Raw genomic sequence first — 60,948 nt, 5'->3', positions numbered from 1 at the left:
CAATTAGGATTACTGGGACCCATTTATCACGGCATTTCAGGGTGACATGGAGTGGCTTGTTATGATCAGTTCCTTCAGCGAGTAGGTCTCGATCGGTGAAGGCTCTGGCATGCTTAATGGGTATGGTTTTGATGAGTGCCACAAGCTCATTGGGGGTTATGGTGGAAGGAACTTTTACATGGGAAAAGGGCTTGAATGAGTCCTTTACGATGGCGAGTGGAGTGAACAAGTACATCCCAAACAGACATTTTAGCTTGAGTCTGCTTAAGTTGTTGTTTGATCATTCTTTTGGGGGTTTTCTCAGGACGAGAGGACTCTTTGGCTGGGGGAGCAAAAGGTTGGAAAATGTTTTTGGTTGGGGTAATAAAAGGGTTAGAGGGCTCTTTAACTGGTGGAGCTGTAGAGTTAGAGGATTCTCCGGTTTGGTGGTTAAGAGGTTGATAGACACGGCCACTCCTAGTCAGATGGTCAATCTGGCGATACTTTGATTTTTCACTCCATAAGTCAATGGGAGCCTTGCGCTTGGTTCCAATGGTGGTATCCTGGAGGTTGGATGCTAGATTGGCGATAACCAGATCTTCCCAAATATCCTCTGGCTTCCATTGCTCAGCTTCCATTACTGCCTTGTTCACAATCCATTCCTCAGTTCCTACTTTTATGTCGATGACTTCAGAGTTGGCCCATGGACTTGCTTTGGTCCCCGGTTTGTCATCCCACAAGTTTATCATGGCGACATCAACGTCCTCCGGGAAGATGACCAATGGTTTTGATTCAACTTCTTCCATAATGTAATCAATGGGGTTAAACTCACTACTGGCTACCTCTTCCTCAGGCTCTAGGAATCCTGGATTCGGATGCCATGGGGTATGGCCGACATTGCTGTCAAAATCATAGTAATGGTAGAAGTTCAGGTGAAGTGGAGCAAGTTTTGGCCAACTGCAGGCTACCATCTCGGGTTGGTATCCTTCAGCAAACATTGTAGGTAGAGAGAACATATCCAGCGGGTCATCTCTAGCTAAAAGCTGATACTCATCTGGGGTAGGGTCCCATTTCCATTTAGGAGCTTCTTGAGGGATCTGATAGTTCTTGTTCTGGCCTTTGAGCATCATGTATAGATAAAGTCCATCGAGAGGGTCAGCATGAACATTCTGCCAATCAACTTCCCATCCAGGCTCGAATGGCAGTTCAACATCCCTTTGAAAATTGATTGCTTCAAATTCTTCCCAATCAGAAATGAGGTCTCCCCACGTATTTCCCATTCCCACAGAAAGCAGAGAGCAGTTTCCTCAGGAATTTCCATAATCGATTTAGGTTCGGTATCAGGAGTAATGAAGAAGGTTGGGTTAAAACTTTGGGTGGCTTGGTCTGGGGTTAGGGCGATTTGGTTGACACGAAAAGGGGTGTTATGTTGTGGTAAAAGGTTTGAGATGGTATTTGGTTTATTTGGAGGAGGGGTGTCAACAACCTTATTGTCAATGAGATTTTGGATCTCATAACGAAGGCGAATGCAGTTGTCGATAGTATGGCCAGGCATAAGGTGGAATTCACAGTAAACACTTTGGTTTAGGTTTGGTGGAATGGTTTGTGGTGGTTGGAGAGGTTTCAACACCCCGATTTCTGTGAGTTTCTTAAGTAATGTAGATCCGGGGGTGCTGAATTGGGTGAAGGCTTGGTTTTGAGATTTTGGTTTTTCGGAGATTTGGTTAATTTCTGCGGGTTTGGTGGATGAGGTTCTGGCTTGATTGGTATTCCCGAAAAGAACATTGCTGTTACCAGAGTATGGTCTTTTGGACTTTGATCCCGTTTCCTTTTTCTCCAAGGTACCATTCGTAAGGCTTCCTCCATAGCCAACCCAGAGTCATAGAAAGTTTCAAAATTTGGGGCGGCTTGGGAAAGAAGCATGTATGGGGCAAAGGAGCTTGGCAAGTTTTTTGTTATGATTCGTATCTGTTCCTTAAGATCCGGCTTGTTTTGCATTTGAGCGGCCTTGGCTCTCCAACGCTTTACAAAATCAGCGAAGCTTTCTTTCTCACCCATTTTAGTACTTTCAAGTTCCCTTGTGGTCATTTTCAGATCGACATTGAAGTCATATTGGGCTACAAAAGCTGTCCCAATATCTTCCTAAGTCCTTTTCTTGGATGGTTCGAGAGTAAGGAACCACTGCAAGGTGGGACCAGATAGAGACTCATGGAATAGTTGCACCATAGCTTCCTTTTCGATTCCTCGCATGGTGAGAGAGCCAACATACCCCTGAAGGTGCGCCTTTGGATCATCAGTGCCGTCAAACTTCGCAAAGTCCACGCCTTTGAATTTTTCCGATAGTTTGGCGTTCAGGAATAAGTACAGCTTGTTCATATTGACCTCTCCTTTCCCAAGTCGCCTGGTTTCTTGAACAAACTCCTCTAGCTTGCTGATTTTGGCAATAAGAGTGGCCAACTTGGGATCTGTAACAGGCGCTTCTTCTTTGGGCTGCTCAGACTATGGAAGATGCTTGGTTTGAAGCTTATCACTAATTTCTTGCATAGTTTCCACTACCATGATCATGTCATTCTTCATGGATGCAACGGAAGCCTTGAGTTGTGCGTCGACATTGGCATGGGACTGCTTGAGTTGGGCATCCAAAGCGGCCATATTTTGCCTGAGCTCCTCTACCCCATTTCCTTGATCAACCATTGGTAAGGGATTTTCAGGTGGGATTTCTATTAAGGGTTCTCGTGATGTTTCTGCTGATTGTTGTCCTTCATGTACTACCTGAACCTCAAATAGTTGAGTGCCTTCCAGGGTGTCTATGCGAACCAATCTTTTGAGTGGACGAAACCAATTGGGTACAGTTTCTTCTCGCAGGCGACCAATGTTTCAGAGCTAGCAATAAAGCAAAAAGGATCAACTCACAACTAATCTCGGATGCTCGCCCTGCCTTCTGCGTGCCTTCTAAAGACTAAACCTAAGACCTACCGTGATCCAGACCTCACTTAAAGTGTTCGTACAAAATATTTTCGATAATTCGGGTAGGTGCTGTGAGACAGGTTAAATTTCAAATGCTTCGAAACCAGAGCCAATCTCCTTACCTTGACCATCCGAGGCAGAGCAATATGACTGCCGGAATCCAGATACGTACACACTTAAGGTTAGTCCTAGATCAAGGGAGTCGTTCGGGCACGACAAACACCGGAGGTATTTCAAACTCCATGGATTTAGAGTGTCCTAGACTGACCGGAAGGAGAAGAAGAATCCTAAGGGAACCCTATCCTCTAGCCTACAAGATGCAATGATGCATGAATGATATGTTCATACAGAAAAGAGGTGCACGTAAACAAGATATATCACATAAGTCCTAACCGCGAGTTCCTGTCTTAATTAGGAAGGTTCTATGGTTATGTACAAGTGCAAAGGCTGGTTTTGGTCTCAGCAGGGTTTTCCTGTCTTAATTGGGAAGATTCTATGGTTATGTACAAGTGCAAAGACCGGTTTTGGTCTCAGCAGGTTTCCCTGGACTAGAGCCAAGATGTACTTCCCATTGTCAAGTGTATTGCAAGACAATGGTCGGGCAGTAAGATGGCTCATCATGGTCGAGGGTTGCTAGGTATCCCAGGAAAGCTTATCACCAGCGAATCGGGTAAGATTGCCAGAACACACTAGCGAGGTTTGTGTGGTGCAGAGTGCGCAGGGTAAAAGAGTTTTACTTTCCAAAAGATATTGAAAATCCCCTTTGAAAATGTCTTTCAAGCTTGGCTCTCGAAATTATTCAATTCTTTGAAAAAAAAAAGAAAAGTTCCAAAGTTTCAAATAATATAGCCTCCCCAGCAGAGTCGCCACTGTGGGCTCCCCCGCTCGACGCGCTCGAAGAGTCGCCACCCGAATTTTTGAGATGGATGATCTGAGAAACCGAGAGTTTATTTTGAAAAGAAAGGCTTTTGGCCTAGCGAAAACGTTGAGATTTTGGGTTCGAGAGCCACGTTACGAACAAGAAAGGTTTTGTTGAAAAAGCACCCCGCTCGCCCGGCAAAATCGGTCTCCACTAAACATTTTTTTAAAAAGGGGGAAAATTTCGTACATCTTTTGAAAAATGGAACTCTTTAATAAATAAGTAAGGGGGAAGGAACATGGAAAGATATATCACGTTAACGTGCACGTGGTGTTGTCTGTGCAGAAATTATAAGAGTATGATGTTGTAAAATAAAAAAAATAACTAATTAGCAAACTGTCCAGATCAGAACCATTACTGCACGACTTACTATAATGCTGTGCACGACCTTATGATACCGTGCGGTTTACCTGCTCTGCCATCAGACTGTCATCAGTACCCAGAACAACACCCGGTGTATTGTACATCCCGTGCGACGTTCCTTAAAAATATCAGAAAATTCATAACTACTAACCCATCGTAAACAACACCATTTCTTCAAGCCATGGAGATAAAACAACTTTCGGTGCATTCGAACGCTCTAGGTGATCAAGAAAACCCTGTTTCAGAAACGAAACGTGACTTGTAGATATGGTCTTGTTCTGAAAGTACTGGTGAAAGTATCTCAGCAACACAAGCAAATTTGATGAAAAATAGCCATGATCCAAACGGCTTAAACAAATAAACAGTAACTAATAAAAGACTGCGCGTCTGAGTATACTATGCCGTGCGATGCACCAGAACGCCGCGCGCCATGGTATGCCCAGTACAGTGGCTACTTTAGTTTTTGATAATAGTTTTTAAGTCAGTCTTTAACTCGAAGGGGGTTAAGCCTGACTATGGAAAAAGTCCCCTCAAGGCCAGGATAGTGCCTAGCCCAAGGAAATTTGGTTTTCACCTTTGATCTTGAGCTTGAATGAAGATGGATGATAATGGATGAGTGTGGACAAGATCGGGTGAGAAAGGATGAATACGGGTGTGAGTGGTTATTGGGTGTTTTTGGTAGGTAGGTCTCAAAGTGAGTAAAAGACTAACTTGGATGGTGAGGAGAAAAATGGAGCATTTTGAGAAGGAAAATGCCTAGAGAATGTCTTTTTAGGACAACACTTCTCAAGGCTTGGAAATGGAAAGGGGATGTAAAGGCAAGAGGAGAGAGAAAGATTGGGGAGCCCAGGGGGCCCTTTTCTCTTAAGTGGAGGGGTGTATTTATAGACAAAAGCCAATGATTTTGAATTCAAATGGGGGAGATGCTTTCTAGGCGGGTTAGAAGTGCTTTTTTAGCTAAGCCATTTTGTAGCTGTGGCTCAAACGGGCGTGACCGACAGCTTACAGAGCCAGTCGGAACTTTTTTCTAAAATGCCGCGTGGTTAACCTCATGACCTCGTACGGCGTAATAAGTTTTATTACGCCACGTGGTGTAGAAGTATTCCATGCGGTATTATTGGTCCAGTCCAGGACTTTTTGGGCTTATCTGGGTTTTTGGGTTAAGGAAATCCTTATTCAAGCTCTCAAATGTATTGTTTCTTTTATTTCATCATTGGGGCGTTCAAAGAACCTCCGAGGTCCGGATTGAGGTGTCTACAAGAGTGCGGAGGGCTTCTCATTTGGGCTTTAGTTTTGATTATGGGACTTTGGTGGGGTTTGTTGAATGGTTTTCAGGGTGGATAAAGTTGGCTTCAGATGAGGATGCAATTCGAGATTCGGTATTATTAATGTGAGCCATTTGGCGTATGCGGAATGAAGCTGTCTTTGATAAAATTGTTGGATATGTTGATAATGCTTAACGTCTTTTTTCAGGAACAGTTAACTTATGTAGGTCTCTGAGGCAACATTCTCGGCGGAGGGAAGGACAAAAGGATGGGTTGGTGGATGGGGATGACATGTTGAGAATGGGTCAGGATATTTGTTTTTTATACAACAAAGAGGGTTTGAACGTGGAGACCTAATCCTTTGCTTGTTTTGTTATAGACGATGCTTGGGATAAGAGATCATGTAAGGGAACAACTGCTTGGGTTTGCAACACGACTGTTGGGATAGAAGAGAGAGAGGCTGGTGAGGTGCTGCATCAAACTTTAGTTTTTAAAGCATCTTCGGCCACTTTTTTGGAAATCCGGGAAGGGTTGCTTTTACTTCAGTGAGCATTTATTAGTAATATTAGCAGTATTTGTATTCAAACTGATTGCTTAGTTTTTGTTCAAGGTCTGTTAAAACCAAAGTTCTGAATACCGTACCGGTCAGGGTACCGATTTTTCTCCTGGAACAGTACGTACCGGTACCGGTCAAATACCGGGTACCGTTTCGAATTTACCGCAACTACGATTACATATAATTATAACTCCAAAAATATACAATTACTTATAATATGAGTACCATTTAGCATCTCATGTGGGTGCATATTTATTACTATGGGCATGGCTACATGGGATCAAGCCCCCCAAATCACCAAATTCACTAGTCACTTCTTGTTCTCATCCCCTGATCAACAAAAACCCACTTCCTTCCCTCTCTCTAGAACCCTCTCTCTCTCCCCCTCACGGCCTCACGCCTCTCTCTCTACATCCCTTTGTATCTGTATCTATATCTAACATCCCAATCCTTCATTCACATCAAACAATCGATATCCTCATATAACACATGTTCCCTTTTCTGTTTTTCATCGACGAGGTAAACGAGACCGCCAGGGAAGAAATGAGGTCACCGGAGACGAGACGACGTTCACCGCAAACGGTTTGACGTTCGCCGGAGAAGCAGATGTGGAAGATCTCGGGCTACACCAGTGCATACAAGTGACATTGAGGCTGGGTTTTGGAAGTGTAGAGATCTCAAGATTCTCAACTCAAGCGGTGAAACATACCGGATGAAATCAGCGGTACTGTCATCTCGGCCGAGATTGGCCGAAAAATCCGGTACTCTCCGGTAACCACCGGTATTGGTGTCGGGACGGAATTGGAAGATTAGATTACCGGTTTCACACTATTCCGGTACGTACTGGCCGATACCAGCCGGTACGGAACGGGATTCATAACATTGGTTAAAACCAGAGAAGGCCAGCTCTTCTCTTTATTTGGCTTTTTGTGATTTTTGGGCCAACCTTTTTTACTGTTTCAGTTACGTTCAGAAGTTTAGGGTCATAATTGGTTGTTCAAGTGAGATGGGTGTGTATGCTTGCGTTCGTGCGTGTGTGTGATAGGCACATGCATAGTTGTTTCCGAATTGCCGTGTTCACTTACTTGAGCAAAAACGCATAATAGCATTAATGGACATAGAATTTTAAAAAATATTACACTTGCAAAGGTCTTTCATTGTAATTTTTACCTTAAATGATGCATTTTGAGAACTTATGAGTCAGAACTCATGAATGATTAGCTTTAAGCAAAAAACTATTTTGTACTATCTACATTTCAGTTATTAAGTTGTCTTATCGTGAGTTCAGATACCTTATGAATATGATACAGGTAATACTTTTCAATTTATGATTTCTTGATTCCTAATGTGTAATAGGTGGTGCTTCTTGTAGCATGTGTGCGTAGGGGCTTGAAAGTTCTGTCTGCAATGGAAGCTGGCGCGAGAATGACCTTACAAAAATATGTGTGGTTGATTTGAGAGAGTCAACAAATGACCCACTATCTCGAGCTGTAATTCTTTTGGTGTGAATGATTTGCTTTCTAAGTACTTTTGAACCGTATACCTAACTGCCATCAACTTTGCTACAAATAACTACCTCCTTTAGCTATAAATAGTTTGTGCAGTACATAATCCAGATGTAAATTACTTTTTTTTTTTTTTATCGAACACAAACATAATTCATTAATATCAAAATAATAGTACATCTATAATTGACCAAGCATCCAAGACCATACAATCAACTCCATACTCAAACAACACACAACCAGCAAACAAAATCAGAGACAAGACCCAACGTGACAAACAAATAAACTAAACACCCCACAATCTGAAAATGATACATGCAAACAACAAAAGGAACATATGACATAGAAAAGTCAATGGAAAGCACGACGTTGAGGGCTACGAAAAGTATGAGGGTCGCTACAGCTATCTTCAATCACCCTCTCCCGTTTATGCTTTCTTGGAGTGGGGTTTTGCATAGTCTTGGCACTACAACCACCTACTTTGCCACAATCCACCTTCTTCCTTTTTCAATTGCCGGAAGTGTTAACAATCATAGAGCCAAAATCCTCTGAATGATAACGCCATAAAGCCAAAATTCTCTTTGACCGCAAATTTTAAGGACCAGCAACAGTGTCCAACACATCACCAACCTGATCAGAAGAAGAATGATCAGAACTAAAATGACGACTTTCAGGCGTCAAATAAGTGGACACAAAAGCTGAACTGGAAAATTGGATCATCTTGCACTTGGGGGGCCGAAAGAGAATTAGATGCTTTAACCAAAGGAATATCAAGGTCTTGGACACCAAGACACTCCGCCGGGTGCATAAAGACTTCGGGAATGCCACAGAAATGAATAGTAGAAGAGGGTTCCTGTCACGACCCAACCGGAGGGTACATGACCGGCTAGTGAAATGAAATCACCCAAAGCCTTTTAAACTCCCATTTACAATAATCTTTATAATATATTTAAAATTTATAAGCAGAAGCGTGAATTTATTAAAATACATTCAGAGCTGGCTATCGTGCATACCGAATACAAACTTCGCCAATGGCGTTTAAGCGACCACAATTATGGATCCAAATCTTGGCACTATTAAATCTCTCATAGCACGAGTTCCAAATTGCCAAAACCATCACTATAGAACAATTTGAATCCCATTGTCTAATGTCTGATAGCCACGTCAATAAAAATCACCATCATTGAAAGAGCCACCTTAACTCACTGTGATCTGAAATGGGTGGCCATAAAGCTATTTCAGTGAGAATTACGATATACAAATGTTACATAATCGCATGGGAACAATCAAATAAAACATGGTATAATTATGAACCTTTCGATGAGCAATTTGAGTTTCCAAACTCAATAATTATATACTTTTCAACAACGCAAGTTTCCAATCTACATATCATAAAATTCAAAATCCAACGACAGTTTTCAGGCTCAAAACTATTAAACCGAAAGAGATCCATCATGGGCAGTATATCCGGTAGCTCGAAGAGCGACCCCAGCATGCGCAAAACAAAGGAAATGATCAAATCCAAGGAATAACCGGACGTATCCTTATCTACCATTGGATTGGTTGTCATCAAATTCTGTGACTAAGCCATCTCAATAAAGGTTGTTGGATGAGGGAGGTGAGCACACTGTGGACTTTGGTGTAGAGGATTAGATCTTTGTTAAAACAGAATTAGTTGTAAAAGTAGTTAGGCGTATTCTGGATCTAGATTAGTTGATGTATATAAGTGGTAGCTCCTCCACTTACTGATGTGTTAATGAGAAATAAACTGAATCTTGACCTTATCGTATTTTCCTTCATGGATCAAAGCTCTTTGCCCAGATATCACATCAATAGGTTTAATTCACTTTTCCTTTTTAGATTAATCCGATGCTTGTTTTTAAATTCATTTTGCAAAATTTATATATAACATATATATCTAGACTTATTCAACATAACATTTTTAAAAAAACAACAACAATATTCACAAAACAATTTTTGTAACGCCCCCAATTTCTGGGTACGTTAATAAGGCATTTTATTACATAATAAAGTGAGTCTGGCTTATTATTACATCACATAGTCTTATAAGAGTACTTTTAAACAAACAAGGAGGGAACTAGGGTTCCCAACTACTGCTCCGCTTCTTCCTCTATCCGGGCTAGTTCTTCGGCTCCAAAGGCCCCCAAGGTGTAGAGTTCACACTGTTCATCTATGAGGTCTGACATATTATACCGGCGTCGCCACTAATATAATATGTCAGGGTCACCAAAAAGGCAACACTGTGAGCTACAACGCTCATTAGAATAACCCAAACCCTCTAACCCTTAACTTACAAACAATACATCGTAAAATCAACAATTTCCACATGGTGCATGCTTATCTAATCAAATTAACTAACAATGACACATCCGCATTCGAAAATCAATCAACGTTGGTGTCCAAGATTTGTGAGTTTCTCCTACGCGACATCTCGTAAACTGTGTCTCATTTTCCTTATTTCATAACCCATTCATTATTTCAAAAACCCATTTTTAACACACCCAACCTCGGTTCCGCCGTTCCGGATTCCCATTGGCACACTTTGCATTGGCTCCTCTTCACAGATAACCAAGCCACATACCCAACCTCGGTTCCGCCGTTCCGGTCTCCCGAGTATCATCACAATGGTTCCGCTGTCCCGGGTTCCCATTGGCACACAAAACACACACCACACAATAGGCTACCATGTCCGGCCACATTGCGGTTTCCAAAACATTTCACTTTTCAAAAACACGCATTTTCACAAACCACACCCTAGGTGCCATGTTTCTAACTTTCTCGATTTCCGTGTCTCGTTCTCATGCATTGACTCCGCGGTAGGACTTCACATGTAATCATAAATCATTCATTGAAAACTTGGAACTAAACTAACAAGATCATCCAACTCAATATTATACCACAAGTAATGCAAGCAATTTACGTAAGCATACTCATAACCCTTTTTAAAGATCAAATTTCGAATACTTCCGTTCAAGCGATCATATTCCAATCTTTCGAAAACCGTTCTATCTTACTCTATGGAAAATTCTAAACAACATGTTTATTCGAAGTTAAAAGTTGATTATTCCAACATGCTCAAACTTCCATTTAGCGAAAATAAGTTTGTTAACTATCATGCATTTCAAACATCATAACCTTATCTACTTTAACGAAAACGATTAAAAAATTATACTTTGAACTTACGGACATTTCTACTTTTCAACATACGATTCTATACTATACGTAGAGTAAGTGGACTAGGGTTTCTACCTTTCTTCTTGGCGGTAGTGGCAACTATGGAAAGTAAGTTGACAATCGGGCGGAGTAACTTCCTACGGTATGCTTCCGAAAGTTTCGAAAGAGAAATTTTTTCTCAAAACTTGATCTTGACTAAACTACTTGAACATTTTGGATCGAAAAGGGGTTTTAGGATGAGTTTCTTGAAGAACTTAGGAAGAACTTCAAGAATGCTCAAGGACAAGAAGAACAAAGTAAGAACACAATTCTTTTTCTAGAGAGAGAAGTTGCTAGGTGAAGGTGTGAGTTGAATGGTTGGACAATGGTGCTATTTATAGCAAAAGTCTTGGCTATTACCCAAGGGATAAAATTTTCCCTAGCAATTATTGTCCAATGGGTAAAAGGCCTTGAATGACTAGATTTTGTACTAGGGTAGATTTTAGGAAGATTTCAAGATTTGGTTGTCATGTAGTACTAGGATTGTGTGTGAGGTTGGCTAAAAGATGAGCAACACATGCACACACATCACTCCCTCTCTCCCTCACCCTCTCTCGGCCTCTCCCTCCCTTTCTCTCTCTCATAGTACTACTTCATATATATATATATATATATATATATATATATATATATATACACACACACACACACAATAATGTACTTAGAGTACTATGGGATTTTCAAACTAAGATTTTCTTAATAAACAATTCAATTCAACACATGTGCACACACACACACACATATATACATACATATATATATATATATATATATATATAAATAAGTCCAAGTACACAAATATATATATTAGTATGTACCATGCAATTTATGTAGATCCCAAGTATCCAATAAAAAAATATAAGGTCAAATCTCCTATTAAAATAATTCAATTTAGCACATGTCTCCTATTAAAATAATGAACTAGTGTACCTAGGAAATCTAGGGTATTAATATATAAAGTACATACACCTATATATATATATATATATACGGGATGGTTCAAGGGACACCCAAAAAAACACCTAAAAAAACACCATAAATCTCAATCTCATAGTTCCCGATCAAATTTTTATGATCCGAACCGTTCAATGTGTGCAGAATGTGATTTTAAGGGTGCTTGCGACAAAATAGCAAAAAAAATGACCGGGAAAGGTTTAATTTGAGCAGTTTTTATTTGAACCATTCAAAAAAAACTGTTCGAAACTGTTCGGATCAAGCCCTTACCGGTCATTTTTTTTGCTGATTTCTCGCGAGTACCCTTAAAATCACGTTCTGATCACATTGAGCGGCTCGGATCATCAAAATTTGATCGGGAACTTTGAGGTGTTTTTTTAGGTGTTTTTTTGGGTGTCCCCGGAACCGCCCCGATATATATATTAGTATATCAACACATGGGAAATCTAGAAAATAATTTGTTTAATAACCCTTGTACTTATTGGAAAGATTAACTCTATTATTCAAGGGGTAGTAATTTCCCTAACGGTTATTGACCAATGGATAAAAAGAATACTTAAATAAGAGCTTGAAAGACTACATGTCCTTTTAATCTTGTGGATATATATATATATATATATATATATATATATATATATATATATATCTATATATATATATATAATTGTATTTATGTACCTAACAAATCTAACTTAAATATTTTAATTGAAATCCTATTGTCCAATGGATAAAAGTTTTCCTAACTTTTATCGTCTAATGGGTAATGGTTAAAAGGTAACTAAATGGTTTGGTAGTTAAATTTCTCTAACTAATTGGTTAGGAGCTAACTATATATGCCAAGAGATATAATCTAATTATGACGGATTAATAGAGATCAACGAGAAAATTAATAAGCCATCCAAGAGAAATTTAAGAATTTGAATAAACAACGAAATTTTTATTTACTGAAAATTGGAGTTGTTACAATTTTGAAAGAATATTATGTAACCAGAGTATATTCGTAACTCACTTTTTTGCATCTGTAATTTACCGTATCGTACTAGGTCTTTTATTTTATTTTTCCTTCTCCTTCTCTCCTGATTTCCTTGCTTCCCTTTCTTTCCTTCTTTCTCTCTTTTCTTTCCTCCTTTTCCTTAGCCGAGTGCTATGTATGTAGTGTGTGCAAGTGTAGTGTGTGTTGGTGAAGGGTGTGCTTGTAGTATATGGAGGGGAGGGGAGGGGAGGGGAGGCCTATTTATACTAGTAAGCTACAAGATCTAGAATTATCTAATGAGATCTATCCATATCTTTTAATATCTAGTATAATCTTATATTATCTAACATAATCTAATAAAATCTAGAGAAAATCCAAGTATATCTAAGAATATCTAGAATAATCTTCCAAAATCTACGTATATCTAGAATAATCTCATAAAATCTAGGGATATTTAATCCGATGCCGACTCTTTCTGAATTACTCTGTTTTACGAATCTCCGCCTCATAGGTACTCATGCCTTATTCTCGTGTTGTGAGGCTTGTTAACAAGGTTAGGACGGTATCTATAAAGTTTAATAAAAAATGACACATAGACAGAAAAATACTCTAATTTTCTTATAAACCTTGAGTTACGAATCAATATACTCTCTAAATCCTAACGGAAAGCGGCCCGCTAAATATTAGCTCCTTACTCTTATTGTTATTTTCTTATAATTCTTCCTTGCGTCTTATTTCTAAAAGTTGGGGTGTTACAATTCCTTCACTTTAACTTCAACGATTGAGAGACTCGGCATATGGAAGAACTGGAACTTCCTACATGTATCCGATTCCTGAAGATAGTTACGGTTAACAAGGAGAAAATCACGACCCATGATGACCTTCTTCTTAAGATGGCAAAACTCTGCACGACGAGGCCACTTCTCACAGCCAGTTTGATCAAAGACCTTAGCAACATCCTCAACCTTCTCAGACTTAACAACGGGTTTAGAACCTCCTAAAGCAGCCCTACTAGTAGAAATCCCCTCACAATGACTCTTAGACCCATCACGCAAAGAGTTCGGCACCATAGCATCACCTGTCTCCATTCAAGAGGTAGCCTGCGAGGACTCCCCAACCTTAAACTGATGAAACTGAGAACCAATCCTAGAAAACCCCATATGAAATGAGTTATCAACCACCATAAATCCGATTGGTCCAAAGCATCATTCATTTCTTCACACGGTTCGAAATTCGGATCAAAGATGTCACAGAGTCGTGCTACAACAACAACCTTAGCTTTAGCAACCCACAAATCCGAGCCCCAATCGAAGTCAAAATCATCTGCACACATATCCATGGCAAGGTTCCGTTCCAAATCCATGTCTTGGGTATAAGCAATACCCTTACCCTTGGCCTTCTTAGACTAGCGATGCCCACTACGAACATAGCCCGCAAAGAACCCTTTTGACAATCTAATACCCTTTGCCATAAAAACGAAAGCAACTATCCACACATAGAGGAGCAACACTCATACAAAATACTAACAGCAAAATGAGCATAACCAGGCAGATTGACACCGAAAAAACAACCCCATACAAAGCTACCACACAAAATTAGAAGAGCGAAACTGAAACCCAACATAAATGACCCATCGAAACTCATAAATCTGAAAATTGCAGAATCCAGAAAAATGACAACTAAGTAAAGCAAAGCAGAAAGATAAAATCTGACCGATTAAGCAAACCCTGAGAGAAGAGTCGCCCGTGCCAAACTATGATTAGACAAAGCAATAGGCCAAGAAAACTCCAAATCAATCTTGCCTAAAAGTTCTCCCAAATGCGTGGGCCCTGCTTCCGTTGAAATCCACCTCAAACCCGAAGTATACGACCCAAGACGAAACTATAGTTGCACTTCCGGTCACCTACCTTTCACCGGAGAGGCTGCAAGCGCGGCCGGAAGTAAGGGCGGTCAGATACACTGGCTGTCTTTACCCCCTTTCTCTCTAGAAAGCTCTTCTATAATTCTATTTGAGAAAAAGAAACTGCACTCCACTCTATGCCCCCTTGCTTAAGCAATATACTACTATACTATACCTTCATGACTATTCTACTACCATTCCTACATTCCCACCCTAACCATCGAAACAACATTAATCTCTGCCCTAAAACAAAATACGTCCTCTTCAATGGGCATAATTTTCGTACATTGCACAAAGCAGGACGTAGTACATAATATAGATACAAATTTGGTAATTAGTAGCACTATTTTAGCCTAATAAGTCAAATGGCTTATTTTTTGTCCTTATCAAAATTTTCTTCGTAGTTGTTAGTTTCTTGTTGATTTTTTTTTGTGTGAATTATTTCTTCGTCAAGCACGAGAAGAATAAAAAAAGTAAAAAAATCAAATTTTTTATGAATAAAGACGAAAAAATGTTTTATTGGCTTATTTTTGTCTTATTCAAAAATTTTGAATTTCGATCATAATTTTTTTACTTTTAAGATTTATCTCCTCATGGAAACATAATAATCCACAAAAAATTGACGAAAAATTAACAAATACTATTTTTTTTTGAATAAAGACAAAAATAATAAGCATATTAACTTATTGGTCCAAAATAAGCCTAGACATTGTAAATAAACATGAGTATATATCGTCTATAATGGAACGAATTTAAAAAATATAGGAGTATTATTTTAAGGTAAAATAATACAATATACCGGGAGTACTGTCATGTGGTACTCCTGTAGACACCCCAATTTGGCCTAACGATTATTTTAAGTCCCACATTGGGGACCATCCCGATGATGATATGGATACAATGATTGCTGATTGACTTCTCGTGAACCTTAGGACTTATGGTGAGAACTTCTAGTCACTTATAGGATCCAATCTAGAGCCAAATAACCTTTCAGACAAAAATACTGAATCCTATGAGAATCTTTCTATCGGCCGTAACATTGATCTCACAGCCTCAGCATCATTTCTTCACCCGTGAAGCCTATTGCTTGAAAATCTCCCTAAGAGATTAATCACTAGGCCGCCAGGTCTATCCCTCGACCGCAACATCAATTCCTCGGCTGCCAGACCCTTTAATCGACCGTCAGATCTTCTATTTTCCAAATTCTGGAGCGTTCTGTCAATCGTTTGATCCGTTCACAAAACCCTAGCAGCCAAATTCCGATGCGTTCGAGCTATGCAAGGAGATTACCATGAGGAGTTAGAGTTGCCCTATAATTCCAATTTCAATCATGCAATGTGATTGGTTGGAGCAATGTCATCCGGTGCCTATATAAAGGAGCCCTTAGGGCTCCGAAAATACAATAATTGATACACTCAATCACTCCCAAAAGCCACAAAACTCTGCAAATATACTCTCTCACATCCCTTCTTCAAAATCCCCAACCTCTCGAAGGCAGCCGCGATCCAACGATCCAAACCCCGAAATACAAACCTTAACCCTAGGGTTTTCAAAGAGCAAATCAGTCAATCACGCTCAATTCGAAGCAATCAAGCAACTGAGCGATCAAGGTGGTGAGGCCTAGGGGCCTTTGGTTCATTTTACTTCCAGTTTATGCATGCTAATCATAGGATTTTGATTATCTGCTAATCGTATAGTCTGGTGTGAGGAAGAACATTGGTAGGGTCATCGATCCATCGGCCGATACATTGAACCAGGAGGATCCCTCGGTTGTGACAGCTATTCACCGACCGCGGAATCCATTTCCCTGGGACATATTTGTTTTGTTCTGCTTTTTTGATACATGATTTCAATTACAGTATTGGCTCACCATTAATTGCTTAAAGGCTAATAAACAGACTACGTGTTAGAGTTAAATAGTGCATGTATTAATCTATGTCGAACAACTCATGGGACAGTCTCACGACTAGGTAGAGAGGGGGTTCCTAACACATTCCCCTTATTGTACCTTTGTTTTGATGATAACTGCTATCATGTGGCGATATTCCTAGCCATGGGAATATCCACGATCTTGGTTTATGAAGTAGAAAACAAACAAACAAACGATGAACAATCTGGTATGGCGATGCCCCACTTCGGGAGGTGTCTACAGTTTTTGGCGACTCCGCTGGGGAACTTGAGAGCCATAATCAGAAAGTTCGACATAAGACTAACACATGTTTTATTTAATTCATTTATCATCATGCATCGAGCGAGACAACGTTGAGATTCACCTAATATCCTGGCATGTCACGGGCTATGTTAGGTGGCTCTCAGCAAACTCCACAGTCACTTGTACCTAGTGGTATATCAAAAAGGAAATCACCCGATTGCCGCCTATAATGGGCTGATAAAAGGATTGGTGCCCTTTGACATCGAAGCACCCTGAGACTACCCAAAACCTTACCTGTGTTAGAAAGCCATAGAACTTATCAAACATAAGATAAGAACCTACAGGCTAGGAACCTACTTGCATTTGCTTGTAAAAGTTCTTCCTCACACCCATTGTATATGTATGTTGTAAAGTTTTCTTTTGAAGGTTAAACCTTAGGGCGCCTCTTAAAACTCAAACCAGGAAGAGGGTAAGTTAAACCAATCTAACTAAAAATAATATTATTTTCAAGGGTAAAAATGGGTCTGCATCACTATTCATGTTTGATTCGCACTTTCAAGTTGTCACCAAGCTGTCTGGTCCGCTCCACTCTGCTGCACAAGACCCATCCGAATACATCACTCTGGTGGATCAACCAAAACGGTCGATGGTAACTGTCATTGAAGACGATCATGTCATGTTCGCAAGAACAGTCTATGAGGAAGAAGTTGAAGGCAAAATTGAAGAGGTGGGAAGAATGGGGATGGGTGGGGGGAGGGAGAAGAGGGGGGTGGAGGGGAATCTCGCAAGTCCCAATCTAGCTTCTATGACCCTTATGCACTACCGACGACTATTGGCACAATTGATGAGGTCAACAACTCTGAAGCTGAAGAAGCAAAGGAAGAAGAGTTTGCTGACAATGATCCACTAGATGAAATAATCATGTAAACCTACTCTTTGATGAGGGGGTCGACCAACAGATGACATAAGGGGTGGTCCACCCCATCACAGACACAGTTCTTTGGTAATTGGTGGGGGATGTGGTCTGGCACGATGAAAGAAGTCAACAACCACCGACGAAGTGCAGAGATCGATAAAGCTCAACTAGAACAGATGATAAAGACAAGTAGCAAAGCCATAAATGGCCTTTCGAGACTTGATAAGAGGTCTGAGCAATCAACTCAGGTGATGAATCAGAGTGCTATGAGGATGATAGTGATGAAGAAAGGGTGCATTAGTAATAGACGTTAACTACTCTCTCTAATTCAAATTAAAGAAAATGCTGACTGACTCTGAAGAGTAAGTTAGAATGTCAGCTAAGAGATATAACATAGATGAGCTCTAGCTGTTCTCTCTTTTTCAATCACTCGAGTCTAGCGACGAAGTGGATCTAAAATGACGAGAGCTTGATATTTATTTTGAATGTGGATCTTATAAAGATTAGTAGTTTAGAGAATTTTAGAATGTTGCAGGAAGTTTTTAGAGTATTTCATTTTTGGGTATGAGCTTAATGTGTGGATTCATATTCATTTTTTTGAGGAATTGTTTGAAGTGGTGGATGAATTCATTTATTTGAATCGTGAGAAGTTGGAAATTGTACACTGACTTTTTGCATGATAGAGATAATTAGCACGATTAATTCTATTGGCATTCTAAAAAATTTGGAGCAAATTAGAGAGATAAAATTGAGCATGCTTACACCTTTATAGTTAAAGAAGTGAAAAACTATCTTTGATGCTAAAGAATACCAAGATTGTGTTATTGGGTATACCTTATGATTCAAGGATCTGACTAGAATTTTGACATAGAAATTTGTTACAGACTAAGATTCTTTCACTAATCTGTGAGTACAGCTTGAAGTTATCGGGTTCGTCAAAATGCTAAATGTATGTGCCCCAATTGGGTGTTAAAGATAAAAGAAGACGAATAGCCGCTAAGCACAAGCCGATTATTCTCCTCGCTGACTCGCACCAACCTCAAGAGTGTAGCCAACATCGTTCCCTGTGCCGGAAGAAAACTAAGGGAATCAGGGTCTTGTAGTAGTTTTCGAGATCTCAACAAGGCCAGATCCAAAGGTGACTAACCATTGCACACATAGACGAGCTTGTTGACAATACCCGCAGGGCATGCACTATTATCTTTCATGGACGGGTAGTTTGGGTATAATCAGATATCTGATGTCTCCTAAAGAGACAGAGAGAAGACAACATTCAGTATGCCATGGGGAACCTATTGCTACCTGAGTAATGCCATTCGGTTTCAAGAACGCTTGAGCCTCTTATCAAAGGATGGTGACAACATTGCTGCACGACATGATGCACAAAGAAGTTGAGGCTGTATATGTCGACGATATGATAGTCAAATCGAAGGAAAGGGAAGGACACTATGAAGCACTTCGGAAGTTTTTTTGAGAGGATTAGGCAGTACAAGCTACGTCTTAATCCTCAAAAATGCACTTTTGGGGTAACAACTTGTAAAATGCTAGGATTTCTCATCACTCAAAGAGGAATCGAGGTAGACCCTTCCAAGATACAGGCTATCATGAAGATATCACCACCAAGGACAGAGAAGGAAGTAAGGAGCTTTCTAGGAAAAGTGCAATTCATTAGCAAATTCATTTCCAAACTCACAGCCACCTGCAAACCTCTCTTTAAGCTTTTGAAGAAAGGAGCTAATTTTGGGTGGAGTCAAGACTGTCAGCAAGCATTCGAGGCAATCAAAGAGTATTTTCAGAATCTGCCTATGCTGTCACCACCCATCTTTGGGAAGCCATTGATTCTGTATCTCTCAGTAACAAACACATCCATGGGATGCATGCTAGCACAAGAAAATGATGCCAAAGTAGAGTGCGCCATATACTACCTCAGCAAGAAGATGATGGACTACGAAACAAGGTATACTCCTTTAGAGAAAACCTGCTAGGGGCTAGTATGGGCCACGAAGAAATTAAAGCACTACCTATTAGCACATCCGGTAGTACTGGTTTCTCGTTTAGACCACAATCAAATATCTTTTCAAGAAGCCAACACTTATTGGAAAGCTGGTAGGTGGTTATTGTTGCTAGCAGAATTTGATCTCAAATATATGATAAGGACAATCAGTAAAAGGAAGGGTTGTGGCAGAGTTCTTGGTAGACCACCCTGGTGACAGAGGCCGAGGCAGAGGACTTCATGTTCCCCGACGAAGACATTCTTGTGTGTCCTAAATGACACCTGGTAGCTTTACTTCGATGGAGCATCAAACCAACAAGGATATGGCATAGGGGTATTGCTAGTTTCCCCAAACGACTCTCATATCCCTCTGTCATATAACTGAGGTTTGAAGTCACCAACAATCATGCCTGAGTACGAAGCCTGCATTGCTGGAATGGAGGCAGCTCTGGAACTAGGGGCAAAAAGGGTGGAAGTCATTGGAGATTCAAACCTGGTGGTGTCCTAAGCTAAGAGGAGGACTGGAAGGTCAAGGAAGACACTGCCTCGAAAGCTATACCACTCTGTGCTGGAAGATCTAATTCCACAATTTGACTCAGTCATCTTCACGCACACTCCACGAGTGAGCAATAGATTTACAGACGCACTAGCAACACTGGCCTCTATGGTCGAGATACCCCTGGGGATCTCATAATGCGGCCTCTCATGAACGAGGAGAAGGTCAAATGGCACCTTCACCGAAGAAGGTGAGAGACGACGATGGAAAATCATGGTATGCAAGACGTGAAGAGATTCCTAGAAGAGGGAGAGTATCCCTCCGAAGCCAACTCAAAGGACAAGATGGCTTTACGAAAATTTGCCACCCGATTATAGTCTGCGGATGAGAGCATTGTATCGAAGAGCACACCTAAGCCCCAATCAACTTTGCGTCACCATAGAGAAAGCCGTAGGTGTAATGGAGGAAATACACGAAGGAATCTGTGGACCGCACATGAATGGAACAACAATGGCAAAGAAAATCCTGCGTCAGGGATACTACTGGACTACAATGGAGGCCGACTGTGCTGACTATGTCCGCCGATGTTTCAAATGTCAAACTCACACTAATCGCATACGTATTCCCCCTATGGAATTATATAGCATGACGTCCCATTGGCCATTCTCCACTTGGGGGATAGACGTTATTGGGAGTATAAATCCAAAGGGAAAATACAAACATCAGTTCATCCTAGTAGCCATCGACTACTTCACCAAATGGGTAGAAGCAGCCTCCTACGCTACCCTAAAAACCACTCATGTGGCCAAGTTCATTCGCACTAATATCATCTATCGGTATGGTGTACCTCACGAGTTCATCTGTGATAATGGATAGCACTTCAAAGGAGCGACAAAGAAGCTTTTTGCTAAATTTGGGATACATAACCATCGGTCATCCACCTATCAACTTCAAACCAATGGAGCAGTTGAGGCTGCAAACAAGAATATCAAGAGGATTCTGCGGAAGACTACCGACATCTACACAGACTGGCCAGAAATCCTACCTCTGGCACTATGGGGTTATCGCATACGAGCCGAAAGGACTTCAACTGGGTGCTACCCCTTACTTCTTGGTCTACAGAAATGGAAGCTATCTTGGCCTATTGAACTAGAGCTACCGTCGCTAAGGGTTCTGGCTGGACTACAATGATCGCAGAGGACTGTGGGTTATAAACCGGCTACTAGGAGCTGGCACTATTAGATGAAAGTGAGGCTAAGGGCATTATACATGTGCAAGGGTATCAACGCCCGCAATCGCACGGAGCATTCAATAAGAAGGTGAAGCCACGAGATATTAAAAGTGGGGGATATGGTGCTCAAAGCAATCCGTTGCACATTTTCGGATCCAAGGGGCAAGTTTAGACCAAATTGGGGAGGACCTCTACTTTGTCAAACACATACTGTCTAGAGGTAGTAGCATACATCACAGACTTGGATGGGATGGGAATTCGCAACACTAGTCAACATCGATAGAGCTGAGGAAGTATTACCCCTGAGAGATGCTTGTTCGGTCTCGAAAACCACAAGGGTGGGCGAATCCAAGCAAAAATTAAAGCAAGCTGCTAGGTCTCGAAGGACTACCCGCAAGGGCAGCTTAGGCAACAACTAAGGTATAAATAAATTGCTTGCTAGACTGAAAACCCGCAAGGGTCATTTAGGCTAAATCAAGAGCATAAAAGGAGAGGAAAATACTCGAGTGAACCCTAGTCAAAACAAAAACAAAACAAATCTTTGTGGAACTACGTTTATGGCCTGATTCCAACCATGGGATACGTAGGCTAGTCTCCAGATTGAGATTCAGCTACTGTAATCACTATCACTTCCAAGATTTCTAGGTCTGTCCCTAAAGCATATTCATTATCAAACCATGGCAAAGACATCTTAATAAAGCAACCAATGTTTTATTATTTCCAAGGGAAAAAGGAAAAGCATGTTCAAAACAATTCTCACCTATGAAAGCTAGAATCAAATGAAGAAAATCTTTCGAAAAGCATAAGCAATTTGTCAATCTTTAGGTCTTCCTTCTCTTCACACTTTTGTCTTCCAAAAGGTCTTTCTTCAACCAATGCTTATACGAACCTAATAGCTTGTCAGCAAAGTTCTCAGCAACATCTTACATCACCCGATTCGGCCAAAGACGAAGAACATTGCAACAAAAGTTGGCATCATGGGCCTTAGAAACGGCATATTCAGGATTACCCAAGACTTGGGTTTGTTCAGTCCCAAACTGTCTTTGAAAGCGAGCAGGAAAGTAGAAGGTAACTTGAGTGATACCAATCATTGCTACACCAAAATGGTTCATGGTACTTGCAGTCATGCTTGCAACGCCATACCAGGGGCAAACCCATTGAATTCGATCGCCCTTGCGAGTCTCCATCCATGCCTTCCAAGCAGCTTCAGTTGGAAACTGTCTAGTTTCACTACGCTCCGTGCAGTGATCTAAACTATAAGGAAGTCATTCCGGCACATCCCATACCCTTAGCTTCTCAAATAAACATACCTAGAAAAGAAGGGAAAATTGTGAGTTGTGAGAACACGTGAATCAAAACAAAAGAGTGATGAGCAAAAAAATAACTTGGCAATAAACAAGTAAATAGCGAACTTGTAATAACAAAGGACTGCCTGAGAACTGGGCTGTTGGATTACTCCTCACTACATTAAGACCCATCAAGGTATCTGTTGAGCGAAATCAAGCAGTATAGAATCAGCATGACCAGAGGAAGGGCCGAGCAATTAATAGTGAAGAAGGTAGATACATAGCGCATGAAAGCACGCTTTCTGTCGAGAGACTTGACGATGAGCTTCGGCAATTCCAAAACGCTAAACAAACTAAAGGGTTTCCAACCTTCCATTCACCATGAAAAACCTGACTTCGTGTTTCTGAACTTGGAGCAGAACCTTCAAAAGGTTACCACGATTGAACAAAGGGTTAGGAACAATAAGACTTCTCTATCTGAATGCCCCATAATAGCTGCAAACTCCTCATTGGTAGGACACAATTCTTCTCTTCGAAATTGAAAGACATGAAGAATAGGATCCCACAAGCTAGTGGCTGCACGAAGAAAAGAAAAATTCACTGGAATTTGGCGAAGAGAGAAGAGAAAGTCCATACCAAAGGACTTAAGTGCAAACGGTCGAGGCTGTTAAAAGAATTCAACCACTGATCAAGGACTGGTTGTGCCATGTGCAAGCAACTATTACTGACGATGCTGTCGAATTCGTAGAACGCATACTTATAGGCTAAAGTCGAGTCCTAAATCGAATCGGAATTGGATCCTTAGTAACCTGGTCGGTCTCTCGGCTGACACTTCAATGTGACGGCCGTAGGATCAATCTGTCGGCCCATGAAAATTAGGGTTGACCTAAACTCAAATCCAGGCAAACGAAATGATCCCTCGGCCGCCAGAACAACCATTTTACAGGGAAGTTCCATGGTTCTGCTCAACTGTTGAGATGCAATTTTATCATACACAAACGATGCAAAAACATCATACACAATCACATAACAGAGCAAAAAAATTTGTTTCATATAACAAAAGCTTTTTACATCACAAAGTAGATCATCCACATTTCTAAACAAACTATACATCGGTTTCCTATCGGACTAACCTATGCAGGAAGTAAAACAAAGAAATAGGAAAGAAGGAGAAAAGGATGTTGAATCCTTTGGTGGTCCGAACACCAGAGACTAGCTGCAAAAAAGGAAAAGGCACCCTGGGAGTGACGTGTACCAAAGAAGAACTGCGGTGCAGAAGAGACACTATATGGCCCATAAAAATCATCATACCGAGTACAAGCGCCACCCCGGGAGTTCCATGTCACAGAAGCAATGGTCTCTAATCAAGTATCAAGACAAGACCGAAAACATTGCAGACTCCCTCCGTGATCGCTGACTGCACGTCACCCATAGCCCGAACTGAACAAGAATGAAGGAGAGAGGAGGCGGCGCAGTCCCCGGTGAAACCTTCGGCAAAGAAGAGAAGCGAGGAAAGGAGAGAGAAGAGGAGAAATGAAAATAAAACGCCGAAGGCTCGGCTTTTATAGCACTTTGGAAATGAGGTGATTACTCAGCCGGTTCATCGATAACTCAGCCGGTACATCAATTGCTCGACCGCGAGATCAATCTGTTGGCCCCCTAATCAATCTCCTACAGCTACAACCGATCTTGCTTGGTGCACCAAATTCAAGCAAGATTAAGGTTTTGGGTCCATAACCAACGAAACCAGTAATTAAACCAGCCTTGGGGGCATGCCCAAGCGCAAGGAGACCCTCTCTCTATCACAACAAAGCTCACAATTACCGGTCGCTTAACCATCAAGGATTGTCAGCCCTAAGCTCTCAAAGTTACCATTTCCAAAAATTTGTCAGCTCAGCAATTCCCTGCTTTTTGCGCCACCACCACTTCAGCAAATCTACAATCCCAATAGCCTCGAGCCCGTCGTCTCAGCATCTCACCTACTATCATCAACATCTCAATGGCTCAATGCCGCATGCTCGCTATCATAGTCACCCAACGGCTTTATGCCTACTCACTCGGCATTATCAAGCTATTCAGCGGCTCTACGCCCACTACTTAGTGGCTCCAAGCTCACTATCTCAGCAACTCCACGCCTGCATCTATCATCCCAGTAGCTCTACGCTTACTACCTCAACAATTCCAAGCTCAGCAGCTCTAAGCTCATTCAACAGCTCCAAGCTAACCATCTCAGCAGCTTTACGCCCACTCAGTAGCTCTATGCCCATACTCACTCAGCAGCTCTAAGCTCGGAAGCTCACTATCAACAGCTCACAATCAACAGCTTTACGCTTGCTATCTCATACTACAAGTTACTTAGCAGCTCTATGCCTACCACCTCAGCGGCTCTACGCCCGTGTTCGTTGTTGTACAACAGCTCTATGCTCACTACCTCAGCAACTCAACAGCTCTATGCTTGCAATTAGTAATATTCACCACCGTCAAGCTATTCAACCATTTCAGTCACTCAACGGCTCTATGCCTATTACTATCAAGCAAACTCAGCAGCTCCAAACCCATGATCTTAGCGGTTCCAAGCCCACTATCTCAGCAGCTCTACGCCCACCACTTAGCGGCTCTATGTCCACTACTTAGTTCGCTCCAAGTGAACCACCTCAGCAGCTCTATGCTCGCTACTTCAGCGGCTCCAAGCCCATTATCTCAACTGGCTCTACGCCATAACAATTCTTAACAGGCTCTACGCCGCCCCAACCACCAAGATATCATTTGTTCTCAAGCTCTACGCTTGAATGCTCAAAATCCGATGTTTTGAATGCTCGAAAGTCTTCGAATGCCCAACCACTGTGTACTGGATGCTCAAGTTCTACACTTGAATACTCAAGCTCTACGCTTGAATGCCCAACCACTGCGTAATGGATGCTCAAAGCTTGTACTTTGAATGTCCGAATGCTCAAGCTCTATGCTCTGAATGCTCAAGTCCAGAACTTGAAAGAAGCTCTATGCTTAAATCAAACACACATGCACAGGCCCATGCATATATTGCATAATCATATCGAGTCTGCATAACCATCAACATCATTATGTCTGCTTACATCCAACAATCATCACACATACATATTTTGCATCCCCCTCTCACTCATGAAACAAGTCAATCCTGTAGTCAACCAGCTCTAGGCCTCGGTTTTATTGATCAGTCTAGCGCCTCGATCCTTTGGCTCTATGCCAAAAATTTATGATGGGAAAGCTCCGTGCACATACCTTCAGAATGCAACCGGCTCTACGCCTCGGTTCTATCACCATAAGCTCTAAGCTCTCACCTCATGACTGCAACCGGCTCCGCACCTCGGTTCTCTCATCTCAAGCTCCGCGCTCCAATTTCTGGCCTCATGCCCCCATAGCTCAAAATCGGCATCTAAATCGTCTCTAGAAGATGGCTTGGGTTCCACCTCATATCTAAAAACCGGCGTCCGATTCATCCCCAGTAGATGGTTTCGATTCCACCCAATTACATCTATTCCATCAAGCTCGTTTGCAAAGATAAGCTATTTTACCGAGCTCACCCTCAGTCAAAGTAAGGATGATCAAGAAAAGCAAACGACTTATCCACTGTGTATTGATCTACCCCAAAATACTAAGGATGCTCCTCCGCAAAAATTTCCCCGGCAAGCCCCGCGCTCCTTTAACTATTCTCCGCCAAAATTCTGGCATTGCCCAGGTACGTTGCACTACGGCTTTTAAGCCCGAAGGTACGTCTTCTGTTTCTAACCCTCTAAACTTTTTATTTTTCTTTATTGCCCTCCGAACTACAGTTGGTCTGAATTTCCTCTATGGAATACGTAGGTAGCCTCCCGACCCGACCATAACAAAGACCTTTTCAAAAAACCCTTGGAATAATGGTTGGACCAAATTGAGTTGCTTTTACAGCTTTGACTCTTAAACATGTCTCGCGATCCGTCTAAGTTCAGTCACAGAGGGGCATCTGTAGACACCCCAATTTGGCCTAACGATTATTTCAAGTCCCACCTTGGGGACCATCCCGATGATGATATGGATACAGTGATTGCTGATTGACTTCTCGTGAACCTTAGGACTTATGGTGAGAACTTCTAGCCACTTAGAGGATCCAATCCAGAGCCAAATAACCTTTCAGACGTAAATACTGAATCCTATGAGAATCTTTCTATCGGCCGTAACATTGATCTCATAGCCTTAGCATTATTTCTTCACCCATGAAGCCTATTGCTTGAAAATCTCCCTGAGAGATTGATCACTCAGCCGCCAAGTCTATCCCTCGGCTGCAACATCAATTCCTCGGCCACCAGATCCTTTAATCAGCCACTAGATCGTCTATTTTCCAGATTCTGGAGCGTTTTGTCAATCGTTTGATCCGTTCACGAAACCCTAGCAGCCAAATTTTGATGCATTCAGGCTACGCAAAGAGATTACCATGAGGAGTTAGAGTTGTCCTATAATTCCAATTTCAATCGTGCAATGTGATTGGTTGGAGCAATGTCATCAGGTGCCTATATAAAGGAGCCCTTATGGCTTAGAAAATACAATAATTGATACACTCAATCACTCCCAAAAGTCACAAAACTCTGCAAATATACTCTCTCACATCCCCTCTTCAAAATCCCCAACCTCCCGAAGGCAGCCAAGATCCAACGATCCAAACCTTGAAGTACAAACCCTAACCTTAGGGTTTTCAAGGAGCAAATCAGTCAATCACGCTCAATACGAAGCAATCAAGCAACTGAGGGATCAAGGTGGTGAGGCCTAAGGGCCTTTGGTTCGTTTTACTTCTAGTTTATGCATGCTAATCGTAGGATTTTGATTATCTGCTAATCGTATATTCTGTGTAAGGAAGAACATCAGTAGGGTCATCGATCCATCAGCCGGTACATTGAACCAGGAGGATCCCTCGGCCGTGACATCTCTTTCACCGGCCGCGGGATATATTTCCCTGGGACATATTTGTTTTGTTCTACTTTTATGATTCAGGATTTCAATTACAGTCTTGGCTCACCATTAATTCCTTAAAGGCTAATAAACAGACTAAGTGTTAGAGTTAAATAGTGCATGTATTAATCTTATGTCGAACAACCATAGGCCAGTTCTCATGACTGGGCAGAGAGGGGTGCCTAACACCTTCCCCTTATTGTACATTTGGCTCTCGTACCCACAATCTCCATTTGTTTTTCATAGTTTTTATAAACTGGGTGGCGACTCTGTTTTAATGATAACCGCTATCGTGTGGCGATGTTTCTAGCCATGGGAATATCCACGATCTTGGTTTATGAAGTAGAAAGCAAACAAACAAACGATGATCAATCTGTATGGCGATGCCCCGCTTCCGGGAAGTGTCTACAACTCCATGCCACTTTACAACCACACATTCTTTTAAGGTCTACCATTAAGAGCATGACCCCCAAAAAAATATGTGATTGTAAAGTTGTCTGGAGTACCACGTGGCGGTACTTTCGGTCGAGAAATTGTGTGTATGTTATATCCCTGGAAATATAACCCTAAAAAAAGCCTATCGAAAAGATTGATGGGGGGGGGGGGGGGGGGGGGGGGGGGGGGGGGGGGAGAGAGAGAGAGAGAGAATGGCAGGAATGGAAACCGCAACTTACGGAACGGCAAATCTCAAGAAATTCGACAATGACAACATCACTGATGCAGGAATGGAAACCGCGACGAATCTCAAGAAATTCGACGATGACGACATCACTGATGTATGCAGTCTCTCTCTCTGTGATCATATCTCTCTTAATCTACGTAATAATTGTGTCTATGTATGCGTGCGTTTTGGTGTTTTGGGTTTGTTGTGTTGTATCTTGTGTTTGGAATCAGTTGGTCTTTTGTTCCTAATTTCCTGCTAGGGCTCTTCCCTATTTTTAATCGGTTAGGGTTTTATTCTTGTGCGTAGATTTGTGAATCTATTGGGGATTTCTCAAGGCCGCCCCCCCCCCCCCCCCCCCCCCCCCCCCCCCCCCCCAAATTACTACTGCTATTTTCTATGTGTGAATTTTCCCCTGGTTAAATTAAAATTTCATAGCCACAGGCCCACATAAATCGAAAGCAAAGGCAACACACCTTTTTTTTGGTAAATCAGCTTGAAATTGAAAAGGAAGCTAACCGAATATACAGCCTACAAGAAGCATACCTCAAAAGTAAAGAAAAAGAAAATCGAAAGAAAATAACATAAAATTTGCTTACGCCAATTGGCTACATGAAACTAAGTGAAACACGATGTTTTCAATCCATCTTCCAAGAGGGAAGGAAAACATACAAGAAGATAACATAGAGCTGAGTGGTGGATGACGAATTGAAACAGCCAAATCTGGATGCTCCAAGTCTCCATTCCTTAGCATCAAGTGCCGGATAAACTCTCCAGCCGGTCATATAAATGACCCAACCAAGTGATATGTGGAGACATCATCCAATATTGTAACAGCAAAATCTGGGCACCTTTCAACCTTCCAACTAGAACACCGTTCATTATGGATAAATTCGGAATTAGCAACAAGAATTGTACCGGGACGGCATCATACCGACAAGATAACACACCTCCTTTATACAAGCACAACCAACCCGACACCATCAGGCCACAATACAGTTTTTGCTAGATCGGAACAAACTGCCATATCAAGTTGCATCAACAGCTCCAACTAAGCTACACATCAAACATTCTGTTAGAGATGTTCTAATCTGCGCACACAACTAACATAGGCCTCTTATTTTCTGTCCTCTTCACCCAAATCACGTCATGTGTGTGTGTTTGCGTGGGTGGGAGCAGGACAGGCCATGATAGGTGCTAAAAAGCACCTGTTTATTCCTATTAACTTAAACTTTGTCGGTCCTAGGTCTAGTGTTATTTAATGAGATTTAATTGGTTTGTGATGTTTCAGAGCATTCGGAAAGGATTTGGAGTAATAATTGTGAGTTACAGATGTTCCGGAGGGATCTGCGGCGAGAAGATGAGTGAAAAGGTGAAGGATGGAAATTTGGTCCGGACCAAGGTTATGCTGCTCTGGATGACCAAAGCTGGAGCAATGTTCTGAACCTGCTGGAATTTTGGTCGGGACAATGGAACCGCTGGTCCGGACCAGCAGGCTGTAGACAGGAATTCCACTTTCGTTTGTAATTCTTATTTTTTTGGGGCCGAACTATAAGAGGAAGCCCTTAGTTCATTCTTTAGGTTACGTTCTTTTCTAGTTAGTGGGAGAGAGAGAGAGGCCAGGCAAGAGGATTTCAAGGAAAAAACTTCATGTCTTCCATGTCTTCTTCAATCTCGATCGCATCTTTCTTCTCCATGGCCGGTTAAACTCCTTGTCTAGGGGGAAGATGAAACTTTGCACCAAGTAACTCTATTTGTGTATGGGTTTTGGTTTTGTTATTCGAATTGATTGTGAGACTTAGAACCCTTTTCGTTTCAATTGAACGGAATGATTTTACTTTTTCTTATCTATTGAGTATTTGTATTTCGGATTTCAAATACCTAGTCTTGCAATGGTTTTCATTGATTGTGGTTGAAGTTTTGAGATAGATTATGTTCGTAAGACGGATTGTGTCGTTAGGTTGGCAAACCGTGCTATTGAGAGACGGTCCGTGCTATGGGATAGTTTATGCCTTTTAATAACCCGATTATTTTCTTGACGATTATTGTTAGGATTTGCAAGTCCTAGCAGTAATCCCTTTTGATTCAAATAAATAAACCTAACCTATGCATATTGTTATTATGCGGTCGGAGTGGATTCCAAACCCTAGATATTTTCCTCCATCATTTTCAAACTTTTTAATTCATTGTTTTAATTTAATTATGTTATTCCAAACAAACCAAATCAATCAACTCTTTTCTTTCCGAACTAATTTGCAAACTAATTGAATTTGTCGTAATTTAGTTATTCAGTCCCCGTTGGATCGATACTCGGTCTTAACCATTATTTTACGGAGTAGGAGTTAATTCTTGATTTTTATAAATTTATTTTTGACACGGAACGACGCGATCAGGCCACGAGCATGAAAACATCCAAAACTATTACGGTTTGCCACGGCATGGATTGAGAGGAGGAGCCGGAGCAAAGGGATTCTACGGGAGGATTATGTGACCTAGCTCTTGACTCCTCTCCAAGCCCCCATGCGTTATCTGATATAACCTTCTTTTTTGCATATCAATCAGATTACTGCCCTTTCTTCGGTCTTTTTCTTTTTGCTTAAATGGCGATTTTGAGTTTGCATAACTAGGTTCATTTCATTTGACAACGATTGAAATTGCATTTTCCTGATCATTAAAAACAAATTGATAGTCAAGAAGATGAGAGCTTGTTGAAGGAATTGTTGTACAAAACTTTTCTTCTTGTCAAAAAAGAAAAAGAAAAAAAGGAGGACATGGCAGCGTTGGACAAAGAAATAATAGAAAAGATCGAAAGGCTTAGGAAGATGAATGAAGAGAATTTGGCGATGTGGCAAAGGAATGAGTGGCTTAAGGAACAGATAGCGCGGCAAGAAAAAAAGAATGCAAGGCCCGACGAAGTGCTGGGGCAATGCTTGATCAACGGATTGCATGGACCAAGCAAGAGAATGCCAGGCGTGACCAACAGATTGCGAAGCTCAAGGAAGAGCTCAACAGAGAGAAAGCCAAGAGTACTCTCGTTCGAGTGGGGGATTCTACAGGTAAGGGACTTTCTTTCGTTCTTAGATATTTTGTAAAGCTTGTGTCGGTCTCTTCATGCGTATATATGCCAACTCATCAATAGGACGACACACAACGGCATGATCAATCTTTTAATTGGATTTCTTCAGTTATTTTTTTTGGGTAATAGGATTTCTTTACTTCTTTCAAGCTTTTAAATGTCGATTATGTTTCATGACAATGCGTAGGTCTGGTATTTATTACAACTTTTAGGGTTTGATTATACTTCCTTCCCAAGTGCGGTGTTCAGAAGTAGGGAAATGGTTTCCAATTTTTTAATGCTTTATTATATTGGTTGGCTGAGAACGAAGGTTACGGGGCCTTATGAATGCGTGCCTTTAAAAGGCAAACATCCATAAAATGTCACATATGATTTTTTTCCCTAAGGTTTGTTCGTTGTCTATATATGTGACATCTTATATAAGTGGAGAAAAGGCTTAATTAGGTGGAAGAATGAAATATATTGTTATGCTGCATGGTATGATTAACAATGTTTTTTCTTGCACTTTGATTAATATTTATGTGCCTAATGATGTGGCTAATAGAAGAAGTCTGTGGGAGGAGCTGTTAGGTATAAAAATTATCTCTACTACACCACGGTGTATTGGGGGAGACTTTAACGAAATTAAAGCTATTACCGAAGGGGTGGGCTGTCAGATGTTGGAAAGAGGAATGAAAGATTTTTTGGAATTTTGTAATAATATGGAGCTCATCGATCTACCAATGTTGGGTAGGAAGTTCACATGGACAAACTATCAAGACCATGCAATCCACAACTGTCTGGATAGATTCCTCATATCACCACAGTGGATGGAGAAATTCAAGGTCCTCCAATGGGGGCTTCATAGACCAATCTCAGATCATTGCCCAATCGTTCTCTTAGATGATGGCAGAGATTGGGGCCCTAAGCCCTTCAGATTTATGGATATTTGGTTGTCGAATCCCAAATGCATGGCTATTGCTAAGGACACTTGGGAGAATACGCAAGTGAGTGGATGGGCTGGTTACATGATTTTGCAGAAATGTAGGGCCATCAAAGAGAAGCTTAAGGTATGGAACAAAGAGGAGTTTGGGGATGTAAATTCAGTCTTACAGATAATAGAAGCAGAACTCCATCAGTTTGACTTGATTGCTGAGGAAAGACAGCTCAGTGCAGATGAGAGAGCCTCAAGGTGTAAGTCCAAGTCAGAATTTTGGAGACTTTCCCGATTGACAGAATCCTTGTGGAGACAAAAATCGAGAGTGAACTGGATGAAATTGGGCAATAAGAACACTAGATACTTCCAAGCCATTGCGAACAATAGGTTTCGAAGAAACATGGTGGGCTCAATAAAGGTGAATGGTACACTGTTGGAAGATCCCAAGGATATTAAGGAGGCAGCAATTGAACATTTCAGGAGGAATTTTCATGAGGAAAAAGTATCTAGGCCAATGCTGGGGGGAACTTTCCAAAGGAAATTAGATCCGGATAAATCACTTCATTGTGGCAGATTATTTGAAGAGGGGGAGATCTTGGAGCCCTGAAGCAATGCAACAATTTAAAGGCTCTGGGTCTAGACTGGTTTAATTTTTCCTTTGTGAAGAAAGGATGGGAATTCATGAAGGGTTTGCTACTGCAATTCTTCTCTGAATTTCATTTTAACGGTAAACTCTCAAAAGGTATCAATTCGACTTTTGTTTCTCTCATTCCTAAAGTTGATTGTCCTTTATCTTTTAAAGAATATAGACCCATAAGCATGGTGGGTTGGGTCTATAAGGTGCTCTCCAAAGTATTGGCTAATAGATTAAAAATTCTCTTACCTTCCGTAATTGGGGAGTCCCAAGCAGCTTTCATTGGGGGCAAACAGATTTTGGATGGAGTGCTTATAGCGAATGAGGCTATTCATAGCTAGAAGAATAGTTCTCAAGGGGGCCTAGCCTTATTCTCAAAATTGATTTCGAAAGAGCTTATGATTGCGTCAATTGGGGATTTCTCTTAGATCTTCTTACTAAAATGGGATTTGGGAAAAAATGGTGTTGTTGGATGAAGGTGTATCCTCAGTATCAATGTCAGTGTTGATCAATGTTTCACCATCAAGAGAGTTTCAGATTCAAAAAGGCCTTCGTCAAGGGGATCCGTTGTCCCCTTTTCCTTTCAACATAGTTGTTGAAGGGCTGAACATCTTGCTGGAAAGAGCTAAGGAACTAAATATTATTAAAAGGGTAAGAATTGGGGCTAATGGGGTAATAGTCTCACACCTACAGTTTGCGGATGGTATGCTTATGTTTTGTAACAATGACAAGGAAGAGCTGGCCAATATCAAAAGAATTCTTAGATGCTTCCAACTCATGTCTGGACTTAAGATTAATTTCTCCAAAAGTTCACTATGTGGAGTGAACATTCCTCATCAGGATGTCATCTCCCTAGCTCATATTATGGAGTGCAAAATTGATCACTTGCCAATCAAGTACTTGGGCTTGCCGTTGGGTGCTAATCCCTCTAGAATCAAAACGTGGGATCCAGTGGTTGCTAGAATGGAAAAGAGGCTGTCTGTGTGGCGTAGTAGACATAATTCTTCTGGAGGTAAACTTACTTTAATTAATTCCTCCCTTGGCAGCTTACCCATCTACTTCATGTCCCTTTTCAAGATGCCAATTTCGGTAGCAAAGAGGGTAGAGAAAATCCAAAGACAGTTTTTTTGGGGTGATACTGTGGGCAAGAAAAAGCTTCATTTGGTAAAATGGGAGATGATTTCTAAAAAGAAGGAATATGATGGGTTAGGAGTGAAGAATTTGATTACTCAAAATCTTGCTCTTTTGGCAAAGTGGTGGTGGAGGTTCTATAAGGACAATGATTCCTTTTGGGTGAAGGTTATTAAATGTAAATACAATCTGGAGCAAGGCTGTTGGTTACCCCGTTTGCCTGTGTCTGGTGTGGTTTCGAATATCTGGAGGGACATTTGTTCGGTAGGGGAGGCATCTTCATGTATTGGGACTATTATCCAAGAAGGTTTTAGACGATAGGTTCATTCCGAACAGGAAATTTCCTTTTGGCACCATACGTGGATGGGGGACACTACTCTTAAGGAGGAGTTTCCACGTCTTTACCTCAAGTCATTGCAAAAAAATGAGATGATCAGTGTTGTGAAAGGTGGTAATGGAGTGGGGAATTGGAATCTACTATTTCGAAGAATTCGGTATGATTTACAACAAAGACTTCATGCAGTGACTTTGGATCATTCTAAACGTGATTTGTTGAAGTGGATCTGATGGTTGTTTCTCGGTGAAATTAGTGTACAAGAAATGGAAACAGTCCGGAAATGCAAGAAATCTGGTATTGGAAACAATCTGGAAAAATCTCAGCCCTCCTAAGGTGGAGATTTTTGTGTGGATGGCCCTACAGGATAGAGTGGCTACTAGATCTGTGCTTCAAAGTAGAAACTTGATCCTTGAAGGCAATTCAGCACTTTGCCCGTTATGTTCTATGCATTTGGAGACACCCCAGCACCTTTTTCTACATTGTAAATTCTCATGGGATGTTTGGTCTTTGATCCTGGATTGGTGGCATGTGAGATGGGTGTGCCCTCAATCCTTGGAAGCTCTCTTTACTTGGTGGTTTGACGATAGATTTAGAAATGACTTTGTGGTTGGCGAGAAATGACTTCGTGTTCAATAATGCTTCAACAGGAGTAAGGCAAGTGGGTGAGGTGATCAAAACCAGAGTTGCGATGTGGATTAAGGTGAAATTCGATATCAAGATATATACTGTGGAGGATTTTAAAGGTTTCTTTGATGGAGTTAGAAAGGTGAAATTGTAATATGTGTTTGAAGTGTGTCAGGTGATCCGTCCAACTCTCAGTTGGATGCTTATTTTTAGCGTTTCTCCATTTTTTTTTCTATGTCTGATCTCGTAAGTGTCGTGTGCTTTCGATGTTCCCCTTCGATGTAACCTTTTGAGATTTATAAAAGTTTCTTTTGCTGAAAAAAAAAAAACAGATTGCGTGGATCAACCAAGGGAAGGCTATGCATGACGTACCAACTTATTGCAAGGGAACTCGAGGAGTATATATGCGAAGCTTAAGGAACAAGCTCGGGTACTGGCCTATCAGAGAGAAAGCAAAAAGTCACGTGCGTGCGAGTGGGGGCATCTACGTACGTGCGGGTGAGGTACGTACGTACTTTCATTCTTTCTTTTTTTTGACAACAAATAAAACTTCAGAGATAAATAAAGAGTTATTACAACCCAAAGTCCAACAAAGATACAAAAGGTAAATACATCAAGCAAGTCTAAGAGATACAAGCTTCCAAAGCAAAAGAATCCTTGTGAACTCATCCGTTGTCAAAAGGATAAGATGTATCAGCTTCAGAATGGATTCTGGAAGACGCTACAAACTTTGCCAAAAAAGATGCTTGATGAATCCTGCCACGCTCGCAAAGGAATATACTGCAGGAATGAACTGACTGCACAAGGAAGCAGAAATCAAAAAACAACGGAGCTGCTATGGCTGGGAACACCTTAGCGCTTCTCAACTGGTGAAAAAGAGAAGCAACATTAGTGTGAATGTTAATATGCAAATAATGTCTTTTTAAAGCCCATCTCACTGCCTCAAATAAAGGGATAATAGAAGCGCAATCCTTAGGATAGGAAGAGCTTCTGAGGAAAGAGCCCACAAGCCTGGAATGAACCTTGAAGGATATGCCCACTCCAGATTTTTTGAGCTGCACATTATAAGCATGGGCACAAAAAATATCCAAAACTAGCTCTTCACAATTACAAAGGCATGGAGTAACATGGAAAGCAAATGATGTAAAATATGGGGAGCTATTGGATCTATGTGCTGGACAAGTTGGAGGGTTCTTATTAGAGAGGGATTGTGAGAGAGGGACGCTGGGAGATTTAAGAGAGGCAAAAGCTTGTAAAATAGATTGAAAGAGATTTTTAGCATGAATGAGGACTTGAGAGGGGGATGAAGTAATAGACTCAAAAACAGCTTTATTTCTGGCAAGCCAAATACACCAAAAAATGCAAGATATTTTTGAGAAAAAACTTTTGATGGGAAGGGATATGATGGTACCCAAGTGATGAAACCAGCATAGTAAAAAAGGGATGGAGTGATTTGCAGCAGAGGGGATGTAAATGCCTAGGTCAGAAACGTACTTTCATTCTTAGATACTGTATTTTCTAAAGCTTTTTTGTGTAGGTCTCTTCATGAAATGTATGTATGCCAACGCGTCAATAGGCCGGATGACGCAACAACCAACATTTAACATCTATATCTATATATTTCATTGGATTTCTTTACAGCGTTTAAATGTCAGTTTTCTTTTTCATGACTAATGCGTACGTAGTTGTTTGGTACTCCATTTGTCAACAACTTTTAGGGTTTGGTTATACTCTCTTCTCAGGAGCTAGCGGGGTTCAGAAATAGGATACTTGTTTCCTACTTTTTAATGCTTTATTATATTTGTTGGCCAATGCCTTTATGGCAAATGTCCGTAAGATGTTACTTATGATTTCTTTCTTCTTTTTTTTCCTAAAGTTTGTTCGTTGTCTATATGTGTAAGTTGTAACACCCATGTCCACACGCCACACACATGAAGCGGTTGGTCTGAGTATAACAGGTTCGATCTAAATCCCGTTCAAGTATTTATTTTTGTCTTTTAAAGTAGAAGACATCTTTAAATCCCGTTCAAGTAGTAGGCTACTGATCTCTTTGCAAACTGCATGGCAGGATTTCTTTCTTTCTGGAAGTTTACCTTTACAGTGTGCTGTTCTTATTGGCATCAAAATGAAGCCCCCATTCACTATTTCAACTATTTGCTTTCTTTTAAAAGTTTTTTTCGTGCATGCTTGTTCATTCGAGTTTGGAGTAAAAACTAGATTTTTCAACCACCCGTGGGTCTGCTGAAGGTGGAAGAAGATCCAAGAAATTACCGTGTGGTTGAACACTTGGGTGTCCCTTTATTGGATGATAATAGGGTCTCTAAAATTCATCAATCTCAGTATATCATTGATAGATTCAATAAGAAACTTGCGGGTTAAATGGAAGTCTGACTCGATCGCTTGTTTTCACGGGGCGTGCCACCCTTGTGCAATCAGTAACCTCTACCACCAACACCGACCACCACTGGCAACCACCACCTACTACTACTAGCAACCATCGCCTGAAAATTTAGTGAAGGATTTGAGTTTAAACCAAATTTGGTGAAAATTTTGAGTAAAACCCAAATTTGGTGGTTGCAATATATTTTATAAAAAATTGGTCTAAAGTCCACTTGGGCTTGTTTGATAACATAAATTCAACACTTAAAACTGAATCAATTAAGTAATAAGTGATTCAGTAAGTTTGACAATCACATTTTACATTGCTTAACAAATTAAGTACCACTTAAAATACAGGCAAAAAAGTTGAAAAAAATTAAGTAGCTTTGAGCTACTTAATTCTGGCTGAATTTTTGTGTCCTTACATTCAACCATCACTCCACCACCATTCCACCACCACCACCTCCACCATTCCACCACCACCACCTCCACCACTCCACCACCACCCCTTCCTCTACTACCACCACCACCACATCACGACCACCGGCTCCACCACCACATCACGACCACTAGCTCCACCACCACCACCACTACACGACCACCACCGCTCCTACCACCACTACCACCATTACACCACCACCACCACTTCCACCACCTACGCCACTCCTTCACAACCACCACTACACCACCACCACCTACACCACTCCACCACCACCACCATCACATCACCACCACCACCACCACCGCTCCTACCACTACTTCACCACCTCCACCACTCTACCACCATCATCACCACCACCGCCACTCCACCACCACTACCATCACTACACCACCATTCCCACATACCACTCCACCACCACCACTCTACCACCTCCACCACCCTACCACCACCACCACCACCACCTTCACCACCACCCCTCCTCCACCATTACCATAGGTATATTGTGACTGTTAGTAAATTAAGAAAGAATTGGAACAAAATTAATTCATTATTTTTTTAATTCAGTACTTAATACATTTATCAAACAGCTTTTCAACTTAAAAATTTCAGCATTCAGTTTTCAGTACTTAATTTTTCAGCTTTCAGTTTCAGTTTTCAGTTTTATCAAACAGCCCCTTAGTCTACCTCTAATATTTATAACTCCTCTAGTCTACTAATACAGTTTCCTAAGGCTTAAGAACATCTCCAGCCTTGACCCATTTTCAGACTCAAATTTAAAAATGGGGCAAAAATCACAAAAATCTCTCTCCAATCTTTGATCCAAACCCTTCCCCATTTTGGGTTTTACCCATTTTTTTGCCCAAATCTGAGACAACTTTTGCCTTGACCTATTTCTCCAACGGCTAGTTAGAGAGAGAGAAAGATGGAGATGTGTAAAATTTGGATTTGATGGTTGGAGATGTATCTACCCAAAATGGGTTTTTACCTAAAATTTGACTCAAATTTGAAAAAAAATATGGGTGAAAACTGGAGATGCTCTAAGTCAACTTCTTTTAAAAAAAATTAAATCAAGATAAAAATATCCTCCTATAAATAAACTGTCATGTAAAAAGAGAAATCCTAGACCAAAACCAAATTAGAGCACAGCGCGCCTCCTCTCTCTCTCTCTCTCTAGACTGGTTTCAGTCTCGCACTAGTCACATCGCTCACATTTTTTCCCTCACTCATGTCGACCTGCGAACCCCCTTCGGGCGATGACCCCACCCACCTCTTTGGCTACGACGACAACGTATCCCACCCACCTCCCGAATTCTTCTGACATCGTGGGGAAATTATTGTATGCTACTGATTCACTACTGATTTTGTGTAACTTTCATAATTTCTTATTTGATCTGTCAGTTACAGTTCGGGTAAAAGAAAAAAAAAACGTTACCTTTTTTATACAATTCATAAAACAGTATATTCATTGTTATAGCTTTGATTGACGAGTTATATTTGTTTGACCTTTCAAACTTCACACTTTTTTGTAACAGTAAAAGGGTTTTATTGGAGTAAAGGCGACCGCAGCGAGGAGGCAACGGCATCCCGCCTGACCCGCTCCTGAAGTCCGGCACCTTCATCTTCGAACTCACTACCGGACCAACCCTGACCGCCGACCCCCAACAACTAGCTCAGAACGGAGCTGCAGCAGATCGCGAGCCGGAGTAGTTTGTGATAGGTATACATATTATATGTCTAATATTATATGTATTCGATTTTTTTTTTTTTTTTGCGGTAGGTATACATATGTAATATTATATGTCTCAGATCTATCTTGATAATAACAAATTGAGATATATAAGATTATATGTGCACTTTTATTAATGTATTACAAAACATAAGGCAAGAACGCAGATTCTGACATATAAGTTTATATGTGTACTTTTTCAACATGCAGAGAATATATTTGGCATGATACAAAATTCAGATGTACCCATATAATATTATATGTATTTGTGTTGGCAAAAAAAATACGTTCCAGATACCAATAGATAACCTTATATGTCTCAGATTTATCTTCTTTTTTGATAACGTACAGAGGACAGATTGAGACATATAAGATTAGATGTGCATTTTTGTTGATGTAGTACCAAACATAAGATAATAACGCAGATTGGGACAGATAACGTTATATGTTAAGGTGTGGCGGGTTCAAGAAGGGAAAGGCTCAAAATTGGTTTAACAAAAGAAAAGAGAAATTTTTGTTACAAACATAACGTTATATATTAAGGGATGACGGGTTCAAAAAGGGAATGACTCAAAACAGAAATAAAAAAGAAAATAGAAATTTTTGTCACACATATAATGTTATATGTTGACGTGGTGGTAGTAGTGATGGAGTGGCGGTGGTGGTGGTGGCGGTGGGTGTGGTGGTTACGTGGTTGCGGATCTGAAAAAATGGAAAAATACATTTTTTGTATTAGCCAAACGAGGCCCTTGTTTTTTTTATGTATGTAGTTTTGTCATTAAAATTATGAATGGACTAGAGGGGTTAAAAACTTTAGAAGTGGACTAGTGGAGTTAGAAACATGCTATAGTGGATCTCTCAAAAATCCTTAGTAATCCAAATTTTGTGTACTCTCTAGCACACAAGCCCTAGCTCTCAATCCCTCCAATCCCGAAGTAAAGAATAGTCCGCCAATCGAAGTTTTCAACCAAACAGTTGGCTATTCTTGCTTTTAGCCCGTAAAAGCCACGAAACCACGCTCCAACATCCTCTGAATTAAATACGTTTTATTTTTACATTTATGTATATATGCTAGAGATAGACTCTCTCTAGAATTGATAGGTTTAATAATGTCTGTTAATCTAATATTATATGTATTTGTGTTGGCAAAAAAAATACGTTCCAGATATCAATAGATAACCTTATATGTTTCAGATTTATCTTCTTTTTTGATAACGTACAGAGGACAAATTGAGACATATAAGATTAGATGTGCATTTTTGTTGATGTAGTACCAACCATAAGATAATAACGCAGATTGGGACAGATAACGTTATATGTTAAGGTGTGGCGGGTTCAAGAAGGGAAAGGCTCAAAATTGGTTTAACAAAAGAAAAGAGAAATTTTTGTTACCAACATAACGTTATATATTAAGGGATGACGGGTTCAAGAAGGGAATGACTCAAAACAGAAATAAAAAAGAAAATAGAAATTTTTGTCACACATATAATGTTATATGTTGACGTGGTGGTGGTGGCGGTGGGTGTGGTGGTTACGTGGTTGCGGATCTGAAAAAATGGAAAAATACATTTTTTGTATTAGCCAAACGAGGCCCTTGTTTTTTTTATGTATGTAGTTTTGTCATTAAAATTATTAGTGGACTAGAGGGGTTAAAAACTTTAGAAGTGGACTAGTGGAGTTAGAAACATGCTATAGTGAATCTCTCAAAAATTCTTAGTAATCCAAATTTTGTGTACTCTCTAGCACACAAGCCCTAGCTCTCAATCCCTCCAATCCCGAAGTAAAGAATAGTCCGCCAATCGAAGTTTTCAACCAAACAATTGGCTATTCTTGCTTTTAGCCTGTAAAAGCCACGAAACCACGCTCCAACATCCTTTGAATTAAATACGTTTTTTTTTTTTTTTTACATTTATGTATATATGCTAGAGATAGACTCTCTCTAGAATTGATAGGTTTAATAATGTCTGTTAATCTAGCGTGCATGCGTTGGATCACTGATAGTGTAGGGGGTCGAAATATCCGAAGGATCATAGGGTTCACAAGGTCCAGAAGGGGGAATAAAGGTTCACACGCTGTTTGACCCGTCGTCCAGCTGTCTCAGTTCATTTGTAAATAAGGGTGAGCTTCGGCATGATGTGTCATTAGTCATCCGAGGGATAGACGGATCCACGAGTACTTCGCCGAACGTCGTATGCCTTATCCGAACGTACATATATTTGAGCTCGCTCGGTGATCTTACCAAACGCCTGGGGACGTCCTCTCGTTCGGCTAAGTTGTTCTTCGGAAAGAACACCAAACGCCCGGAGATTCTTCGTGTGTCAGAAGTGGGCTCCACCGAGTACAGTCGTTTATGGAACCTTCTAGAAATATCTTTTGATAAGTAAGCTGTCCTTTCTGATATTCGAAATGACATCTCTGAACGATGTAACCTTTCTGACATCGACCCATGTGACTCTGTAAGATCTAGGAAGAAGCGCTTATTAAATGTCCCTGCTGCATGACATCATCCGAACATTACTTGACGCGTGGAAAGCAGAGCCATCTTGTTCAACACTTTACCCCTTTGCCTATAAATAGAAGGGTACTATCACTGAGAAGGGTAATCAGAAAAACTTCTTCTGAACTGTATTCTCTCCTCTACTAGCTTATTTCTTACCAAACTTCTTCTTCTTTCTCCACTTACTGACTAGTTCGTCGGAGCTTCTTCCCGGAGGAACATCCCCTTCCGGTTCTGCAGGTACCCCAAGTTCAACGCCATCTCCCACGGTCCAGCAGATAGAGAAAGCAACACAGGAAAGATCACGAAGAAATCCACCCCCACAATTGGCGACTCTGCTGGGGAGGCTAAGGTTCTTTGTGGTGTTCTTCGTGTTTATAACACCAGTTAGAGGGCCTGATTCGGTCCCAGTGCAAATTCTGTCTGCTCCTTTCGTTTGAACGGAACAAATGGCTCAACGCCTCTCACCTCCGGGTCCAGAGAACTTCACCCTTGGGTTGGAGGGTTATGGGTCTATCAACCTCGAGCCCCAACAAGCGGCTAGGACGGTTCCCCACGTGGCCCGCCAACTTTCTTTTCCACCCACCGAGTTAGACATCGCCTTAGCGGAGCAGAAACGTTAGGCGGCGGTTATTGCCCTGCTTCAATAGCGGCTGGAGGAGCGGGACGGAGGGATGACTGTAACACCTACCCACAAGCATCCTGCCAAACCCAGCCGACCGAAGGAACATCGCAAACGAAGCAGAACATCTCGTCCAGCCCAAACGACCGAACTCGCCATTTCCGAGCGTCGAACTGTCTTCGAGCGTCTTGACCAAGGACATCAACCACGGGCGACTTTACGTCCTCGACTAACGAGCATTATTCGTGCTGAGAGTTCCCAATCTTCAGCCACAGGCTCTACAGTCAGAACTGATAAGCACCCGAGAATGTAATGCAGGGTGCGCTAGTATTTAGTTTTAGTTAAATTTAGTTACTTATTAGTTATTATTAACGTTGTTTGCTCGTATAGTGTCTAGTCCTATTTTGTAGGTAAATCGCCAAAAAGGGAGCTTTCGTTGCACTAGACAAGGTTTTGCCCGAGCAGAAGTTGACTTGCCAAGGCGGAACCTGTCATCGCCCGAGCCGAAGCAGATTTGCCCGAGCAGAAGCCCGATGGCCAGAGCAGAAGTTGAAGTTGCCAAGGCAGGAACTCATTTGCCCGAGCAGAAACCCGATGGCCAAGGCAGAGGCAGAGTTGCCCGAGCAGAACCCATCATTGCCCGAGCAAGAGGAAGGCGGCCAAGGCAATGACCCACTATTGGCCTCGGCAGCGATGTAAACTTTTACATCCCATCGATGCCGAGCCCCTTAGTGGCAAATACCCCTTAACCACTTCGGCAGCGATGGGACAAATAATCTTCCATCGATGCCGAACCCCATAGTAGAGCATTCTAAGGCCGTTGCCATCGATGCCGAGGGGCTTAAGAGCGGATTTTCTGAGCATCTTGGGAATATTCCAGGCGCGGACCTTCGGAGTATAAAAGCCTTTGTCATTATTTTGTACAAACAAGTAGACTTAGATTTGCTTACCTAATTTTAGATCTAGAATTAGATTCAATTTGCATTTTGAATTGTTCTTGCTGTTCTTCATTTTTCCAGCACTTATATTTTAATTTTCTGCCCTTAGTTGTTAATTTTTGTTATTGTTGCCTTAATTAAAGTTGTTTATTTTCTCCCGATCTATCTTAGTCTCTAGTTTAATTCAAGTCTTGTTATTTCATTATGGTAGCTAGATTTTTGCTTGCTCCTATCTCTCTAGATATGGGTGAGTAGTTTCAAGGGTTAGGTCATGGGATGATTAGCATCTCATGGCCCGGGCGAAAATTGCATTTTACACCCAATAAAGCTTCAAACTTTGATTTGAAAATTGATGTGGGGTTCGGGTTTGTTTGATAAATCACCGAGGTGTTAACCTCTTTGATCTTGTGTAGGTGGGAGCGTCGACTACCCACCACATAAGATGCTTAGAGCTCTTTCGCACGAGGTATTTGTCAAATGAATTCTAGAGCTAGCTTGGTTCTCAAATCATTCGATTTTCCGACTTGAGAACTTTAATCAAGTATCTTAAATTGTGTAATTGGGTGAAGAGTGTAGTTTAGCTCGAGTCTTGGGTGTTAATAATTCCTAGACCTAGCCTATCTTTTCCCTAGTTAATTCGCTTTAATTTAGCCCTTTTATTTCCACCTTTCAAAGTAAAACAAAGTTGGCCGTCTAAAGGCCGAAAGCCCTTACTTGCATCTACAAATCCGACCAAGCCATATAATATTTCCCTTGGGTACGATCCCGGATTTCCGGTTTATTATGCTTCAACCGACGTGTTAAGCCCTACGCTTGGGGTATTATTCCGCATTATTATTATCATCGGAGCGAACGAAGCAAGAACCAATAAGGGAGGCGTGTCAGCCCAAGCACAACTTCGTTCCGAACGACAATCGAGTCCAAAAAGTGGGAAGAGGCCCGTGGATCTAAACGATCCACCTCGGCGCACACACACCAGCAGCAACCGGGAATACTCGGTACGGTCCCGACACAATTCCGAACGCCATGAAAGGTGACACTCGGTTAACTCAAGCAGTCACCACCACCGAACAGATAGCCGAGGAAACCGTTCGGAGCATGATAACACAATTATCCTATACGATCAATTTACGGGCTTGCCAACCGTGTATCAACCCGTCGACCCAGGTTTTGAGCATCGGCATGCTCATTTGGCAGGCTCAAGAGGAGAAGCGCGTGTGCCCTCGATTTTAGCAACTCGGCGGTCGAAGGAGAAAAAGGAGCATCACCGGCACCATCGACGAGAACAAAGAAAGACTCCTGAACCGCGTGCTGAAGTTCCTCTTCCTATTGTCCCACAAACTCCAGTTCAAGAAGATAATTCGAAGCTCGGGAAGGCAAAGGCTTCCTCCTTCGTGGATGCTATACAACAGGAGCGGCCACCGCACAAGTTCGTCATGCCGAAGCTGAAATGTTACGAGGTAAAGGAGGACGCAGTCGCGTTCGTTTGTCGCTTTAGACAAACTATGAGCCTCCATAACTTTTCTGACGCCCTTATGTGCAAAATCTTCCCACTCACTCTGAGCGAGCCAATCATGTTGTGGTACAATCAGTTGAAACCCAAATCAATCACTTGCTTCAACGAGCTAGAGTTGGAGTTTAGTAAACGCTTTGTAACCAGCAACATACAACCGAAGACATTATCTATGTCGGTAAACATGCGGAGAAGGGCTGGAGAAACCCTACGACTGTACACCGAGCGCTATTGGGAGGTTTACAATCTTATCCCAGACTGTGATCAAGGAGTCGCGGCTGAGTCGTTTATGAACGGACTGGATCCAGCTCGGCGATGTTTCGTGACCTTTCCCGTAACCCGCCTAAGACAATGGGAGAGCTCATGACCATAATCGAGAAGGATTGCGTTCACGAAGAAGCCATGGCCGAACAACATATACCAAAGACTCCAGAACCTGCCAAAACGACTGGACCGAAGAAGCAAGTATCAAACGTTCGCCAGGAGCAAGGAGGCCAGGGTAGTTCGGGCCAAACGACCAACAAGCCGATCAACAAGGGTCGACCTCCGCAACACCCTCAGCCACAATCATAGCAACAAACGAAAAGAGAACCACGGCCAGACGAGTATGTCGCCGAGCATACGGCATTCACCGAACCTATCTACAAACTCCTCAATATCATCAGTAAATTGCCATTCTTTGTTTGGCCAACGGTACTCTTAGGCACCGTCGGGAGCGGACCGGGGATGTGTACATATCACAAGGAGCGCGACCACTACACTACGCAATGCCCACCTTTCAAACAATATCTAAAAGAGCTTGCAGCAGCCGGGCATCTAAATCAGTGGATTGACGTTCGGCGAAGTCCACTTCCACCGCCTCCACCGATTCTCGGCAACCTCATAAGCGTTATACAAGGATTGGTTTTCGAAGAAAGGGCAGCCGAGCTTCGTTCAGAAATCAACAGGGCCGTCACCTCTTTACCCGTTTGTAACATTGGCGTTTCGGGAAAGCAAAAATGGGAAGATCCGAGCTTCGGCACCTATTACTTTTTCATCCGACGACTTGAAAGGTGTGCAACTCCCTCATACGGACGCACTCGTTGTTACTGTCGCTATTGATAAGTCAACCGTTCAACGGGTATTGATAGATCAAGGAAGCTCGGCGGACGTAATGTTCTATTCAACATTCCAGAGCCTCGGATTATCTCCCGCTCAACTTCGGACAGCGTCTACTCCCCTCATCAGTTTTACTGGAGCCCCGGTTTGGCCACTCGACTTGATCTCTCTCCCCGTGCGGGCTGGATCACGGGTTCTTGAGATAGAGTTTGTGGTGGTCGCTTCTCCCAGCCCATACAACGTAATACTCGACCGAACCTGGCTGCATGAGATGAAGGCAGTCGCCTCCACCTTTCACCAGGTGGTAAAGTTTGTTAGATGGAATGGTCGTCAGGAAAGTCTCCGAGGGAATTAAATCCAGTCAAAGAAATGCTACATCAGCATCGTAACAAACAAACAGAGCTGTATGGAAGTACAATGCGTGGCAGCCACTCCCGTTCCAGTAATTGAAGATGTTGGTGTGCCAGCCGAGCAAAGGTCATCCGAGGAGTTAATACGATTTTTAATCCCCGAGGGAGAAGGAAGATATTTTTTAATTGGGAGTTCTTTGAGCGAAGCCGAACGCAAGGAGATGTGTGACTTCCTGATGCGAAACATAAAAGTATTTGCTTGGACTCCGCAGGAAATGCCTGGTGTGGATCCCACGTTCGCCGTACACGCATTGAATGTTGATCCAAGTAGGCGGCCGGTGGTGTAGAAAGTCCGACGCTCGTCGGCCGCACACGTCGAAGCTGTGATGACAGAGGTGGACCAATTGTTAAAGGCTGGTGCCATTCGGGAAGTTCTATACCCCACCTGGCTTGCCAATCGAGTGGTTGTGCCGAAGAAGAATGGGAAGCTACGGGTTTGTGTTGATTACACAAACCTCAATGACGCATGTCCTATGGATCGATTTCCCCTCCCCCGGATTGAGCAGATGATGGACGCGACAGCAAGATGCGAGCGTCTAAGCTTTATGGATGCATACCGGGGCTATCATCAGATAGCTTTAGCTCCAGAAGATCAAGAGAAGACGGCCTTTATTTCCCCTCGGGGAACTTACTGCTACAAGGTCGTGCCGTTTGGCCTGAAAAATGTTGTTTCAACCTTCCAACGCTCCATCACGAAGATGTTTCCTGGTATGCTCGACAGAATACTGAAAGCTTATATCGATGACCTGGTTTGCAAAAGCACATTTGCTTGGGACCACCTTCGGGATCTGGGAGAGGTCTTTGATGTTTTGAAACGACGGAAGTTGCACCTCAATGCTGAGAAATGTGCGTTTGGAGTAAGCTCGGGGAAGTTCCTCGGTTATATCGTAAGCCGCCGAGGAATTGAAGCTGATCCCACACAGATCCAAGCCGTGCAGAAACTCTGAGCCCTGACTATTATAAAAGAGGTACAACGACTTACAGGAATGGTGGTTGCCCTGAATCGTTTCATTCGACGTTCGGGCGATCTTTGCTGTCCGTTTTTTCGAGCAATCACTACTAGCCGACGCAGATTTGTATGGACCGAAGAGTGTGAGCAGGCTTTGCAATCCTTAAAGCAATACCTGTCCCATGCTCCGTTGCTCGTCAAACCTCTTCCCGACGAAGATTTATATCTTTACCTTGCTGTTTCGGATCATGCTACCAGCGCAGTGCTTGTTCGGAGAGAGGGGATGGAGCATCAACCAATTTTCTTCTTAAGCAAAACGATGACGGACTCTCAGACGAGGTACCTGCCCATGGCATTGGCCCTCGTTTCAGCTAAAACGAGCCTCTTGCCTTACTTTCAGTCCCATAGGATTGTGGTCCTCACTGAGTTTCCTCTCAAAGCTGCCCTTCGGAAGACCGACACCTCAAGCCGGATTCTGAAATTCTCTCAAGACTTGGCCAATTTTGACATATAGTTTGAACCTCGGACCGCCATCAAAGGTCAGGCCTTGGCCGACTTCTTTGCCGAACTCACTCCTGGACTGCAAGACGAAGCCAATGCCTTGGCCACCGCTGCGGAAGAAGCTCGAGTTCGAGACGAGGAAGTTTTAGAAGAACCATGTAGCCGTCCAGCGGAGCCACTCTACGCTCGGTACACTCTCGGACAAAAAAAACCAAAGCGGCAATGGAGGCTTTTCTTTGGCGACGCCTGGCGAATGACCGTCGATGGAGCCTCCAATGTTCACAGAGCTGGGGCGGGTATCGTCCTTGTATCTCCGAGCGGGACTGTGCATGAAAGCGTGGTTTCGATTGGGTACCCGGCGATGAACAACGAAGCGGAATATGAAGCTTTAATTGCAGGCCTCCAACTTGCTCTTCGGCTTGATGCAGATTCGGTTCATATCTTTTGTGACTCTCAGCTTATTGTGGGTCACTTAAACGATGATTATCAAGCCAAAGACCAGCGTATGAATGCTTACGTTAGTCATGTGTTGGCCTTGTTCCGAAGATTTGGCCGAGTGGAAGTAGAATGGATCGCTCGGGAGCACAATGCGCATGCTGACGCCCTGGCAGGTCTTGCTTTGGTTTACAGGACCTCGGGCAGTCGCACTATTACCTTTGACGAAGTCGCAACACCGAGCTTCGAGCAGGCGTGCCAACCAATAATGGCAATTTCCCTCGGTCCAAGTCAACTAGATCCGGCAACTGATTATTTGAAGAACCAGGTGTTACCACCGAACAGACGCGAAGCACACAAACTCCGTTGCCGAGCAGCCAATTATTTCCTGGATCCAAACGACAACCTTTACCGACAGACTTTCACTGGACCAGATTTGCGTGTCGTCCATGAAGATCACGTGACGACCGTTCTGGAAGAACTCCACTCGGGAAGCTGTGGAGCGCATTCAGGAGGACGGTCCCTTACACAGCGTGCGCTGACGCAGGGCTATTGGTGGCCGAAGATGGTTGAACAGTCGGAAGAATACGTGAAGCGATGTGTTCGGTGCCAGCAGCAAGCATCTCTCATCCACCAACCTGCCTTCCCCTTTAAAATGATCACTAGTCCGTGGCCATTCGCAGTTTGGGCTTTTGACATAGTTGGCAAGATACCGAAGGCGCCTGGCAGATTTGAGTATATGCTCACAGCCACAGATTTGTTCACTAAGTGGGTTGAAGCTTACCCCTTGGTCAAGACCACTGCAGGCGACGTGGAACGTTTTGTTTGGAAGCACATCATCTCGCGGTTCGGCGTACCTTACGCCATCCTTTCTGACAATGGCTCCCAATTTGTCGCATCTGCCATCAAAGCTTTTTATGCAAAGCGTCACATCACGATCCATAATTCCTCCGTGGCTTATCCTCAAGGCAATGGACAGGCCGAAGCATCTAACAAGACAATCACTCGGGGGCTGAAGCGCCATCTGGACCGGAAACTCGGTAAATGGGTGGAAGAGCTTCCACACGTTTTATGGGCCTACCGTATTACCCCTCGGCGGTCTACCGATCGTACTCCATTTGCTATGTCCTACGGTATGGAAGCTGTCCTCCCCTTGTCTACTATGATCCCTACAGCCCGAACAGAAAATTTTAACCATGTGGATAATAATGCTCTTGTGGGGGTCGAGTTAGACTTTGCCGAGGAACTACGTGATAATGCCAACCTTCGGCATGCGGCGTATCAGCAAGAAGTAGCCAAGGGTTACAACCGAAATGTTTGCGCTTGTCCGTTCAACGTTGGGGACTTAGTGCTTCGGATGGTCACCGAAGCATCCAAGCTGAAGGATCCCTATGAAGGACCCTACCGAGTGGCGGAGAAGATTGGCCATGGCGTCTACAAACTTGCTGAGATGGATGGGACGTCGATTGCTAATCCATGGAATGCTCAAAAACTTAGGAAATTCCATGGCTAGTACTGGCATCCTCCATTTTTCATTTCTTCTCTTGTATTTACATTTTTGTTCGGAAGGCACGCCTTTGAGCGTCATGTACTTAATGCAAGTTTGTTTATTTATCCAGTTGTTTCTCTATTATTCTTTTGACTGGGGTATCTCATCTAGCCCCGGGTTCATGCCTTCGGGGCGCTAGAACTTCCTCCCCATGACCGATATGCTCGGTGTGTACATCTTGTGTTCGGGCGAAATTCTCATAGCCCTTGGAACTTGTGTTCGGGCGAAATTCTCGTAGCCCTAGGAACTTGTGTTCGGGCAAAATTCTCGTAGCCTACGATAGTTTGTTTGTTCGGAGGAAATTTTCCAAGCCAGTGGTACAAAGTATGCTCGGGCGAATTTTTTGCAGCCCAAGTCTTTTCCCTCGTATGAACCACACACTCTCAGTATTAATGACTGATGATTTTATTGTGTACCCACTTGTTTGCCTTATTGGATTCTCATTTTTACACTATGACCATCCACTAAGATAGGGGGCTTCTACTTGGCTACACAATACACCCAATCCGAACAAAAAGACTTGGCAGGTTCTTCTACTTGGCTACACAATACACCCAATCCAAATAAAAAGACTTGGCAGGTTCTTATACTTGGATACACAATGAATCCAATCCGAACAAAAAGACTTGTTAAAAAAGATTTGCAAGTTTGTTAAAACAAAGAACAAAGACGGTTATCATTCACCAAGGCATCCTCCAATCTGTTTTAATTACATCCAATGGTTCGGCAAGGTTCCAATTGTTCGGAGCCAACCATATTCAAAAACAAAACAAACAAAAAGAAAAGAAAAGAAAGCCATTCAAGCTAAACTAGACTACATTCAACTTGTTGGAGCATCTGCAGGGGCTGGTATGGTGGTAGAGTCGGCAGCGTCAACGGTTATATCTTCTGCTTCAGCTTCGGCAGGGGGGAGGGGAGGTACTTCCACCAAAGTCCTCCTTTCATCGTCAAGCTCAATTCCTGCATCGTCAAAACCCCTGTTATAGTCGAGCATGAAGCTTTCCTTGTGTTGGCCTTCCTTAATCTCAGCTTGAACTTCGAGAATTTGGTCAGCCACGTCCTCTTCGGCTTGGGCGTACCCCTTGTCGTACCCCTTATTATGTTGTTCCTGTAGCTCCTTCTCTAGTTCCTTCTCCATCTCCTTCTTTATCTCCTCTCGCTCGAAGGCTCTTCCCTCAGACAGGCCCTCCTCTTTTCCTTCGGCCCTTGTGCGCTCGGCCGAGTCCTGGAGTCCCTTTATCAGGTCATTCAGATTTGCAATCTGAACTTCCTGGTCTTGTCGCACGAGCTCGGATTGCTCCAAGCTCTTCTTGTAGTCCTCGGCTACGCTCTTGTTATGCTCAACCGATTGCTTCAGCAGCTTCGACTTCTTGTCGTGTTCGGTGAGATAACATTGGGCACTCATAATGGACTGGGTGGCCTGCAGTCAAAGCAAAATTAAAGTTATTCCGGAAAACAAGAGCGAGTGTACAAATAATCATTGCAAGTACGAGAAATTTACTTACCCTTCCAACATGAAAGTAGTACTCGCTCAAGGCTGCTTTCAGTGACGGGGGGCTTTGTATATCCCTCGATAAGGCCAGCTCAGAGTGAAAAGTAAAAGCCAAGGAGGGGTCCTCCTTCTGGCTGTCCGATTTTAAAACTTGTTTTTTGCTCAGGGTGACAAAGTTAGGCATCCACGGGGTGTCGAGATCCGAAGCAAGCTCCATTCTCTCTCTCTCTCTCTCCCCCTGCATTCCCTTCGGAAGCTCAACTTCCTGGCTCTTCCCCTTTGGAGCCGCTTTTGTCTTTTTGCTCGCCAGCGGTTCCTTCGGGGAAGAAGGGGCGCTCAAAGGACGTTTTTTAGGGGGGGGGGGGGGGGGTGCAGGATTTTTTTGCTTGGCATGGAGCCTGAAGCACCCGGGGCTCCAGTCTTCCGAAGCTCGGCCTTTTCCTTCTCCTTTTCCTCCAACTTCTTCTGGAGAACGGCTTTGATATTCCTTGGAGGCATTTCTTCTTGCTCTTGAAAAGGCTCTTCTTCGGTGGGTAGGCGGATTGTCCCTCGGAGAGGTTTATCAGAGCTCGGACGAAGCTCCTCTGGAATGTCTTCAGAACCAACTTCGAAAGCCTGCTCACGCTCGTCGGTTACCTTTCGTCGGATCCGACCCCCGTACATAGCTTTGTACTTGACGATTGTTGAGGCGTCCCTTTCCTCCGCTAGAATGGTGAGAAGGGAATCAGTAAGACCACAACCCCTCGCTGCCCTTAAGAGAATCTTGTTGAGCTTGGTAGTATCTGCCGAAGAAAAGCACACCAGAAACAATAGGTAAGTATAATAAGAACAACAGAAAGAATAGCATCAAGATAACGGATAACTATTCTTACTCGGAGTCCCCCTTCGCATGGCGATTTCGAATTGGCCATACTCTAGTTTGGGGAATTGGAAATTTTCCCGAACCTCGACGTAGTCGAAGGCCCATTTCTCCGAGTCGTACATACCCTCGGGAATGATTTTTTCCATCTTCCTTCGGGAACACAGATAGTACCGGGAATACCTGACGTTACGCGACATCATGTAGTTTTCAAAAAAATGGTAGGCTTCGAGTCTGAACATCTTTACCTCGGCAAGCTTGATTATCGAGTGAATAATAAGGTAAGAGTTCACACTCAGCTGGCATGGAGTGTGATTGAAGCGGTGAAGGATCTCTCTCAAGACTCTATGCATCGGGAACCGTAGACCCCCTTCTGTAATCGCCATCAAGGGGACGGTGATGTGTTTGTCACGATATCTTATTCGGGGGCCCCGGACCGGCATGATAATGACATCGTCAGGAACGTCGTAAACTGCTCGGAAGAGGTTCAAGCTCTTCTCGTCTTGGAAGCACTCCAAATAAGGGCAGGGATCCCTACCCGTTCGGTCGGGAATTACGTCGGGATCTAATTGAACGATTTTTCTCTTCGCCTTCGGAGGTTGCGACGAAGACTCTCCGACAACGCCAGTCTCCTCGTTCGTTCGGCTTGACGAAGCGACAGGAGTTTCTCTGTCTGATTCAGCTTCGTCTGCTCCCTCGGCGTCTTCTCCCTCTCCCACTTCGTCGTGAGGAAGCTCTCTATCAGACGATTCCTCATCTATGTCTATTATATTGGGGTCTGGCCCCATTGTTCGAAGAGGAATCACCCTAGCGGGATAGTCGATTCCTTCTACTCCCTCGGGAACCCCGCCACTTGACCCCGTTCAGTAGCTCCGGGCGAAGTCTCTGGTAACTTCGGCCAATCCAGGATCAACTCTACCGAAATCCGAAGCTCCAGTATCCACCGACTGATAAGATTTACCTGACGAAGTTGACTTCGAGGATTCCATACCTAGAAACAAATAAGTGCATGGGATAAGACCGTTAGCGATTTGCATGGCCAGGAGTCTAAGTGCCTATGTCCAGTGTTCTATGTTATTCCGAGAGATCTCAAGTTTACTCGGTTACTTCTCAAGCGATCTCCCTTCGGAAGAAGTTCCGAAGAAGGGATTCCTACCGCTAAAGGAAACGATTAGGGAACCCTACGTGTCTCCAATGGAGAAACCAATGATTAAGAAGCCTAATATGAATTACCAAGCTTCTTAATGAGTGTTTCCTTGGGAAAAACTCATGCTTAAAAGGTACCCTCATGTTCGGAAGAACACGGGTTGAAGATGAACATGTGTTCGGAATAACACATGAACATCTGGGAAATTAAGCGACTGTTTCAGTCCAGACGAAAAAGAGAAAAATCCAACTTTAAGGGGGAAGAGTCATTCGAAAATAACCAAAATGCATCGACACATGAAAGAACTCGAGAAATACCTGAAAAATCGAGAGTAATCTGTGATCAAGTCCTTCAGATCTACAGATTTCTGGCGATTTCTGGTTTCGAACGGCGTTTGAACAGGGAAGACGATCGAAAATGGGGAGAAAGTGATTTTCTCTCTCCTTCCCCCGCCCTTTTATACTGAGTTCAGAATTCGAAGCGGTATTGAACCCTGGCCGTTGGATTTAAGCGGGAGATTGATGTAACGCTCGATGAAAGACACGTGGCAAGTAACGAAGCGTGCCGTACCCCCACCCAATGTAATCGTGACACCTAGCAACTTCTCAAATCGGCGGTTGCAGAAGCATTAAATGAAAGCTGCAAGCACATGTCAAAGCATTCCAAATATTTTTCTGTTCAACTTCAACGATTCGTCCAGTCATTCGTTCTTCGGATCTTCATTGACGTTCGGCCATTTGTTATTCAACTCCTCCTTCCTGTCCGAGCAAGAAAAGCAGGAGTTGAGGGGCTATTGTAGGGGGCCGAAATATCCGAAGGATCATAGGGTTCACAAGGTCCAGAAGGGGGAATAAAGGTTCACACGCAGTTTGACCCATCATCTAGCTGTCTCAGTTCATCTGTAAATAAGGGTGAGCTTCGGCATGATGTGTCATTAGTCATTCGAGGGATAGACGGATCCACGGGTACTTCGCCGAACGTCGTATGCCTTATCCGAACGTACATATATTTGAGCTCGCTCGGTGATCTTACCAAACGCCCGGGGACGTCCTCTCGTTCGGCTAAGTTGTTCTTCAGAAAGAACACCAAACGCCCGGAGATTCTTCGTGTGTCAGAAGTGGGCTCCACCGAGTACAGTCGTTTATGGAACCTTCCAGAAATATCTTTTGATACGTAAGCTGTCCTTTCTGATATTCAAAATGACATCTCTGAACGATGTGACCTTTCTGACATCGACCCATGTGACTCTGTAAGATCTGGGAAGAGGCGCTCATTAAATGTCCCTGCCGCATGACGTCATCCGAACATTACTTGACGCGTGGAAAGCAGAGCCATCTTGTTCAACACTCTACCCCTTTGCCTATAAATAGAAGGGTACTATCACTGAGAAGGGTAATCAGAAAAACTTCTTCTGAACTGTATTTTCTCCTCTACTAGCTTATTTCTTACCAAACTTCTTCTTCTTTCTCCACTTACTGACTAGTTCGTCGGAGCTTCTTCCCGGAGGAACATCCCCCTCCGGTTCTGCAGGTACCCCAAGTTCAACGCCGTCTCCCACGGTCCAGCAGATAGAGAAAGCAACACAGGAAAGATCACGAAGAAATCCACCCCCACAGATAGTAGTAGTATCGATCTACAATGAGTTGGCTATTATTATTATTATTATTATTATTATTATTATTATTATTATTATTATTATTATTCATGCTATTCGTGTCTTCTGAGTTTGAAAAAAAGCAAGTGATTTAATTTGGAAGAATTTTGCAGATGAAATATTAGTACTCTGCTAGGACGTACAGGAGTTCTTGAATTTATCGACAAGCCAATTGGGTGCAGTAATCATACTTAGGCGCATAACATGCCATTGATGAATGATGATGATTATAGTACTATATATATATATATATATATATATATATATATATATATATATAGCATGACTCTAGATGTAAAAACATCTTTGTACCCTCAAGATTTTGGAACTTTGTATAAAAAATGAATGGGACTTCCATTAGGGGCGGAAGCACAGACACAGTAGGTGAACATGGGTATTATCAGATTAGGGTAGATACAGAGTGGGGTATTATCAGATTATGAACAGTAATGAATAGTAATTCAGATGAATAGTGCAATTATATAATAGCTCTATAACTTAGAGTTTATATAATACCTCTATAGTTGAGTATAGAATAACTTAATATGAACAAAAGTATGAACAAAAGTAATTACTAGAACTGTAATTCAATTGCTGAATTAAAACAGTACATGAATGGTTTACCGGTTTACAAAGAAAGCTGGAGTAGATTGATACTCAGCGTTTAACTGGGATAGAGAAGCAAAATTAACTCTGTGAGAGTATATTAAATTAACTCTCTTAGAGTAAATTTCCTCCTCCTTCTTCATTACTCTCGGATCCTTTTATAGACTAAGGTCCTGAGTATTACAAATAGTACAAGCATGTGACTTTTCCCTTTCGGTGGAGAAATGATGACTAAAGTAGGTGACTTGTTGCTGCTTTCGGTGCTGGTAGGACCAAAAGTAGAAATAATTGCTGACTGTTGCTGCTGACTGTTTCTCCTTTCAGTGCTTATGGGGCCAAAAGGGAGAATGATGACTGTTGCTACTTTCAGTGCTAGCGGGACCAAAAGTAGTAATGATTATTGCTTTTGACTAGAACTCCATCATGTTGTCCAAATTCTGCAACTCTTCATTTGTTAGATTATTCTAATAATCTTGCCCATCGTCTTCATTGTTGATGTCTGGGCCGGATTCTTGGTCTTCTTCTTTTTGGGAACCCATATTGTGATCCCAATAGAGTTTGTAGTCTCTGACAAGATTTTGGAACTTTGTATAAAAAATGAATGGGACTTCTTGAATAGGATCAGTGGACTTGATTTTTTGGACAGAATCCTCACAAATTAAATGATATCTGCCTTCTTGGAAATAATCATCATTTCCAAGATTACTTGCAATTGACTTGGCTCTGTGATGCCTGATTTGTGCTCTAATAGGTTTAGAACATGGCCATGGGCATTCATCTTCAATAAGATCAATAGGTGCATGTAGCCTGCTGAAAGGCCAATTAGTAGAGAGATACATGACATGTTGTGCCAGTATCACATTCCCTGTGTTTGTCCATTCGGGCATCTTACTAGAGATTAGTACTTGGCATTTTATTGCTCTATGTTTATCAAAGATATTGTTGACACATATGGCTAACTTTCTAGTGACTCGGTCAGTCTGCTCTGGGTCAGTAAAGATGATTTGCCTAAGAAAGCCATGGTCTAATAGGGTCATTGGGCTGACTTGAATAATTTGTCCTTTGTCTGAAAGAACAAGGTCTTGAAAGTGCTGCATATGGATGCAAGCTTTAGGAATGCTAAATATTAATTGGCATGGGCAATCATATCTTTCTAATGGTGTTTCTAAACATAATGGATTAGTTTTTGGGCAGGTGACTCGGTCTTGGTCTTCATTATAGTGAGTTTCCCAGGTGATTGATAATCCTGGGGTTGGTTGACTGGCTAGTTTAGTAAGGGTTTCAAATAGGAATTCTTGAAAATGGTGACCATCTTGCCTGGCCAAATGTTGAATGTGGCTGACTACATCTAATGGTAGTGACTTAGGGAGTAGGGATAGGGATTGTGGTAAAGCTAGGGTTTTGAAAGCTTTTTCTTGAAAAGTTTCAAACACACTTACACTTTCACCATCATCCAGTGGGGATGACTGCACATGTACACCTTTACTACCATCCAGTGGGGATGATAGTTCTTTTACTTCTTTTACCAGTGGGGTAAAAGAGGTCTTCTTGTCTTCAATTGACTGATTCTTCAATGCAGTGAGTTCTGCTTTGAGCTGATTATTTTCAGTTAACTGCAGGTAATACCTGCAGTTTAAATCAAAATATTTGCAAGCCATTGATTCACAATGCTTACAAGAAGGGAGGTTAGTAGATGAACTGGTGCTGACTAAGGATGGGTTAATTGAAACTCCACCCAAAGAACTAGGGGAAACAACTCCACTAGTTTGCTGATTAAAATAAATACTTAAACAATTTAAGCTGTCTAATACTCTGCGATGATCCCCACGTGTATTCCAGAGATTATCCAGAAGACATTGTTGGGTCTCATCCATGCTGGCTAAGTAATTTAACTTCCTAAATTTTGTGCTGGCTCCTTCAGGGAATACTGGCAGCAGGATTTTCCCAAAAGGAATGTACTTCTGTTGATTTTGAGACATCTGTAAGACAATCAAATGAATCATCAGTGGTGTAAATAGAACAACTTTGCAATTGACTTAACTCAGATTGTTCTGGTTTTGATAAAAATTCAAAGTTTACTTGTTGACTAAAAGCTGTAGTGGTAATCTTGTGCTCATTAGCAGTGAATGGATAAAGCAAGTAAATAAAAGGTATGCCTAAGATTACTTTATCAGTTAAATCTTTTACTAAAACAAATGAGGTTTTGAAACAAATTTTATCTTGACAAATAGTAACTTCAGGTAATTTGTATTTAATTTGCATTTTACTACCATTGGCTGAACACAATCGTTCAGTTGTTTCTAGGTAATACCTGCTAGGTATTATACCTTCTTGAATGCAATTTAGGTCTGCTCCTGTGTCTATAAGAGCAGTAATTTCAATTTTAAAGTCTCCTATGATTAATTTGACACGGGCATGCCATTTTTGTATTTTTATTCTATTTAGTAAGTTTAATCTGTGACTTTGTGAATCAGTATTGAATAAATCAAAATTTTGTTGATTAGAATAGTTTTCTTGATCAGAAAGTCATTATTTTCAAAAGATGATCCAGAAGATGATTTGTCTTCCTTAATTTTAACAAATCTTTTTCATGGAAGTTGAGCTTTGATTGTTATGATTTCTGTTTTAATAAGATTTATTTCTTGTTGTAGATCTTGTAAAGTAACTTCTTTTTGTATTTTACTAAATCGTTCTATAGTATCATTAAGATTTATGACTGGTTTATTATATTGGGGTTTTTTACTTTGCTGGATTAATAATTGTTTGAGTTTTTTGACATATTGTTGTTTTAACTCATAGTCATCTATTTTACTGATTAAATCAATTAATAATTCTTCTTCTGGTAACTCTTTGATGAGTACGTTGATTTGTTTGTAACAGGTGTCAGTACAACCAATCTCGATGTGATCGTCACTTGGACTATCAGTAAGAGAATGATATTCTGAGGATTTAGTAATATTTTCTTCACTATCTGAAGTACTTAAATTGTGTAATTTAAAGATTTCTAAAATTTGTTGTTTATCAGATTCAGATATATTAAGTTGGCTGATTTTAGTTTTAACTTTACATTCAGTTTTGTAGTGGCCTTTTTTGCCACAGTTATAACAAGTAATATTACTTTTATCACTGTTAGTGGTTTTATTCTTTTGGGTCTTGGGTTTTTTGTAGTATACATCTTTGGAAGATGTAGGTTTACTATTTTTAAAATACCTGTGACTTTTACGATTAGTAGTGGGTTTATTATGTAGTTTAGGTTTCCTTCGTGACGGTGCTACAGGGGGTAGACCATATTGTTCACAAAAGTTACCTAACTCATATTTAGCTTTGTTTTTGTCCTTTTGGGCTTGTTTACTGATCTTCATATCAATGCACATTCTTAGTCCTTCTTTTTGAATGGTACTAATAATGTCACCGTATGTTAATTTATCATATTCAATGATTCCTGTAGGTTGACTAAGGACATCGCGAATCTTATGGGCAAATAAATTCGGTAGCCCATTAATAAATTTTTCTTTCCAAAATGATTTTGTACAATCATCTTTAAGCATGACTCTAGATGTAAAAACATCTTTGTACCATCTAAAATCACTTAATGTTGGACAATGCAAATTACTTAGCTGGTCATGGATCCTAGAAGTAATGTTACTAGGTTGCCCAATAAAGTGTTTAATTATGGTGTAGATTAGAGTATTGACTCCATCTGGTGTTCCCATACCAATTTGGTTATCAAAAATTGGGAGACCGTTTTCATCAGTCTGGACAGCATGTTTGACTTCTTCTCTTGACTCATTGGTGAGGTATTTGTCCCACCATGATTTTATCATTCCAGTAAACCCGGAAGTTAATAAATCAACAATTTGTGGTTGAGTCAGGTCAGTATTTCCTAAGTAACTGTTAGCAGCCATTGACATGTGGTTTAATTTTTCTAAAATTTGATGTTCAGTTAATCCATCAATATTCCATTCATATAATTTATTAGAGGAAACAGAAAATTGATTAGTCAAAGTATTTTCTTCATATTGAAGATCGGGGGGGTTGGTCTAGGGTACCAATTTTTGGTAAGATTAGTAGAATTTGTTGGAGGGTAAAGGCGACTGATACCCTGGCCAGAAAATTGCTTCTGTAAGTGAGAAATGTCGTCATCAGAAGCGGTGGGTGATGCTTGACCAGAGGTATTAGTAGTGTAATGTTTTGTAATAGTAGTAACTTGGAGTGATCCTGGTTCTTGCTTAATAGCTAATTTTGTCAATATTTCTTCAATTTTTTGAATATTTTGATTCTGATTTATGCTAATTTTTTCTCTTTTCTCAGGGAGATGGATGAGAGGTTTTTCAATATTTTTACTTGAAGAAGGGATACGAAGAGATGGTCCTTCCTCAAATTTAGTTTCTATTTTATCTAATTGTTTACCTATAGTTCTGAGGCATTGATTAGTGTAGTTAATTTGTTCAATTATCTGTTTGCATTCAGTTCTCTCATTTGGTATTTTGAATGGAGAAGCAGTTACTGAAGATCCTTTGTAATCAATGATTATTGAATCTAAAGGAGGATAACTAGAAGTTGTGATAGTATTATCTGACTTTTTCCAATTTACTTTAGAAATAGTATTGATTTTTTTATAAAAATTTTCTAAGTAATCGAAAAAATAAATTTCAACTCGGGAGTCTTCCATGAAGTTTTCCCAATGAGTAAAAACTCTATTTTGTTTACGAGTCGAATATTTAGCAAAATAATTTTTTTTTTGTTTATTCTTTTTTGACTTGAATTCAGAATATAATCGATCAAAATCTATTTCAAAATATTTACTAATTACTTGTAGGGACTTATCAACAGGTTCTGCTGATATTTCTTCAAAATCTGTTTGAGTTGGAGACCCTTGGGAGGTGTCTTCATCATCAAACTTTGACTGTGTTGAATAACAAGGTTTACTAATTTGTGAACTTGACTCAACACCCTTTAACTTAACTCTAGGATCAAGAAGATTTCTATCTTGCCTAGACATATCAATTGAACTATTTGATCTACTTAAATTTGTAATTCTCGGAGGTGGGTTTACTCGTTGTTGATCAAAACTTATTCTAACAGTAGCATATAGGTATTGTTG

At 41.7% G+C, this 60,948-nt stretch overlaps 4 protein-coding genes and 1 long non-coding RNA gene across 5 annotated transcripts; 4 read left to right on the top strand and 1 right to left on the bottom strand.

Moving 5' to 3' along the window:
• Nucleotides 1–8,509: 8,509 nt before the first annotated feature.
• Nucleotides 8,510–12,914, bottom strand: LOC131299177 (uncharacterized). The gene is made up of 2 exons (XR_009190649.1): nt 12,752–12,914; nt 8,510–8,766 (listed from the first exon to the last, which is right to left on the bottom strand). It is a non-coding gene; the product is annotated as an uncharacterized LOC131299177 (long non-coding RNA).
• A 6,217-nt stretch (nt 12,915–19,131) lies between these two features.
• On the top strand, nt 19,132–19,668 carry LOC131298671 (uncharacterized mitochondrial protein AtMg00860-like). Its single transcript, XM_058324145.1, has one exon. It carries the CDS (start codon nt 19,132–19,134, stop codon nt 19,666–19,668), a length of 537 nt encoding a protein of 178 aa, XP_058180128.1.
• A 12,169-nt stretch (nt 19,669–31,837) lies between these two features.
• Nucleotides 31,838–32,908, top strand: LOC131298670 (uncharacterized). The gene has a single exon (XM_058324144.1). It carries the CDS (start codon nt 31,838–31,840, stop codon nt 32,906–32,908), a length of 1,071 nt encoding a protein of 356 aa, XP_058180127.1.
• A 13,389-nt stretch (nt 32,909–46,297) lies between these two features.
• On the top strand, nt 46,298–46,939 carry LOC131298669 (uncharacterized). The gene is made up of 2 exons (XM_058324143.1): nt 46,298–46,546; nt 46,643–46,939. Exons 1-2 carry the CDS (start codon nt 46,298–46,300, stop codon nt 46,937–46,939), a joined length of 546 nt encoding a protein of 181 aa, XP_058180126.1.
• A 699-nt stretch (nt 46,940–47,638) lies between these two features.
• LOC131298668 (uncharacterized) lies at nt 47,639–50,050 on the top strand. Its single transcript, XM_058324142.1, has 2 exons — nt 47,639–47,965; nt 48,116–50,050. Exons 1-2 carry the CDS (start codon nt 47,639–47,641, stop codon nt 50,048–50,050), a joined length of 2,262 nt encoding a protein of 753 aa, XP_058180125.1.
• The last annotated feature ends 10,898 nt before the right edge of the window (nt 50,051–60,948 follow it).

The sequence above is a fragment of the Rhododendron vialii genome, chromosome 8a, assembly GCF_030253575.1.
Source record: "Rhododendron vialii isolate Sample 1 chromosome 8a, ASM3025357v1".
Lineage (NCBI taxonomy): Eukaryota > Viridiplantae > Streptophyta > Magnoliopsida > Ericales > Ericaceae > Rhododendron > Rhododendron vialii.
The sequence above is the reverse complement of the archived record's forward strand: the minus strand, read 5'-3'. Positions and strand labels throughout refer to the sequence as shown.

Bases quoted from the DNA above. Each gene is read 5' to 3' on its own strand.
- LOC131298671 (XM_058324145.1), top strand. From the start codon at position 19,132: ATGAAGCACTTCGGAAGTTTTTTTGAGAGGATTAGGCAGTACAAGCTA.
- LOC131298670 (XM_058324144.1), top strand. From the start codon at position 31,838: ATGAAATATATTGTTATGCTGCATGGTATGATTAACAATGTTTTTTCT.
- LOC131298669 (XM_058324143.1), top strand. From the start codon at position 46,298: ATGTTCTATTCAACATTCCAGAGCCTCGGATTATCTCCCGCTCAACTT. The intron at 46,547-46,642 runs GTAAAGTTTGTT...ACAAACAAACAG, and splicing joins CCTCCACCTTTCACCAGGTG to AGCTGTATGGAAGTACAATG.
- LOC131298668 (XM_058324142.1), top strand. From the start codon at position 47,639: ATGGTGGTTGCCCTGAATCGTTTCATTCGACGTTCGGGCGATCTTTGC. The intron at 47,966-48,115 runs GTTTCAGCTAAA...TTTGACATATAG, and splicing joins TGCCCATGGCATTGGCCCTC to TTTGAACCTCGGACCGCCAT.